This window comes from Rhincodon typus, chromosome 29, assembly GCF_021869965.1.
Source record: "Rhincodon typus isolate 14 chromosome 29, sRhiTyp1.1, whole genome shotgun sequence".
NCBI lineage: Eukaryota > Metazoa > Chordata > Chondrichthyes > Orectolobiformes > Rhincodontidae > Rhincodon > Rhincodon typus.
Window position 1 is genome coordinate 9,036,068 of NC_063360.1, and position 58,823 is coordinate 9,094,890.

The 58,823-nt window shown below is 40.8% G+C and overlaps 2 protein-coding genes across 2 annotated transcripts; one reads left to right on the plus strand and one right to left on the minus strand.

Moving 5' to 3' along the window:
* Positions 1-8,494: 8,494 nt before the first annotated feature.
* Positions 8,495-18,397, plus strand: LOC109919201 (procathepsin L-like). Its single transcript, XM_020519185.1, has 7 exons — positions 8,495-8,536; positions 12,432-12,527; positions 13,726-13,872; positions 15,279-15,500; positions 16,443-16,608; positions 17,311-17,416; positions 18,301-18,397. Exons 1-7 carry the CDS (start codon positions 8,495-8,497, stop codon positions 18,395-18,397), a joined length of 876 nt encoding a protein of 291 aa, XP_020374774.1.
* Positions 18,398-22,672: 4,275 nt separating this feature from the next.
* Positions 22,673-35,929, minus strand: LOC109919200 (procathepsin L-like). Its single transcript, XM_048613896.1, has 8 exons — positions 35,807-35,929; positions 33,512-33,634; positions 30,271-30,450; positions 26,930-27,151; positions 25,695-25,863; positions 24,912-24,983; positions 24,734-24,839; positions 22,673-23,049 (listed from the first exon to the last, which is right to left on the minus strand). Exons 1-8 carry the CDS (start codon positions 35,927-35,929, stop codon positions 22,953-22,955), a joined length of 1,092 nt encoding a protein of 363 aa, XP_048469853.1. The 3' UTR covers positions 22,673-22,952.
* Positions 35,930-58,823: the final 22,894 nt, after the last annotated feature.

Sequence of the window (58,823 nt, forward strand, 5' to 3'; positions counted from 1 at the left end):
CAGACTTTCCACATTGCCAATTGGCCTGGTAGGAAAGTGTAGTCCTGTGCTTGCAGGTGCCTGTTTCTGAATTTTGGAGAGTCTTGGAGTTGGGTTAGGGAAAGTCAACAGTTTTCGTTGGAGCTTTTGCAGCTTGAACTGAGGGATAACTATTTCATTTGATGCCAGCTTTATGGTTACATTTGTCAGGTCATCATGGTTGGTGTTTGAGGACTGTCATAGAGTCATACAGTCATACAGCATGGAAATAGAGCCTTCACTCCAACTCATCCATGAATCTGCAACTATGTAAATGAAAATTAACAAGCTTTGTTAACTTTTTACACTATGTACAGGAGGGCCTCAATGTTTCATCTACATATCTGAACACATTGAACACAATTGGTTCCAATTGACCAGACATCATTTGATCTCACTCATAATGTAGTCCAGCCAGGAATATAGACTGTACTTGCTAACACCATAGAGCCATGTGTTTTCACAGAGATATCTCTTATAAATGTTGTTACAAATATGTACCAATTAATGACACTATTTTAATGAAACAGGTTATCGAGTCACAAAAATCAACTGTGAAACAAAGTACAACCTTTATTTTAAATTCCAAAGTTGACTTAATATCATGCATATGCTCAGTTGGTGTTTGTGTTGTAGAAACCAATTAAAGAGAGTATTTTAATAAACTTGTACATTGTGATTATATTCTTTTACAGTGGTCACATAAATAAAGTGTCAAGCAAAATACAACTTTTCTCTTAATGTTTAATAATTTTGTGCGTATGATGGTGTCTGCAAACATATCCATTAACATATAGCTGTTAATCTCAAATACTTCAGCTTTGAGAAAAGGTGGGATTTATAAGGCAGCGAGTGGAAAGAGTTAATTACATCAATCTTCAAGGCCTGGAATCAAGCCTGACTATTTGCAGTTGGGTGTTTTTCAATGCCCTAGATTGGGGACAGGGGCAGTAGATCCATCAAGATTTTCAGAATGATACAGGTTTATTTCTGAGGCATCTCTGACTATCTCCTTCTTTTCCGGGCCTTTATGAAGGGTTTTAGAAGTTGTAATTTAGAGGTTGTGAACTCCATGATCAGTGAGGTAGTTAAACTCTGTACCCTAATTCCCCAGGGATAGCTGTTGGAACATTCTCTCCCTTTAGCCCATAACTCTAGGGAAAGGCAAGAACTTGGAGTCCCAGCCCAGTTTCCAGTACCTTCAGAGACTCCTGACACAGCTATGGTAAAAGTAGATGCAATAATAATGTGTTTTCAGGAACTTAGCCAAACAGCTTTTTGGTTATGACTTCAGACTGTATTCAGCAAAGGAGATCAGTCAAATGTTCAATGCTCTTGGTGGTAAGTCCTAGTCCATGTGAGGGTCAATTGCATGTACTATAACAATACTATTTTGTATTTTCTTGCACTTGTTTATCCAGCTCTCTTGTCAGTCCCAAAAAGATTTAAAATTGAAGTTTGAGAATATTGATTGCATGCTCGGGGAGCCTGCTTCTCTTGTTGATTTAGATTAATTTTCCTGGGGTCCTGCTGGTTGAACCGCAAAGAATGCTGACTAAAATTCCAGACAGAAAACTAATGACGCTCAGGTTTGGGCTACTGAGTGAAGATGGAATAACCTGCTAATGAGTCCAGCAACTTCAACTGTGTGACTTCTGTGGAACAATTCTGGGTGAACAATCTATTAATAGCACCCTCTGAAAATATTCACCCTGAATAATAAAAGCACTGACAATGAAGTTGAAGATTTAATAAATGTGCCAAGTTAACACACTGCATCAATAAATTTCCAAACGCTCTTCTAACCCTCCTTGGCTTCAACTTGAGCTCTTCCTCAATTCTCATAGAGTCATACAGCATGGAAATAGACCTTTTGGTCCAACTTGTCCATACTGACCAGAATCCCAAACTGAATTAGTCCCACCTGCCTGTGTTTGGCCCAAATCCCTCCAAACATTTTTTATTCATATACTTATCAAAATGTCTTTTAAACACTGCAGCTGTACCTGCATTTACCTCTTCCTTTGGATGTTCATTCCATACATGAGCCACTCTCTGTATAAAACAAATTCACCCTCATGTCTTTTTTATACCTTTCTCCTCTCAGCTTTAAAATATGCCCCGTAATCTTGAAATCCCCCACCCTAGGGAAAAGATACCTATCATTCACCTCATCTATACCCCTCATGATTTTATAAATCCCTATAAGATCACCCCTCAAACTCCTACACTCCAGTGAAAAAATCCCAGCCTATTCAGCCTCTCCTTATAACTCAAACCCTCGTTTACCGGTAACATCCTGGTAAATCTCTTCTGAAACTTCTCCAGCTTAATAATATCTTTCCCATAACATGGTGACCAGAACTGGACACAGTATTCCAGAAGAGCCTTCACCAATGTCCTGTAAAACCTCAACATAGCGTCCCAAGTTCTATACTCAAAGGTCTGAGTAATGAAGGCAAGTGTGTTAAATGCCTTCTTAACTAGCCTATGTATATGTGATGCAAACTTCAAAGAATGATGAACTTGAACCCCTAGGTCTTCATTATACAACACTACATAAGGCCCTATATCAGTATTGTCTTAATCCTGCCAGTTTAAACGTTGAACAACCACTTGGCCTGCTAACAGTGGGAAAACACCCCTATTCAAATGGTGATTAAAAAAAAATACCAAAAGTTGCCAACGACGTCTTTACATCAAAGATTTTAAGTCAGGTTAAGGTACAATCTGATACTAGGCTGGATGAGTTGGACTGAAGTGCTAAGGTTTTTTTGGATTTAGACTTTTCTTATATGCCCAAAATGGAAAAGAAAGCAACAAAGGAAAATTGTACAAGAAAATTAGGTCATTTATTATGAAAACAGCTTCTATAAGGAAGTGAATATGAAAATTGCAAAGATTATCCCAATGATTTGCTAACTAATTAAAGGATTAACTCAGAGGCCAGCAACAGTCAACTGCTAACATCTTCCCAGGGATCAGAACTGGATAATCCAAGCCCCAGTTTGGCTTGAAATGTTTCAGATAACGTCAATGTCCAGGGTCGGAAGAACTTGCAATAACTTATTGCTCCATGTTCATTATAGAAATTATTAGGTGTTATTGTCAGCTTGATGAGACAGCTACTTTTTTTATTACACTCCTGTTAAAAACCCATGGATCCCTATTAATGGATTAACAATGTAATTAGAAGTTTACTTTGGTTAAGTTATGGATGCCTGAGGTATTTGAACCCATGCATCAATCCTACCCCAATGTCAAGGGTACAAGCACATTGTACAGCTTATGTGTAATTTAGGAAGATTAGAGTTAACATGGCTCAAACAAGAATGCACAAATAAAGCATTTGTAGTATGGAGTTAACTTTAGTTAATATCGGAAATGACGGTGGGATTTTGCAGAGATGGAAGGGCCCTTATAATTCTGGGGATGCAGAGTGGTTAGGAAGATCCTGCCACTGAAGAGTGATTTCAAAGATGCAGGAATCATGCAAATGTTCAAAGTAATGATGCCAAACAGATCCTAAGACAGGTCCTGAGACAGTTATCATTTGTTGACAATAACTGGCCAATCTTACTCCTATCTTTGAGAGGGATACAATTTCCTGCTGCAAGTAAGACAGAGGGGTCTTATGTTCCAGCTCAATTTGTATAGAGCTTTAAATGATGGAACACATCTTAAAGCACTTCAGATAAACTTTTACACAACATTATAGAGGGATCTATTAGATGGGTAATGAGAAGCTTGATCAAATAGGTAGGTTGCAAAGATGATCTTAAAAGGAAACAGCGTCTTAAATGCCAGAATTAAAAAAGAAAAGAGGGCTATACAAGTGGGAGAGGTTTCGAAAGGAAGGTTCTAACGCTGAAAACAAGGCAAAGTGACTTGGACATGCAAAAATAGATTAGAAGGGGAAAACATGTGCAGTAATTTCACATAGTGCCAGGGCTGGGGCAGATTACTGAAAGTGGAAGAAACTGCCATGAAGGTCCATTAATACTCTGGAGATAAGTGAACACAGGTACCTCATGCAACTTAGAATATGGGGCAGAAGAATTTTGGTTGAGTTGAAATTTATGGAAAGTGCAAAATAGAAAGCCTGTCAAGAGGCCATTGGAATAGTCAAATGCATGGATCAAGAGAAAGGCACAGATGAATGCTTCAGCAGCTGAAGTTTGGAAACAGATGATGTTATAGAGACGTAAGTCATCAGACTTAATGATGTTGCAGATGTGAAATAGTGAATTAAGTACAGTGTCAATTAGGAGTTCAAAGCTGAGAAAATAGAGAGGGTAGAGTTTATGGTGAGGACTGAAGTTAATGATTTACCATCAAACAGTTTACTTAGAGGCAAGTGGAATTTATCCAGCAGTAGATCTTGGCGAAATAAACTGACAACATCAAAGTTGTAGAAGATTTGGAAAATATAATGGTGATGTGTAGCTTGGTACCATGGATGCATATATGGAACTGTACATCATTGAATTGGGTCACCAAGAGACAGCATGTAGGTGAGAAATAGAAAGGGAATAAGAAGGTAACAAAAACAGGAAGTGCTGAAATATCTCAGCAGTGATTAGATCTCCTTCCTACACACTTTCAGCACAGTGCATTACAGATTACAATAATATCTTACCAAAAAAACTGCTCCCCAACTACTTGTTGTCATTCACCCATTATTTTCCTTAACCTTTCATAGGACGCAGGCATCATTGACAAGGCCAATATGTGTTGCTGTTGGACTGAGCAACTTGCTAAGCCTTTCAGAGAGCAGTTGAAAGTCCACCAACTGGCTGTTGATCTGGAGGCAGATGTAGGCCAAAGAAAAAATCACATATTGGGTAAGGGTGGTAAACCTCCTTCCATGAAGTTCATGAACAAATTGATGGGTTTTTGTGACAATGAATTATTGTTTCACAGTCATCATTACCAAAACTACATTTCAATTCCTGATTTATCATTTGACTTTAAACTCCATCGCACTATGGTGGGCATTTGAATCCACATCCCAGCATGTTAACCAGGACCTACTAAATTGCTAGGCCAGAGAGATTATGAGTACAGCATCATCCCCCAGTCTTTAAAAGCTTGAAATGTTTGGAGATATCAACTAAATAAAAACAACAAAATAAACAAAGAAGTACAGAGAAACTGTCTATTCTATGCAACAGCAGATGATATTCAGTTCAATTTAAATGCCACATCAAGATTTAAATTTCATTTGGCTGAATATTAATTAATCACAACAAATCATGTGACTCCAGGGAGTTTGTTATTTGCTTTGGTAGAAAGAGCTGAATCTAATGAAGAGAATGATGAGGTATATCACACTGTCAACAAAACTGCAGCTTTAATGCAACTGAGGCTGGAAATGATCATTGACAATAGCAATGAGCAAAAGCTTCATATGTTTTCTTGCCTCTATCAACAATTTGAACCCATTATTTTAAATGATTTAGCAACTTCTTCAGAGTAACCACAAAATATTGAAAGCAAACATTTGATATTGCTGCCTGCAGTCACTTCTGGTTTATTTGTTTATGACAGTTACTTGGCTTGATTTAACATCACTTTAGAGTCATGGACGGAGCATTTTGAGAAATGACAAGTAAGTTGCATCTATCCTCATCCATCCTCCAATTCCCAGATCCACACACCTCACCTGTCTGCTCATTAACATTACAGATTGGTTGTGGCTGTTGGAGATCAGTTAACTCACTCCAGGACATCTCTGCAGAATACTTCAGGGTAGTGTCCTAGGCCCAACCATCTTCAGCTACTTTATCACTGACCCTTCCTCCATCGTAAGGTCAGAAATGGGATGTTTGCAGATGATTGTGCAATGTTTAGCACCATTTGCAACTCCTCAGATACTGAAGCAGTCTCTGTCCAAATGAAGCAGCACCCAGAAATATCCAGGCTTGGGCTGAAAAGTGGTAAGTAACATTTGTGCCATACGAATGCCAGGCAATGACCATCTCCAATATGAAAGAATCTAAAAACTGTCCATTGACATTCAATGGTGTTACCATCACTGAATCCCCACCCCCACCCCCGATCAACTTCCTGGAGGTTACCATTGACCAGAAACTGAACTGGACGATCCATATCATATTGAATGGTAGTGCAGGCTCAAAGGGCCGAATGGCCTATTCTTGCACCTATTTTGTATGCTATGTTTCTATATAACACAGTGGCGACAAGAGCAGCTCAGAGGCTAGGATTCCCACAGTGAGTAACTCACCTCCTGACTCCCCTGAGCCTGTCCTCTATGTACAAGACAGAAGTTAGAAATTTGGTTGGATACTCGCCTGGATGGGTGCGACTCCAACAAAGCTCACGAAGTTTGACGCCATCCAGACCAAAGCAGCCCGCTTGATTGGCACTTCATCCATAAACGTCCACTCCCTCCACCACCGATGTTCAGTAGCGGCAGTGTGTACTACCTACAGGGTGTGCTGCAGAAATTCACCAACATTCCTTAAACAGCACCTTCCAAACTCAGGACCATTACCAAGTAGAAGGACAGGGGCAGCAGATGCATGGAGACACAACCATCTGCAAGTTTCCCTCCAAGCCACTCAGCATCCTGACCCAGGAATATATAAACATTCCTTCAGTATCACTGAGTCAAAGTCTTGGAGTTCACTCCCTAACAGTATTGTTGGTCTATCTGTATGAACTGCAGCTGTTCAAGAGGCAGCTCACCACTACCTCTCAAGTTTAACTCAGAACAGGCAATAAATACTGAGCCAGCCAACAATGCCCATGTCCTACAAGTGAATAAAAAAGGATCTAAAAATCATACGATCTTTGCAGATGTGACCTTCTGCTGGCAGCATCGCTCCAGTAAATCTTACACTTTGAACTGGACAATATCAACATCATGGGGGTTACCATTGGCGAGAAACCAAACTGGAATAGCCATTTAAATGCTGTAGCTACAAGAGCAGTTCAGAGACTCCTTAGACAACAACCTTCCAAATGCACAGCAACTACCATTCAAAATAACAATAGGGCAGTAGATAGATGGGAACATTGAAACATACAAAATTCTGAGGGGTCTTGGCAGGATAGCTGCTAAGAAATTTTTTTCTATTTGTGGGTGAATCTCAAACTAGGGTTCGTAGTTACGGAATAAAGAGATTCTCATTTAAAAGTGAAATGCAAAGGAATTTCTTCCCTCAGATGATAGTGAATGTCTAGAATTTTCTACCCCACAGAATTATGAAGGTTGGATTGCTAAAATGATTTAAAGAGGAGGTAGATAGATTTTTGAAATATCTATGAGTTGAGGGCTATGAGGATCTGGCATGACATGGACCGGGATAAATCAATTACGATCTTTATAGAATGGCAGGGCAGATTCGAGAGACTGAATGCCCTACTCCTGCTTCTATTTCTTATGTTTTTGTTCCATTATCAACTTTCAATATATTATAAACATATACTCACACATCCTACTGTAGCCCCTTTGGATTTTGTTCCTTTATTTCATATTGGCTCAGATCTTCTGGTCTCCAGATCATTGAAGTCCAGTTGAAAGTTGCACATTAGAACCACACAGAAAATATGACCCACTGTCTCCACGGAGATAGCCTGGGTAATTTGAACTTCTAATGGGTAAACCCCCTACCCACTGGGTCCTTATGAAGAAGTCTCCAACTCTGAGTGAGAGTTTGAGAATTTGGATAATTCTGACGTGCTTAATTATATCAGTATCCTGGAAATGATCAACTGAAAAATCCTAGTCTACCTCCTTGGTAACTATACAACTAGCCCCTTATCATCCACATTTACTCATTCTTTTGTGATTCTACCATTTCCTCTTCACAGCTCACGATGCATCCAACTTCATTTTGTCTACACATTTTGAAGTCGTAGACCAAAGACTAGGTCACTAAAAACAAGGGTGTGAAAACCAATCTGTAGAAACTCTACTACAAATCATCCTCCTGTGAAGAACACACCCCATACCACTACAGTCTGCTTCCTGACACATAGTTAATTCCACATTCATGTTTCTACTGTCCTTTTTATTTTGTAATCCTTAATTTCACCCATTGTGTGGCATTCTATCAAATGCCTTCTCAATGTCTATGTACTGTACATCAGCAGCATTACCGTCATTAAATCATCTGCTACCTGAAGATACTTAAACATTTACTAAATCTAGGAGTTTCTCCACCATCAAGGTTAAGCTATAGTTTAACAACCAATAGTTGAAGGCCTAATCTTTTACACCCACTTTAGAATCATAGAATCATAAAATCCCTACAGTGTGGAAGCAAGGCATTTGGCCCATCGAGTTCACACCACCCCTCTGAAGACCATCCCACCCAAGCCCATCCTCCTACCCTATCCGTGTAACCCTGCATTCTCCATGGTCAATTCAACTAGTTTGCATATCCCTGAACACTACGGGCAATTTAGCATGGCCAATCCACCTAACCGCACATCTTTGGACAAGGGAATGGCATTTGCAATTCTCCTGTCCTCTGGCACCACAATGAAGGTAAGAAAGATGGGAAAATTATGGTCAAAATAATTTCTGCTCTCATTTACCTCAGTTTTGGATACATTCCAACCAATTCTGGAGACAGATCCACTTTGTGTACAAACAACCAATCCTGCACCTCCTCCTTATCAATGTGAAACCTTACAGGTGTCTGAATTTCTTCATCTGTCACCATGACCTGGGTAGCATGCTTCCTTGGTAAGGATGGATTCAAAGTATTCAATGAATACCTTAGTTGTGCCATTTGTCTCCACGTGCAAATCCTTCCTTCAGTCTCTAAACAGCCCATAACTCTGTTCATCATCTTTGTACTACTTATTATTATGCAATGACTGAAAACTTTAGAATTCCCCTTTATATTCACTGCTGGTCTCTTCTCATATTGTCTCTTTGTTTCTCTTATACGCTTCTTCACTTCCTCTCTGAACCTTCAGTAGTCAGCCTAATTCTCTACTGCGTTATCCATCGGATATCTTTCTGAAGCACAATGTTTCATCTTCATCATAATTTCTATCTCTTTTGTCATCGACAGGTTCTGGACTTATCCTTCCCATTTCATGGAAATAGACTTTGTCTGGCCAAACTTTCTATTCTCTAAGACAGCTGACTGTGCAGATCTCACTTAGCCTACCATCCTCATATTCCAATTGATTTAGCCAAGACTCATTCTCACCCCAATCAAGTTGGATTTCTCCTCATTAAATATTCTTACTCCAGGTCATTCCTAGTCATTTTCATAACTACCATAATACAATGGTCGTTGTCCCCTAAATGTTTCCTTCCTAACAACTGATCTACTGCCCTCCCCCAACATTCCCAATGCAGTACCTCTATTTTCATTAGATTGGAAAGAAAGGGCACAATCTTCCAACATTTTGTAAAGTATGAGGGCAAACATGCTAGGTAGTGCACTATAATACTAGCCATGCACTAAGAAAAATGACCTACTAGCACCAATCCCTAACAGCTAACCAACAGAGCATAAACACATTTGTTGGCCTGTAACAAGTGTCTCAGATTACCAGAAGCTATTACCCAATGATGCCAGTCAAGGTCTACTCTTCAATGGATCTAGCAGCGAGAAGGTAGGTAATTTTTATACCATTCTTATGGAGTGGGGCTCTTAGGAATAGATTGGGGTCATTAATGACAGAGCAAATCCAGTCACCCTCTTTATGCCAATCTGTGCTGCTGATTGCCTCCAGAGTGGCCCATTTGGAGTGTCCCTGCCCAACCCAAGCATGTTACTCTGGTTTTCCAGTTGGAAAATCAGACACCTTTCTCTTCCACCAAGAAGGCTGGTAACTGGGAAGGTGGCAAATTGAGACCTTTAAATGGTCATTAATTGACACTTAATGACTTTAGTTGCCAATGTGTCAAGAAGGTTACCTGTCAACATTCTCCCAAGAAGTTAATTAGTGAAGTTGTAAGAAGGGGTATCTCTCCAGAACCAACTTATCCAATTATTTCCCCTTCTTGCCATCTCTCTTGCCATCTTCAGTGAAATAACTCTACAGAGTTTGGTATCCCATCACCAACTCACTCTTTATTTACACACTGAGAGCCCTTGACACTGATCCAGCTCCTTCAGAGACAGCTGTCAGAATGAACAGAACCTCTGACATTCCTCTTTAAATCTGTCCAATAGGGCTCTCTGATTGGGCCACATTAACAGCCCCAATCAGGGAACTCATATTCTATGAAGTCCACCTGGCTGACCGTGTTACAATTTGCAGAGGGTAAAATTGGACCCATACTACAATAGAAAATTCTCCTGAAAACATTGTAGAAACCCCTGTCTTGCATACCCTTGCTCGCATTCCAGTCTATATTCCAATAATTACAATGGTTCTCTAATTCTTTCAACTCCTTGAAATTTCTTTGCAAATATGCATATTTCACCACTTTTTGTTCCTTATCTCTAGCCGACTGGATTCTATCCTTGACTCCTCTGAGACATCCACTCTCGCCAACACTGCTATGATATTCTTAATCAATACTGCCACCCCTCCCTCTTTCCTTCCTTTCCACCATATACCTAGGAATATTTAATACCTAGGCTAGAATATATTGAATTAGATTGTCTTTTTCTGATGCCTGTTTTTATATTTTTTGATTTGTATGCTAAGATTCATTCTTTTCCAATTCTGCTTTGATGTTCCATCAGGTGACTGAAAACTTGATACAAGTTGAAATAACTGACAAAGGCAGACTATTAATACTGGAGTGATTGCTAGCACAAACATATCCAAACCCTGTGAGAGGAAGATCTTGAATAGGCAAAGTTCCAGTAACACAGGTAGCAAATATCGTTAATGTTAAGCGACTGGCAGAAAAGATGGTACTAGGAAAACCCAGAGATAGTAGGAACTGCAGATGCTGGAGAATCTGAGATAACAAGATGTAGAGCTGAATGAACACAGCAGGCCAAGCAGCATCAGAGGAGCAGGAAGGCTGACGTTTCAGGCCTAGATCCTTCTTCAGAAAACCCAAATCACTTTCACAATTATCAATTGAGAGGTTTCAAGAAATGTTAACTTTCAATTTAATATAAATGATGCAATCTGCATCCTATTGGAGTTCCAGAATGTTACCCTTCATGATATTGAGACTCATTCCAGAGTTTGCATATAACTTATCCTCTCTGAGTGGTACAACATATCAAACAAAGTCCAAATAAACAGGATGTCAGAAAATTGAAAATTGTGGAGTTTTCTAACCGTGTTTGCTGGGATATTTCCATTGCTGAAAGCAGCAAAAGATGGACCTTTTGTATCATGTTAAGTACAAATGAGCATCTCAAAAACATAACCAGCTCTGCAGAGCAGAGTTCTGCACAGAAAAACAAGCAAATAACTGTTGTACAATTAAAGTGACATTGCACAATATCTAATTAGTTTTAAAGAACAGGTTAAGTTCAGAAGTTGAGGCACTTTTGTGTGATTTTGGGTCACACAAATCTTGTTGATGTCAAACCCCATAAGATGTACCCATTAAACCAATTAGTTCAATGGGTGGATGTAGTACAAGATAATGGTGGGGCTTAAAACTCTGCCTACAATTGACGAAACTTAATGTATAATTAGGAATTATTTTTCAGATTTTCTAAGGGTATATAATGCATCGCCAAACTGTAGCTCCAATACAGAACAACTTAGTCTCCAGTGACTTTGTTGGTCCTACAAGCAATATCTTCACAAGGTGAGTTCAAGTTAGCTTTCATCATTAGAACGTAGCAAAATCCTATTGTGTGGACTGAGGTTTCAGACTAAAGTTATAGTTAATCATTTATATGTGATATTTCTGTGTGAATGCCGAAAAATCCATAACAAATTTTAGTCCATATGTGGGAATTTTTTCATTAAAATGTTGGCAAAGTGACTTGAAATTAAGCCCGTGGTATTTTACCAGATGACCACTCCTGGTACTTTGTGGTATTTTCCACCTCTACCAGTCTGTTTTGAGGCAGTTCACTGCTACCAATTCTCCTTTGTCTTTGCTTTTGTCTTGGGCCTATCTAGTGATTAGTGGTTGAGTTCAGTATCTATAGAAAAGGATCTTCTGAGGTGACAAGTACATTCATGAAATGATATTCAAATGTATGACTACTTTTAATCAGGAAACTTTATAAGGACTTCAGGGAGCTGATACAGATACAACTGGCCCTCCAAAGGCTTTGCTTTCTCATAGTGAGAATCCTCGCAGAGTTAATTCTGCTTTTACATATTCAGGAAAAGACACCACCAGATGATCAACATTTCAGTTCAATAGGGTGAAGCTCACATAGAATAGATAAGATAAGGAATATTGGCTTGGTAAGAGGGAATCTTATGAGCATGATATTGTGAACTTGCATTGTTTCTCCACATTCTTCTCATTTTACTTCCCACAGCTTTTGCGAGCTCGATCTGTTAGATACATCACCATGGAGCATTCCATCTTTTTGATGTTCATTTTGGCTGCTGCCTGCAGAACTTCAGCTAATCTGGTAAGATGTGAGGTTGCAAAAAGTTGATTGGAGCTTGTAGATATCCAGGTTCTTGGTTCATCTTCAAATTTAAGATGTGCACTGACAAATTGCAGAAAAATCAGCAATGGGAAGATGAGGAGATTTTTGTTTTTCTAATGTAGCAATTGTTTAATCAGGAATGCGTTTCCTGAAGCAGAGTCATTAATACTTTTCAAATTGGAATTGGAATATACTTGAAATAGGAACAATTGGAGAATGATGGGGATTAATTGTATGGCCCTTTCAGAGGGCTGATGCAGGAGTAAGGGGTCCTGGCTCAACACTGTAAAGTTTTACTGTTCAATAATTAGCATGGAGATTTCAGTACTATTTCAAACCATCTTTCCAATTTTAAGGGGAAAAGTGGCAATGTGGATTGAAGCCAGGCAACTTTCATCAGTCCTGATGAAGGGTGTAAACCCAAAATGTCAACTTTCCTCTTCCTCTGATGCTGCCTGTTTTGCTATGTTCCTCCAGCTCAACACTGTATTGACTCTGACTCCAGTCTCCCTTTTATTTCTGCTCAATCGATTATGTAATCATTTTACCCTAATTACCTGCTGAACTACTTGCTTTATTAACAAAAAGATTTTCTTCCTGTCGCTCAAAATGTGCAACTTTAGTGCAAACCTACACTTTAAAAACTATCTCTTTTAATAAATGAATAAATAGATGGCAAACAAATTACCAACTGCTATCCAACATAAAGCAGGAAAGTATCTATTTAAATTGGTCTTTGATCTACGCAAATGGTGAGTGAGACAATTGTAACTGGATGGTTCTCTGTTTTAAGCCTGACACAATGGAAAGCAATTCTAGATTAGTTAGCCAACCACTCTGTGCCAATTGCAGCATTCAGAGTCTTTAATTTATCAAGGGACCTCAATTGTCCACTCAACTGGTTTTATGTGAGAAAAGAACTTTTGTGAGACCAAATTAGTAGAATTGATTTTTGTTCTTTGGATAGAATTGTTTCCCTGTTTTTTATTGTATTTTCCATCTCTACCAGTATGTAGTAAGGGGTATGTTTTGAGATAGTTCACTGCCACCAATTCTCCTTTGTCTTTGCTTTATCTTGGGCCTATCTAGTGAATAGTGGTTGAGTTAAGTATCTACAGAAAAGGAACTGTTCTGAGATAACAGGAATTACGTTGATTGTGAATCACTTTTCCATCAGGTATTCCAGGAAACCAATCAATTAATGGGAGAGAAAGTTGAAAAAAAAGTGCCAAAACCAGCAGATCTCGGACTAGAGGAACTTAGTTCTCTTCCAGAGCAGAAGGATTGGCGCGACGATAACTATGTTACACCCGTGAAAAATCAGGTGCTTACTAATTTTCATCATGTCATTTGTAACTTCACTGTGCAAACAGTCGATTCAATGAATTTAAATCCTACTAACTGATATTAAAATAAAACAGAATCAACCTGCTTACCCAGTGGTGCCATCCTTTTGGATATGATTTTTGTTGCTAGGAATAAATGCAACTACTAACATTGTCTTCCTCTCTCCAGGAAATGCTGCCAATCTCAGAGTAGCCTCCAATAAGTGGAAGTAGTCAATCATTTCGTATGAAATCTAATTTCTGCTCTTTCAAATTTATTTCTTTGGTGGGTGTTAGGGCCAGATTGGGAGGTCTGTTTAGCTCAGTTGGCTAGACAGTTGGTTTGCAAAGCAATATGATACCAAAAGTGTGGATTCAATTCCCATCGCCAGCTGAGGTTACCATAAAGGACTCTCCTTCTCAACCTCTCCCATCTCTCCTTAGCTGAGGTATGGTAGTCCTCAGGTTAAATCACCACCATTTGTCTCTTAACGAGAGTGCAGCCCTAGAGTCCGCTAAGACAATGGTGACTTGACACCCAGAGGGCCAAATATGATCCTATCATTTTCTAAAGTGTGTGCTAACACTGGCCGAGAATCTGACTGATTTTTCTCCCTTCCATTATGTCCTATTTCCGTGCTGGTTAGCTCTGTACAGCCGAAGCATATTAGAAGATTTTAATCTGTGTGGTCAAATGTTTTAAGTCAGCAGTGTATTTGCTACTCAGCCATTGAAAGCGGAATATTGAATAAACATCATGGGCATGTCCTTTGGTTTCCCGTAATGATTCAATTGCAGAATGAATTGTCCATGCTTTGACAGCTTCTCTTTGTTCCATGATTTCTTTTGCCAACAAGGAAGGAAATTCCGAATAGTATGGGAAATCAACCACATCCCAATAGTACACCATCCTGACTTAAACTGCCATTTCTTCCTCACCACTGGTTAAAACTTGAAGAATATCCTACTTAACATCGCCAGCAGCTATACCATAACCAATAGGACACCAACAGGTCAAGTAAATCCACAGAAACCTCCCAAGGGCATGTAGGAATGAGCAATCAATAAATTCATCTTTGGTAACATCATTGTGTCATGATTATATTAATATTCATAAAATTATGTGATGGGAGAATTGTTGTAGGAAATAAGTATAACAATGATAAAATATTCATACTACATTCAAGACTTCTAATTGAGAAATGCAGGCAAGGAGAATAGCCCAGAATTAAGCAATTTGAGAAACAGACTGTACAGAATTGCTTCCTAACAGTCAGTTACCTAAATAATGACATCCGCATATAGGAAATCTGTATTTCATATGCTCATACTATTAGATTTCTCTGGAAGTGATGAATGATCAAGAGGAAGAGTTTTGTCATAATGGTGTCTGTGTTATGCTCAGGGCCAGTGCGCAGCATGCTGGGCCTTTACTGCAGTGGCAGCGATGGAAGCACAACTGAGAAATAAGACCAACACTCTCTACACACTCAGTGAGCAAAACATTGTGGACTGTGCCAGAAGCTACAACAATGAAGGCTGCAGTGCAGGATGGGTGAATCGTGCATTTGAATACATGCGTGACCATGGAATTGAAACTAACGCAACATACCTCTACAAAGAACGGGTACATTTATTGCTTTAATATTCTCATTTTCACACAATGATTTTTCATGTTCGGGTCAGAAACAGTTTAAAGTTCAACCTTCATTTTACACTTACAGGAAGTGACCACATCTTTATGCAAAGTGCATGTTTTACATTCTAAAATAAATAGTTGGAATGCTCTTGGTGATAACTTGCATCAGTGCAGTGAATTTCTCATTATTCTTCCTCAAAGCGTCCCTTCTTGACTCTGAACTATAATGTATTTCATTAATACTTATTTATTGTTTACAGCTCTTTATATTTTTCTCTTGGAAAGTAGTGGAAGTAAGTGTGGGAGTGGGGTTGAGGATAGAATTGAGGGTAACAGTGGACTAAAGCCCATCAGTTGCAAGAATCCTAATGAATGTCAACCCAGAAACAGATCACCACACTTTGGAGTTGACTTACGTGAGGTCTCTTTCAAACATAGGAAGTTGCTTCTACTAATACAATGGGCCAATAGGACAATTCTCACTGCTCAGCTGGCCTTTCTTCACTGCAGAAACCCTGACGCCTGATATTGGAGAACATTAGCATCCAAACTTAACACTGCTAATGTTGGAATGTAGAATGGCCTGCTTCCACATTGTAGGGATTCTATGATTCTACGAGGACTGTTCTCCCTGCTTACAGGGTGTAGAGAGGGTTAAGGTGGGGGACGATTGTTGAGACCAATTGCAGTGTTTCCTCAACTACTCCTTTTGAGACCAGCTAATTTGAGAAACAGTCAGGAATACTTGGTCCTTCCTGGGCCACATGCCTGAGCCACTGACTGAGAATTAGATTGAATTGAATCCTGAATTGGCTGATGCAATCAATTCTAGATTTTTAGAAACTAGTAAAGAATTCAGTAACAAAATTCTGGGAATAATGACCTTACTGCTTTGATTTTAAAAAATGCTATTTTTTCTTCCAATTTCAGAAACAAGATTGCTTATTTGATGAAAACAATTCTGTTGGAAAACTCATCAATTACGTCAAGATTAAGAACACAAACGAAACAGAAATCATGAAGATAGTAGCAAAACATGGACCAGTATCTGTACATGTTTACATGAGTGATGCATTCTTGAGTTATAATGATGACAGTAAGCTAATTACCACTCACCTCTTCAATCTCTCTCTATTTCAGATTCTATCATGCAATTTCCTATACTGTGCATACATTTAACAGACTCCACTCAAACTATACAAATAATTTCATATAAATTGAGGCAATACTGTGACCACACCTTTTGTATATTGCACTAAAACATATGAAGACGTTGATTGAAACTCCCTCTTCGCTGTCCCTTCAGAAACATGCATGTATCGTGTTTAACACTAAAGGTTAAAAGTTGGTTGGACTGAGTCCAGGCCTACACTCTTCTGCTTGGAGTTCATTACAACTTACAGATCACAACACTTCAACAACACTGATTACTCATTTCCCATAGTTATATACAGATAAATATTTAACCATCCAGTCAAGTGGTGGCCCAATTATCCCTTAATTAACTTATAACTATCACATATTACCTAATTCCATTTGGTCTCAGGCAAAATTGCTAGACCTCATCAAACAATAATAAAATGGAAAAAGTTTAAAGCTTGCTGGTACACAAATGTGGTTTTTAATGTAAAGGTAAATTTTAAAAACTCAAGTAAATTACAACACGACAAATTTTAAACTAAATGAATGTACCATTTGAAAGCACTTCAATGAAAATGTACTTTGGTCAACGCAATCACCCTTTTATAGCTGAAATTTGTCCTTGAAATAACGTGCTCACATTGGTGCTGTTTTGCAGGTATTTTTGATGATCCTAATTACAATAATGAGATTCCTGACCATGCTGTGACTATAGTGGGTTATGTGAATAATGATAAAGAAAGATATTGGATTATTAAAAACAGGTAAGTGCTACGGATTGTGGAATAGGAGTCAAATAAGTGGAGAATCCTCGAGATTTTAAGTGTTGAAGGACACACAATCTTACTAGCTTGGTCATAACACAAACCTAAACAATTTGGGCTTCTATCTTTTTGAAAAAAACTAACTTGGAACAGTGCCTTTACTATAGGAAACATTCCACGTGTTTCAAAGAATGGATAACAAACTGTTAAAATGTTAGACAGGCACAGGAAACAGTTGACCGAAAGTATGGTTGCAGACTTGAAGAATCATACAATCATAGAATCCCTACAGTGCAGATAAAGGCCATTCAGCCCATCAAGTCTGCATACACCCTCCAAAGAATACCCCATCCAGACCCACACCTCATCCCCATAATTGCACATTTCCCGTAGCTAATCCACCAAGCTTGCACATCCTCGGTCACTGTCAGTAATTTCCCATGGCCAATCCACCTCACCTGCATATCTTTGGACTGTGGGAGGAGCACCCAGCAGAAACCCACACAAACACAGGGAGAATGTGCAAACTCCACACAGACAGTGGCCAAAGATTGGAATTGAACCTGGCTTCCTGGTGCTTGAGGAAAATCAAGTCATAAAGGTTAAAGGGGAGACATTGAAAACATGGGATAAGAAATTATAGCTGTCATAAACAGAAGCAAGGGTGTGATGCATAGGAGACATGAACCAGATGGACAGAGAGTATGATGTGGGATCTGAAATGGAGAGAAGTGTCCAGGTATATCTGGATTTAAATTCGACCAACTTTAGAAAGTATAGGTATTAGTGTTCCTAAAACAAAACTGTACAGGGATTTTTACCTTCTTTGCTTTGGGTATGACAAAACCTTTATTGTGTTTTAACAAATATTCTTTCATTTTTAGTTTTGGAACCAGCTGGGGTCACGGTGGCTACATGAAGATGATTATGTTCAAGAATTTGTTGAGAGTAACCGAACGAGTCTTCTATCCTATCGTCTAAAAATGTGTGCCTCAAAAGGATAAAGTCAACTTGTTGGAGAAGCAGTTTCTGGAAAACTCTTAGATTTAACTGTTTTGAGCATATTGCTTCTAGGGGTTGCGGGATAAATCTTTTCTGTAGCTAAGTATAATCTCCTGGTGACTGTGTACATTAAATTTGAAAAGCAGTAAAATTAATGAGTTAACCTTTACAACTTGGTTCATTTCTGTAATTGGCAGGATTTCATCAGGCCCTCAGGAGCAGTGTGGGAGAGAGGAGAGACTGTGGAATCAGGAAGGGGGTGTTTTGGACTGTAATATTTATGTTGAGAGGTTGGCTCTGTATTCTACCAGTGGTAGTAAACCTCCAACACAGTATTAACTCCACAACACGATGGAAAATTAATTGTGCTTGTTCACTGAATGCTTTAGATTAATTTTCTGAATTTGTGTGCTCAGTTTGGGATATAACACATAATGCTTGGGGATCATAGATCCTAGATCCCTGGCTGCTTAAATTTTGCAACAGCAATACCAGGCTTTGGTTCTGCCCTATAGAAATCAGACATACCAGGATAAAGGATTGCTTCCACAATATAAAAGACTGGAGTTACATGGAAAGATTGAGGAAGCTGGGAATGTTCCCCTTGAAGAATAAAAGGTTAGGAAGTTGAAAGGTATTCATAATAGTGAGGAGTCTAAGCAGAGTAGACAGTGAGAAACTGTTCCTGTCGGCAGATAGATTGAGAACAAGAGAGCACAAATTTAAAGTGATTTACAAAGGAGACAACAGAAACATAAGGGAAATGAATCATCAGACGCCATTTCCACCATCTCCAGCAAGATGCCACCACCAGACACATATTCCTCTCCCCTCCCTTGTCCGCCTTCCACAGGGACTGTTCCCTCCAGGACACCCTGGTCCACACTTCCTTCACCCCCAACACCTCCCCACAGCCCTACAGCACCTTTCCCTGTAACCGGTGAAGATGCAACATCTGCCCATTTACCTCCTCCCTCCCCAGTATCCAAGGGCCCAAACATACTTTCCAGGTGAAGCAACACTTCACCTGCACTTCCCAGAATCTAGTCTACTGCATTCGCTGCTCACAATGTGGTCTCCTCTACATTGGGGAAAGGAAGGGTAGACTTGGCGATCGCTTCGCAGAACATCTACATTCTGCTCGCAAAAAATACCCTGAACTACCTGTTGCCTGCCACTTTAAAGCACCACCTTGATCCCTGGCCAACATCTCTGTCTCTGGCTTGCTGCAGTGTTCCAGTGAAGCCCAACGCAAGCTGGAGGAACAACACCTCATTTTCCGCTTGGGGTCGCTACAGCCCTCTGGATTCAATATTAAGTTCAATAATTTTAGGGCCTAAACTCTCCCATGTCCCAGACTCCACCCAACTCACCAGGCCTTGTTACCACATAGCCTGCCAGTACACACCCCCTGCTGTTAGTCACTAACAGTCCCCATTAACAACTATTCACCCTCCCAGCCTGATCATTAGCAACTCCTTTGTCTGTCCAACTGTATTTCTCTCTCTTTGGGCTCTATCCTATCATTTACTCCCTACCCCATCCACTTCCCTATTTTCGGGATACAAACTGACGTTTTCCCAGCCACCACCAGTTCTGAGAAAGGGTCGCCGGACCCGAAATGTTAACTCTGTTTTCTCCTTCACAGATGTTGCCAGACTTGCTGAGCTTTTCCAGCAACTTTGTTTTTGTTCCCTTGCAGTGTAGTGGTTGTAACAGGGCCATGGTTGGGCCATGAGTGGCTGATCTTGAAAGAACCCAATGTCACCTCCTTCAGCACCCTGAGATGCAGACCACCAGGTCCTGGGGATTAATTCACTACAGCCCCATTAATTTCTCCTGTACAATTTTCATACTAATGTTAATTTCCTTCAAATCCTCATTCTTCCTAGCCTCTTAGATCTCTAGATTTAGCAGATTTCTTACACTTCCTGAGGGAGCATTGGAAGCAGACTTAATTGTGGCTTTCAAAAGGGAATTGGACAGATCAATTGAAATGACCCCTTCCCATGCTGTAGTCAGTTTATGATTGATTCTAGGTCAAAGAGAGGGACAAGCAGGCCATTAGCAGACGACAGCGGTAGAGCTCGAACAGGGGCTCTTTCAGATGCTTGTTGAGCTTACGGGCGCGATGGAAGCAGATTATGATGGTGGACTGAGCAAGTGACGCAAAGGGGAGCTACAAAAACAGGGTCACAAGTTTAATCCAAAGGCAATGCTTGAAAGGGGGAGAGACCAATGGTCATGGGATTTATTCACCCAGTCTTAATGAACCCCAAGGCAGAGAAGGAGCATTGCAAAGAGATGGTGCATTAGGCACCAGACGAATCACTGCAGCATCAGTAGTCGTCCCAATTGCAAGGCAACGTTGAATGCTGCTTTGGTACATCTTTAAGAGTAGTACCATCATCTGTCTTTGCATTGGGTTCCTTCAAGATCAGCGACTCATGGCCCAGTTACAACCAGTCCCTCAGAAAGATTCCCCCAATTTATTTCAGTTCCACATGGGATTGCCCCTAAATTGTCAAGCCCAATGTGAAGACGGATGGACTTGCTCACTTTTAACTATTTATCCGTTCCCTTGATTGGTCATATCAAGATTAATTAAAGAAAGATACCATCCCTTCTGGACGTCTTTCTCCCACACTAATTGAGCGAGTTTAGTAATTACGAAACACAAGAAGCAATAATAATGCAAAGCATATACATACATATCAGAGATAAGAAATGAGGTCAAAAAGGATAAAACGCTTAAAAAGATATATGGATCAGTCTCTGAGTTCTGTAGTGAATAGGCAATGCGACATTACAGCCATTACAATGGGTGATACTAGTTGCACTGATGTTGATAGGCAAGAGTTTGATTTTGAGATGCTTAACTTTGCAAGTCAGCTGAAAGGCATTTGTCTTGTTTCCTTTGGATTGTGATTTCACTTATTTTCTGCCTTCAGAAAGAGGGATTAACTTACCTCCTTATCACATATCACATATAATATTTCAGCGTTTTCTCAGCTGTATCCATGGGCTAAATCTCCCTTTGTTCTTCCTCCAAGAACTGGTCTATTCAAAGTGATCATTTCTGAATTATAACACCTTTTGATCATGTTTGCTCTTTGATGTATCAAACAGCTATAAACCATTAACTAGGAAAGGTTAAGCTGTTGAAGACATTCATCAATCATGATTAACCTTGGTTATGTGGGACCTCCAAGTCACAGCAAGCAACACTTTTGAGTTTGATACTTGGAATCTAGGAATCACACAAGAAAAATACACAACGTACTGATTTCAGATCAACCTCAGATTTGTTACGATATTGAAATTGCAAAATTCACTGCTATGTACAAATCCTCCTGTGACATGTCCAGAATTTTACACAAAACTCCCATACAGGTTTGTTTGAAACTTACACCAATTTCCACAATGCAAACCCATGCAGCTTAAAAACTAACCCCCCAACCCCCGTATAAACCACTCTAGAATTTGACTGAAACCCAATTAGGGCAGCACAGTGGCACAATGGCTAGCACTGCTGCCTCAAGCACCAAGGACCTGGATTTGTTTCCAGCCTTGGGTGACTGCCTGTGTGGAGTTTGCATATTCTTCCTGTGTCTGCATGGGTTTCCACCGGGTGCTCCGGTTTCCTCCCACAGTCCAAAGATGTGCAGGTTGGGTAGATTGGCTATGCTAAGTCACCCTGCACTGTACAGGTCAGGTAGATTAGCCATGGTAAATGCATGCTTAGGGGGAATGGGGTTGGGGTAGATCTGGATGGGATGCTTTATGGAGGTTTGGGCCAAATGGCCTCTTTCTGCACTGTAGGGATTCTATGATGATCAATCACATGACTGGTTAGTACCAGTATTGATTACAGACCTGGCTCTAGAGAAGTCAAGCCTGGATGTCTTTAATAATGTTCCCATAGCAGAAAACAACACAATTCTTTACAAACGTGACAGTTCTGAGAGCCCCAGGTCAATGGATGTATGAATGTTTCTTCTATACCATTGTTTGCAATAATGCCTTTAGTGTTTAATGAGCTAGAGTTTGGCTGTCTCAGTCTTCTGCAAGGTTACAATGAACCTTGTATCATTCCTATGCAGCTCATTTGTGTTGTGTTGAGGATTTTATATTCACATTTTGCAGTTGAATGTCATGCCGAGGGTTCATTTTCTTTACATCCTATAATTTTACAGTCCTGGGGACAGCAAGTCCTTCATATGCCATTCTCTCAAACAAAGTAGACAATAACAGTCAGATTATTTCTATTTTTATTTTGCTGATTATGAGAAGCACCACTGAAACAAAACAGCACCACAACAAAATAAACACTAATCATTGCAAATAAAGTTTTCAAAATGCATTTAGAGACAAGTCTGGCTCCCTCTAGAGTAAATAGTCTTAATTACATGTTTGCTCAAGAAATGCTGTAGGCAGCTCCGTTACAATGATTCATATAAAATAGTTGCTAAATACAGGACATTATCTAAAATAATTTGAGTGATTTTGTTTTTGTTGCAGAAGTCAAAAGTCTTCAGATTGTGGGATAGGAAGCACAATATTTAATTCCACACATGTTTTTGTCTTTAATCATGCGCATGTATCCTTCCTCACCCCAGGATTTTCCCCAGCTAGAAAAGCAAAAATATTTGTTAATATCCACAACCCAATCTAATCATATCCAAAATTAATACAGTGAGGATTTTTGTATGTTTGGTTCTGTAATATTTTAAATTTCTTAGTTTTAATTCAGGTAGTGTTATCAGCAGGACATCAGGTTCATTCTATAAAGAATTTACTTCTGGAGATTTACAATTTCATCTAGAAAAATTATTAGGATAATTAGAAGAGCCAATACATAGAATCAGTGTGTGGAAGCAAGCAAGCAATTTGGCCCGTTGAGTTCACACTGACCCCCAAAGAGCATCTCACCCAGACCCAACCCTTGGCCCTCTCCCTTGAACTAGGCATTTCCCAAAGCTAACTCACCTAACCTGCACATCTTTGGACAGTGGGAGGAAACTGGAGCACCTGAAGTGAACCCATACACATGCGGGGAGAACATGCAAACTTCACACAGACAGTCACCCGAGGGTGGAATCAAACCTGGGTCCCTGGCGCTATGAGGCAGCAGCGTTAACCACAGCCATAGCGCTGCCCCTAAAAACTCATCACATGGTCCACCAGCTCTTAGTGGGATTTGAGTGTATGCCCAAAGATCATTAGCCTGGAGGCCTGGTTTACTAGAGCAGAAACATTCCCACTGTGCCGCAGTGTCCCTTGTATGTTGTTACACAAAAGGTCAGTTTTGACTGAATGAGGATTTAAGTGTAACCCATAGCAGTTTGTAATTATCATGCAAGGATGGATGTCAAAGTGTACAGTAGAAGATCTGAAATGCAGATTGTTTTATTAATGCATTCACAGGATGCAGATGTCACTGACTAGGCCAGCATTTATTACTAATTCCCAGTTGCCCAGAAGGCAGTTGAGTCAACCACACTGCTGGGCATCTGGATTCATAATGTAGGCCAGACCAGGTAAGGACAGCAGTTTCCTTCTTTAGGGGACATTAGTGAACCAGATGGTATTTTCACCCAATCAGTTTCATGATCATTAGACTTTTATTTCCAGATTTTATTGAATTCAAATCCCAACATCTGCCAATGAGATTTAAACCTGGGTTCCTAGAATGCTGTCTGGGTCTCTGGATTAATAGTCTAGCAAAAATACCACAAGGCCATCATCTGCCTTTCAGGATCTGTGAAGAGAGATAATACGTTCAGAAAAGGTGGAAACAATTGACAGCTGGGCAGAGCAAATCTCAGGACACAAAGGAAAGGATCAAAAATCAGCTTTGGTCTCATCTTTTCTGGGAGAAATTGATTTGAGGCAGGGAAACAAGAGTTTCACTTACTACTCTGAAAATGAGGCCAAGTGACTCCAGATAAAGGAATAAACTTTTACAATTACTCTCACAAGTTATAAGTGCCAGGCAGTTGAGAGACTGCTATATAATGACAATTCACACCCAGTGGGGCAGGTTTAGCTATCCCACATTTATCCACAAGGTGGCAATTGGAAATAAATGAATGACTTTGGAAAAATTGCATTGTGTTCAATTATTTCTTTGATATAATTAGCTTTACTTAAATGCTCATAAGTGCTTTAGGAGGTCCCATTTAAGTGTCTGCTCCTTAGTGCTTTACTTTTTCATTTGTTAAGTTATTTCCATGCCAGCATCACTTTGTATAATTCATAGAGTAACAAAGGTTTCCATTCTGCCTGATATTCTTAATTTGTAGATGTTATTACCTGTTTTTAATGATCCAGTAGCCTCTTGAAGATACATCCACATATCCTATCAAGAGCACTGCATGATCAACTCTCTTACTATTGCAGTCAACATCATCAAAGATACCTGTAAAATGGAGGGAAGCTGAAATAACTACACAGAGGCCTGTATCCTGTCACCAAGTCACTCTTTACTTACTTGTGCAAAGTATACTGGCTGCGGCCAGCCAGCTTGGAGTCAGTCCTCTGAACTGAGAAGCTTGTAAATCTCCTGGTTATATTGGTCAGCCAGGGTCTCCTGATTGGCCCAGGTTAACAACCCCCATCAAGGACCTCATAGTCAATAAGGTCCCACCTGGTTTCAATTACTACAGAAGTAGTATAGATGAAAACAATTCTGAACTGTAGTTCTGCCTTCCCAATCTTGAACAAGATTGGAAAGGCAGACCTACAAGATTTTGCATTCTTATAGCATCTTTCGCCAAGCAACTTGTCTCAGGACCAATAAACTGAAAGCAGTTAGGGAAGGTAACTAGCCTAGTCAAAAGAGAAAATTCAATTGAAAACAAAACTTCAAAAGACAGAAGTAGCAAAGTGAAAGTATTCAGGAATTCAATTACAAAGCCGTTTTGTCTACAAATTGTCCCTGAAGGTGAAGCAATATCCCTTTGTTCCCAGTCTGTTGATATCATGCACAGTGAGATTGAGAGGTAGATTCTGAACCATGGTGAATTTTGTTTAACAAAATAAGCAGAAATTGCTGGAGAAACTCAGCAGGTTTAGCAACATCTATGGACAGAGAAACAGAGTTAATGTTTCAGCTCTTCTTCAGTTCTGAAGAAGAGTCACTGAACTCGAAACTTTAACTCTGCGTTCTCTCCACAGATGCTGTCAGACCTGCTGAGGTTCTCCAGCAAGTTTTGTTTTTGTTTCAGATTTTCAGCATCCACAGTTCTTTGTTCTACTTTAGAATTTTCTTTACCTGACTTGTAAAATCTCCAGGAACTAAGTGATGAATAAACAAGTACAGAAACTGGTCCAACACGTGCCACTAATGCAGCTAATTTTTTCTCATCAATGTTCATTATCCTTTTGAATCCTTTAATTGTGGTGACACTCTTAAAGTTACTAAAAAAGCACCGATCATTTTGCTGTAATTAGAAAGAGAGTCTGTTTAGCAAATTGGCGGACAATAATTTTCATAAATGTCAACGTCCTATCACACACAAAATCCCATGCATCTATCAGCCCCCTGCCTTACTGCTCTCCATTACCTCTGAGCATGTCCTACATCACTTGGTGCTGGTGTATCCCTGTCCCCTTTCCATCCAGTTTTCAATGACATACTCATTTGGACCCAACCCCTCTGCTTTCACTTTCTAAACCTCTTTACTTTGCTTCATTCCTCCAACTTCAAAAGCTACATTAAGACCCACCTTTTCAACAGTTTATCTCATCCAAATCTCGAATCACACTCTGGTTAAGATGTGACTCTGACCTGCTGAACGGTTCAAAATGCTTATTCATTGAGCATCTTTGTGGTACAAGACAGAAAGCCACAGGATAACTTTTATTTCTTTATTTCTCTTTACTTCTATCCAGAAGTGTTATCACACATAACTGAGCGACCTTCCCACCACCAAAATTGCCGTGACTTTTTTTTTCACTAACAGGCTAATTTCTACTCTTCATTGAGTTAATTAATCTCAGCTAGGGTGGTACCTGAAGGTGCTGAAGATGCCCAGTCTGCAGAAAGTAGAAATTTAGTCAAGTGCTTCCACCCCTAGTCATTATTGACAATCTGTACTGGATTGAGTAAGAGAAGCATCAAACTCAAATATGCTCGCATGGAAGCCCCAATTCATTAAGGTTCATCACAATTGATTAATGTCTTCAAGGGGTTAACTTTTCCTAATTGATCGTTTCAAGCTACATGATGCAAGCATTGTTCAAATGTGCTATAATTCAAAAATGGGGATAGACTAGTAGGAAGGACAGGGTAAGATTTAATCCAACGACACACTTTCAGAATGAAGGACATCCTTTCTGCTGATAAAATGACGTTTACTTGGCACATTGCATGAAGATACTTAGATCCAGGTGATTTCTGTATTTGTAAAATTTAAATGAAGCTGTTCTTTAAATCAGAATATCTTTCAGACCTCATAATGGACAGTCAAGTTTTACTGTATGAAACAAACAAGCAGAAGACCATACCTTCGCTTGGTAGGGGTATGACTGATCAGCTTCAATGCCGTATTTCTTAATGTATTTAAAGGCACGATACGGTAAACCTCCATTGCACCCATAATTCTTAAATTCATCGGAACAGTCAATGATATTTTGCACACTCAGATCCACATATTGGTTCCTTTCCTTGGCCAGCTGACCTTCCAGAGCTCCGACGGCAGCAAACGCATAGCACGATAAACATGAACCCTGCAGGGAAAGAAGATAAATTGCCAAATTTGAAAAGATTTAAGAGCTTTTCTTCATGAGCCTCAGCACTTTGATTGAAAGCTAATAGAGAGTCCAAATAGTTAGCTACACCTTTGCCTTGACTATGATCACCAATGGACGCGACTGGGCCTAAAATGGATTTACACAAAATATTCAGTTCCAGATTAACTACTGCCCTTACCACTTCCACTTTTGGATGCCTAAATGGTACAACATAATAAAAACCAAAAGAACTGCGGATGCTGCAAATCAACAACTTTTGTTTTTGGTACAACATAATACTTCAGTCCCTTGCAACCTTATTTCAGGATGGCAGTATAACTTAAGAATCAAAAACCTGGTGAATTAGAGTTTGTAGTGAGAATCAGAAAGCAAGATAACCAAGGGCATCTGGTGAGAGTCGTCGATAAAACATACACAAGCTTAGGAATTATTTATAGTGGCATAAAGTACGCGAGCAGACACGTTTTGCTGAACTTATATAAGGCACCAGTTTGATTTCAACTGGAGTACAGTTTTTGGGCATCACACTTTAGGAAGGGCAGCACAGTGGCACAATGGTTATCACTGCTGCCTCACACCAACAAGGACCAGGGTTTGATTCCAGCCCTGGGTGACTGCCTGTGTGGAGTGTGTGCGCTCTTGCTGTGTCTGCATGTGTTTCGGTTTCCTTCCACAGTCCAAAGATGTGCAGGTTTAGGAAGATTGGCCATGGGAAATTACTATAATTGTGCAGGCTGGGTGGGTTAGCCATGGTAAATGTGGGCATAGTGTAGGGGGGAATGTTCTTCGACAGGTCAGCACAGATTCAATAGACTGAATGGCCTGCAGGGATTCTATGATTGTAAATGCATTGGAGGAAGTGCAGAAGAAGTTTACATGAAGTATGCCTACTGCCTTCTCTGCCCACCACTGACCCTTTCCCCACAGCCCAATCTCCTGGCCCTTCTCCCTTGGTGCCCAGTCCTTCCCCACCCAAGAACCCAGACTCAGCCTGTCCAGCAAGAATGACACTACTTTGTGGGCCTCCTTTCAGTTCCAGCACTATCCAATCTGATTGGCTGGCAGTTCTCAAGGTCAGGATTCCCTCCAAGTGAGGGCTGCCTTAACTAGCACATTGATGATGCAGGCTAGCATCCACCTCATGGCATTGTCCCTATCCCTGGACCTGTACGCCCAGGTTCAAGTCCCACCTCTTCCACAAGTGTGTAATAGCATCTCTGAACAGGTTGATTAGAAAAATAGGTTAAATTATTTAAAATCAAATGGATTCTAACCGATCTTTTTTTCTAATAATATCCTTTCATCCATCTGTAAAAAAATGAGATTACATCTTCGTAAAAGAACATGGTAGCTCTCTATCATTTGTTTTGGAGCAAGTGATTTCATGATTTTTAAGCATTAGAAGTTTACTCATAAAATGGTTTGGTGCATTTTAATTTCCCTTCCAGACCATGGGGCATATTTTTAAGGTGAGAGGAGAAAGATTTGAAAAAGACATGAGGGGCAACTTTATTACACAGAATCATTCATGTGTGGAATGAAATTCCTGAGGAAGTGATGGATGCGTGTGCAGTTACAAAGTTTAAAAGACATTTAGCTAAGTACATGAATAAGAAATGTTTAGAGGGATATGGGCCAAGCACAGGCAGGTGGGACTAGTTTAGTTTAGGATTATGGTCATTATGGACTGGTTGGAACGATACAGTTTCTGTGCTGTATGACTCTATGACTCTATAACTGTATGATTCTAATCTGCCAAGCACTCAAAGCGTTAAATCAGGACCCTGAGTATATATGTGGTTTTGTTAAAGAAGAAAAATCGAACATGAAGATGCATTTCTTCAGAATGGAAATCTTTTTAAACAACTGGTCTGAAGTGATGAGACACACCTCCAAGACCATCCTGACTTGAATCTAAACCTTTTCGCCCAGAGGTAAGGACACTGTCACTGCACTAACAGGTCTCATTAGCACTGTTTTGTGTATCTAATTATTTTTAATCAACCTGTCCACATATGTCATGCCAATGCTGAAGTAGATGGGACTTGAATGTGCACTTACTGGCCCACAGTTGGGGGCACTACCATTCCTCCACAGGACCCTCAAATTATTTGTAAACTACCTGTTCAGACATGTTACAGCAAACTTCCATGGCAGGTGAGGCTTTATCCTGGACTTTTTAGGCTAGCATTTTGGACACTACCACTCTATCGCAAGTCTCCTTTAGCACTTGTCTGTACACCCATGTTGTCTGTCTGAATTGGACACATTAACCCTCCTCTACATCAGGGAGACCAAGCAGACGCTCAGAGACCGCTTTGTGGAGCACCTACGCACGGATCGTGACAAACGACAACACCTCCCAGTTGCAAACCACTTCAACTCCCCCTCCCACTCCCTGGACGACATGTCCATCCTAGGCCTCCTTCAGTTTCACAACGATGCCACCTGGAAACTGGAGGAACAGCACCTCATATTCCGCCTTGAAAGCCTACAACCCAATGTTCTAAATATGGACTTTACTAGCTTCAAAATCTTCCCACCCCCGACCTCATCCCAAGACCAGCCCCCCATCTCATCCCCGCCTCCTTGACCTGTCTGTCTTCTCTCCCACCTATCTGCTCCACTATCCACCTTCTATAACCACCCCTCCCCCTCTATTTATTTCAGAGTCCTCTTCCCCTCCCCCATTTCTGAAGAAGGATCCAGACCCGAAACGTCAGCTTTCCTGCTCCTCTGATGCTGCTTGGCCTGCTGTGTTCATCCAGCTCTACACCTTGTTAGCTCAGACTCCAGCATCGGTAGTTCCTACTAACCCTGTTTACTTCTGTTCTCAGTACCTCCTCCTATTGGCAGTTAGAAAAACAGCAACCATGAATTGTTCCTCCTGATGCCCATTTGCTATAGCTTTAACTTTTCTCAAACATGAGGTGGTTGAAAATGTTAAAAATATTCAAGTGTCCAAAAGTCATTTATGAGCATTCCTTAGAGTTAAAATAATAAAGAAGCATCATTTTGTAATCCCAACAAAATCAAAATCAAGAAACATCCTTCCGGCACAGAGTGAACAGACAGTATGAAAAGGTAGTATGTACCTGGTTCTTTACGTCCCTAACATAGCCCATTTGACGCCAGTCCACTTCTTTGGGAATACGACTGACTTCCTCTACTTCTTCCAGTTCTTCCAGCTCAATATCTGATAGTGCATCATCTGTGTAATTTGCCATTTCATACATTGTTGAATCAGTATACAATTCTACAAACTCCATTGATGTCTGTAAGAGAGAGTTGCATGTTACCTCCAAAGACACTATATCAGCAAAATATGCAAAGTGAAAATCGATTTGTTGTATCGATTTGTTTACAATAAGTTTCAGTTTCATGTGTTTCGATTATGCTTGCAATTTGCATCCATGTTTTCTGATTGGTGATAACAGTGATGGAGACCCTGAGTTCATCTAGATACTAAAAACACAGAAGCCTTGTAAATGGAGACAAGAGACATGAGCAGAAAGAAACAAACTCCTATTGTATGTTGTAGATCAACAGGTCAGAGGAGGAGATCAGATCAAGAAATTTGAAGCATATACAGGAATTTGTACAATTATCATGGATAATTTATTTCAATTTATTATGAATCTTTACAAGTACTTTTGGAATAAAACCATGATTCTGAGCAAACTGGAGAGGATTCAGAAGACATTTACCAGGATGTTGCCAGGCATGGAAGATTTGAGTAATAAAGAAAGGCTGGGGCTTTTTTCACTGGAGTGTAGGAGGTTAAGAGGTGACCTTATAGAATTTTATTAGATAATGAGGGATATAGATAGAGTTAATGGTGGTTGCCTTTTCCCTAGGATGGGGCATTTCAAGACCAGGAGGCACATTTTTAAGGTGAGAGGAGAGAGATTTAAAAAAAGACATGAGGGGCAAATTTTATTACACAGATGGTGGTTCGTGTGAGGAGTGAACAACTGAGGAAGTGGTGGATGCGGATACAATTACTATGTTTAAAAGTACATGAATAGGAAAGGTTTGGAGGGATATGGGCCAGGAGCAGGCAGGTGGGACTAGTTTAGTTTGGGATTATATTTGGCATGGACTGGTTAGTCCAAAAGGTCTGTTTCTGTGCTATATTACTTGATGACTCTATGACAGTTAACTAATAAATCTCTATAATCAGAGGCACTGTTGGATTGGATTTTCAAACATAACCAAGATGAAGGTCATAGTATCACCAATTCTTCATTACGAATGCATTTAACTGAAAGTGAAACAATATTAAAGAGCCAAGTAACTGTGCTGTGAACAAAGTTTGTAAATTGGCAGTTATTAAATTTGGCCAAATGTCATATTTCGGGAATCATTAACCGGAACCTAAAATCAGTTGATAGCTGAAACAAACTTAATCAAACACAGACTGATGTCACAAATATGTTAACCAAGAAATAGTTGGTGCAATTAATCCACACAATGATATTTGTTCATCCAGTTTTAAGTGGCAGTCTTTGCGATTGAGCTGAGTTAACAGTCCTTAAAAATAACAATTGCGCTTCCATCACTTCTGGATCAACCCACACACCCATTGAAAATGATAATACCAAAATAGTTATAGGAAGCAAAACTCATTCACTGACCTGGTGGTGAAGATAATTCCAGAATTCTACTCATCAAATTGCCTTTGTAAGTCAGGAATGCAGGATATGGATTTGACACAATATTTAAGATGTTGCAGTCAAAAGTGTCATTGTCCCGAGAGTGCACCTTGCACTGTATGAAGCTTGCAATGGGGGACAGAAGGAGCAACTTACAAGAATAGTTGCAAGAGGAAGTGACCACCCAAACAAATGGGACAGACTTCCTTGAGCGATTGTCGAGGAACTATCCCTTGAAATTAAACAAATTAATAGGAATACCAACTGGAATTAATGGGACCAGCATGCAGATGCTCGAATGTATGCAGTAGTTGCCATAGTTGCAGAGTACCATGAAGATGGTCTCTCATTAGAGAGCGATTACTGATAGTGATTTTAACCTGAGGGTCACACTATCTCAAGTAAGGGGGGCGAGGTGAGGGAGGCAGGACTTCAGTAGTGACTTCAGACAGTATGGGAATTGAATCTGTGTGATTGGCATCACTCTTCATTGCAAACCAGCCATCCAAGCTAACAGAATTCCATGTAGTAGCAAATTACTGCAGATACTGGAATCTGTACTGAAAATAACAAATGCTGGAGATCACAGTGGGTCAAGCAGCGTCCATGGAAAGAGAGCAAGCTAACATCTCAAGTCTAAATGATTCTTCATCAGAGCTTCACACAGACTTCCATGTATATGTGTGTGTGTGTGTGTGTGTGTGTGTATGTGTGTGTGTGTCAGAGTGTGTGTGTGTGTGTTTGTGGTGTGTGTGGGTGTGTGTGTGTGCGCGCGCATGTTTGTGTATGTGTGCGCATGTGTGTGTGCTTGTGTGTGTGCGTGCTTGTGTATGTGTGTGCGCGTGTGTGGGTGTGTGTGTGCGAGCGTGTTTGTGTATGTGTGTGCACGCATGTGTGTGTGCGCGCGTTTGTGTGTGTGTGTGCACGTGTGTGTTTGTGTGTGCGTGTGTGTATGTGTGTGTGCGTGTGTTTGTGTATGAGTGTGTGTGTGTTGTGTGCAAGTGTTTGCGTGTGTGTGCATTTGTGGGTGTTTGTGTGGGTTTTTTGTGGTGTGTGTGTGTGTGTGTGTGTGTGTGTGGGGTGGGGGTGTCCAAAAAAACTATGAAAAGAATACTGAGTTGTACTGAATCGTGAGGCTCGACCTGTAACAGCTGAAGAATGCTGTGGCAAAAGTGACTGCATTCTGGTATAGTTTAAGGTTATGCTTAGGACTGAATGTCATCTGAATGCAATTGAAACACTTATTCTAAGAAGGACATATTTTGAAGAAATGAGAAGTGGTCTCAGGAAGCCGAACTGGACTGTAATATTCAATGGAAGCAAAACATGGTTCAAATAGCATGCACGGGGAAGATACCTTTCAAAAACAAAACAGGATGAAAGAGAAAATCTAGAAAATGTGGAGATTATGGTATAATGGGAATTGATATAAGATAATGATGTATATCAAGATCTAACAGTGATATGAGTAGTCAAATGTAACAGACTGAAGAGGGAATGGAATAATCTGTGTTAATGAGAGGTGTTGAAGATAACAACTGGTCCAGTGGAGATAACAATAATTCTAGCTGATGTATTCTTGTCCCAGGAAATCAGGCTTGCTTAATTGGGCTCAACTGATTCTTCATCACACACAGTACCAAACCAGCAAGTGTGGCACGGTATCATTTTTATCACTCACCAAGTCTCCAAATTCATTCATGGCCATTTCATACATGGAATTTCCTTGATGATATTGAGCATTGTGAGCTGCAATCTTCTCCAAGTTTTCCAGCCAAATTTCTCTCCTGGCTCGATCTTCCTCCTACAAAAATAATGAGCTACTGCAATATAATGGACATATCAGCAATTGCACAACATGAAATGAAGTTAGTGAAGCTATAAATGGCATGTTTCTTCGAGCTCAGAATTCACAATAAACCAGGTTATAGTGCAACAGATTTATTTGAAATCATAAGCTTTTGGAGCACTGCTCCTTTGTTAGGTGAAGTGCTTCACCTGATGAAGGAGCTGCACACTGAAAGCTTGCGATTTCAAATAAACTTGTTGGACTATAACCTGGTGTCATGTGATTTCTGACTTTGCCCGTCCCAGTCCAACACCAGCATCTCCACATCATGTTTCTTCAAATGAGTAAAGGCAGCTAAATGTTCAAATAGGACGTGACAATATTTGATGTCAGCCACAGTAGGAAAAACTGGCATCAAACTATCAGGATCAAAGAAGAGGAAACCAAATAAGTTTTAAGCCATGATTTTGGAAAAAAGGATTACGACACACAGGGCAGTAAGACAACAGCCCTGGCTCATTTTAATATGGGATTCAAACTATGAGCAAAGAAGTTACAGGAGTTAGTGGGAGCATGGTGGGTCAGTGGTTAGCACTGCTGCCTCGTAGTTCCAGGAACCTGGGTTTAATCCCAACCTCAGGCAACTGTCTACGTCAAGTTTACATGTTCTCCCTGTGTCTGCATGGGGTTCCTCCGACAGCCCAAAGATGTGTAGCTTAGGTGGATTGGCCATGCTAAATTGCCATAGTGTCCAGGGGTATACAGGCTAGGTGGGTTAGCCATGAGGAAATGCAGGGTTATAGGGTGGGATGCTCTTCAGAGGGTGTTGGACTCAAATGGCCTGTTTCGACACTGTAGGGATTCTTTGAGTTAGATAAACAGGCAACATAAACGCACTGTAGTGGTGTGAGAGCTTACCACACACACAATAGCCAATAGAGCTCCCTTGAACTTTAAGCTACAGAAATAAAAGCAAGGATGTTCCCAGGATCCCCATTCCTGCCCTCCTCTGCTGCATTGTTGCAGATTACAGTCCCATTTTCCTTACACTGCCTGGTAAAGTCTAAATGTAGATTTTTGAGAAGTGCAAAGGCAGCCGAATTTGTTATACCATAATTATTGCTTCTCCACCAATACAACAACCAATGACTTGTATTCATGTAATTGCTTTAACATTATATATTATTCCAAGGTGCAACACAGGAGTGTTGTAAAGCAATCTTTGAAAGTAAGAAACATTTAGTGATATTGGGGCACAAGCCAGGTCAAAGGGACAAGTTATAAGGGGCATCTTTAAAGGAGAAAAGAGAGGTAGAATGACGAAAGTTTAGGGGGGGAGTTCTAAAGCTCAGAAATGGCCATTAACAGTGGTTCAATTGAAACTGGGAATGTGCAACAGTCCAGAACTGGATAAGTGCAGATTTCTCAGGGCAATGTGGAGTTGATGGGGACTACAGAGACAGGGAAAGACCATGCATGAATTGATTTGAAAATAAGGGTGAAAATTTTAAAATCGAAGCATTGCCAAAATAGTTCAGTGAGCGTAGAGGCAGAGGGTGACCGGAACCTAGTACAAGTTAGGACACAAGCAGCAGTATTTTTGATAACCTGCAGTTTATAGACAATACAATGCAATAGGCTGGCAAGAAAGCATACAGTGAAGCCCTGAGGTAACACAGTTATGACGGAGGATTTCAGCAGCAGATGCAGTGAGGGCAAGGAAGAGTCAAGTGATTTAAAGGAGGTGGAAATAGGCAGTTTTAGGACTGAAATCATGGGAAGATACATGGTCAGAAGTGGATCTAGAGATTAAATATTTCTCCAGAGATATAAGCTGTCCACTTGCCTCACACAACTAGAATGCAGTTGGTAACTAGAGAACAGGCCTTTCAATATGGAACTAATGATAATGGTTTTGCTCTTTCCAATATTATCTTGGAGGAAACGAGAGAAACACATCATTATTTGTGTTTAATAAATTTGGAAGAAGTGTCCAATAGTTGCCAAGTTATTGGCTGGTATTAAATATCTGAGTCACCACAGAAGGACACTTTGTGGAAACTCTGTTCTTTGGTTCTGACTGAGCAACATTAACAAACAGGTGGGGATTACAGTTCAATCTGCCCTCTTCAAAACAATGTCATGGCCCCTCAATCCTCTCCTAGGGTGTCAGCCCAGATTTCTTACCACATTAAGGTAGCTTTTTCCATATGCCTGCTTCCAAATTTTCCATTGCTCATCTACGATCGAGTTCGGCAAGGCCATGGACATAACAGTCAGGATCCACGTCACAAAGAGGGAAAGTATCATGGTGAACTGCTGAATACGTCAAGCCTGTCACTGGACCAATGTCTTCAGTGAGAAGCTGTGGGCAATACAATAGGAAAGACATGGAGAGGTAATGCAAGTCCATAATCCTACAGTACCACCCTCATTATTAAGATGACCGGCACAAGCACAGGGTGAATGGACACCTCACCTTCTACATTTTCTAAAAGGAGTCACAGAAGTGAAAAGTAGAAGAGCTGAGAGCAGACCAACTACCTTGTGCCTGCAAAGGGATAATAACACAGCGGGAGAAAGGTGTTTGATTTAGTCTTAAATTGTTTCAATCACAAATGTAAAAAGAAAATTTGCCAAATATTCTTCATTGAGATGAGGAGGGCTATTATACACCTGATAGTGTTCAATTCCTACATTCCGAACCACTTTAATTACCCTGGAAACACAGTTGGCAGACGTTGTAAACTTCCCTGGCTAGTGTGGGGTGTGAAGATAGACATGAGGTGAAAGAGAGCCGTCTTTAGCTTCAGATTTGACTAATTAAAATCTGTAATATATTGATCCCAGAAATCTCTGATTCTCGCTGAATGGGTTCTGGTAAGATGCTCATTTTAGAAAATACTGTGACTTTCCTCTGTCTGCTCTGTCTCTGGAAGTGTTAACCCATTTGCAATACATTAGGTGCCAATATTTAAAAGTTTTCAATCTAATTTCCTTTCCTACATAGAACGTAATTACAATAAAGTTATTCTGCCAAGACATTCTGCCAATGCTACACTATTAAATCACACAATGTTGATTCAATATATTAATTACACATTAACATCAGGCCATTTATCATACTAGAAGAAATATATTTCACTCACCTTACAAGGTCACCTCTGTTTCTTGAACGATACAAACTACTTGGGACCAAGTTATGCTGTACCGGAGTTTGAATTGGGGTTTATATATCCTTAGAAGATGCAAAGTGAACTAATTGCCTCATAAATTCCACCAGTTAGTTCACAGGCCCTGAAGACCCAGTATTATCTTTGTTCCTTTTGATCTAAAATATTTGTCCATCTGTTAGTTCCAACCATCAGTTACACAAACCCCAGGCAAATACTCCACATGATCTTAATAATATAGTCTGAAAGGTAATGAGATGTTGTGAATCTTATTTGTATGAGGCAGATTGTTGATTTCTTTGCAGTAAATAAGATTTTCTTTTGGGGTTCCTTGGCAATGCATTTTTGTCATGGTGTCTTCTTACCCCAGGAGTGCAACTGTGGCAATTATCCAATTTCCATTGCCTTCAGCAGGTTAGATTTTTCAGCTAATAATTGTGTACGCATGATGTGATCACTGGCAGCCCATAATGAAATAGGCACCAGAAGCATCTTTACACCAGGACTGCATCATCAGCTCATTGTTTGTGGACCAGCACCAGGGCTGCCAAGATCACTGTTTTTCTAGTGCTAAGCATCTTCTTTCACAACATTGTTCTTGTTTTGCTGGATAAAATCTTCGCCAACCCTATGCCTGACGAAGCGTCACCAGACTCGAAACATTAACTTTGCTTTCTTCCCACAGGTGCTGCCAGACCTGTTGAGTTTCTCCAGCAGTTTCTGTTTTTGCTTCTATTCTCCAGTGTTCATGGTTCTTTGTTTGATTCCTATGTCGCAAGAACTGAGGAAATTCTCAGCTCAGAGGTCTGTAAATTTCAGAGACTCTCTAACCCTGGAAGTTTCTGTGTTTTTGCATCTGTAGACACAAGCAACCAGGAAATAATAAAATCCTGCAATGTTGGTTTGTCTATCTGATTAAAAGTCAAACCGAGACCCCATTTGTCTTTACAAAGTGAATAGAAAAGATTCCATGGCTCAATTTTGAACAACACCTGACCACAAATTGGAATAAGTCCAGGGAACTCATGTAAAATGCACTAAACTGACTGCATTGAATTCACAATTTCATTCAAAGACTTTAAAACCAGATATACAGTCATAAACTCATAGAGTCACACAGCATGGAAACAGACCCTTCGTCCCAACTAGTCCATGTCGACCATGTTCCCAAACTAAACTAGTCCCACCTGCCTGTGGTTGGTCCATATCCCTCCAAATCTTTCCTATTCATGAATTTATCCAAATATATTTTAAACATTGTAACTGTACCTGCTGTCAGCATCATGAAATTTGCATTTGTTTACTTCACACCTGTATGATGCATTCACATAATGAGAGATAAAAGTTGCCAATGGCGTATTCAGCTTGGAAAGAGTGTGGAATTAGGTTTGGGAATATATGAAAGGATCATATTTCAACAGTTTGCTCAGCAGACCATGGAAAGGTTTATGGATTCATAGGAAGAAAACCTTGAAGGCTTGCTCTCTGTCTCTATTTCTCTCAACCCTGGTAGTCAGTACCAACTGTAAAAGCAACTTGGAAAAACAATTATTGATAAAGAATTCCAAAATTCCACTTTAGCTGAAGAAACAGATCACAGCTAAATAGATTCTTAGAGTCAAGCAGAATGGAAACAGTCCCTTCGGTCCAACTCATCCATGCTGACCAAGTTTCCTAAACTAAACTAAACTAGTCCCATTTGCCTGCACCTGGATCATATCCCTCTAAACTTTACTATCCACGTACCTGTCCAAATGTCTTTTAAATGTTGTAACCATACCTGCCTCTACCAGTTCCTCTGGCAGTTCCTTCCATATACCAATCACCCTCTGTGTGAAAAAGTTACCCCTCAGATCCCTTTTAAGTCTTTCCCTCTCACCTTAAAATTATGCCCTCTAGTTTTGAACTCCCCTACTCTAGGGAAAAGGCCTTTTCTATTCACCTTATCTATGCCCTCAGGATTTTATAAGCCTCTATAAGGTCACCCCTTAACCTCCTACATTTCAGGAAAGAAATTTCCAGTATACCCAGCTAAGTTTTGGTAGAAATGTAATAGCTGCATGTTAAAACAAAATCATTGAAACTGACAGAGGGAAGTTGAAAAGAGCAGAACTGATTGCTCCTCCTCACCTGTTCGTAATACCAATTATTGCAAATACCCACTTTCTGGTGCCTATTGAAGACAATGTTTGTCTGGAATCTCCTGGATTCTGCTGATAACTACAGCATGAGGGCAAAATCACACTATTTGTTAAGGAATTTTATACTTAACTGTAAAAACTCCATTTCTTGTGTGTTTGGGGACTGAAATGAGCATGAGTTTTATTTTAAACAAATGTTTGAAAAGGTACTTTTCTGGTTTGAAAGCAAGTAACAAATACTCATCATGCCAAGCATCATGCAAACAACCACTTGAACAAGCAATAATTGAAGTTTGAGTTGCAAATGATTTAAAGCCAAGTGGGTACACAGATGTAGCCTCTGCTGGCAACAAGAAGTTCATTGGTCTATGGACCAGTGACCAGTTATCAATGACAGTGACATTTTTTGCCTGCCAACAATTATATGATTGATTCTTAGATTACTGACAGTTTGGAGCTGATAAGTTACGGAGAGAGGGAAAAGTTTTCGGTCCTTGACCAGGTCAGGAGTAGTGTCTCTGTTCTCTGCAGTCAAAACTCACTGTGAACATGAAGAAAATCAATTTCCTTCATTGGATGTGGCCATTGCTGGCTGGGCCAGCATTTATTGCCCAGAGGATCTGGAGACACATGTCAGCCTGACCAGGTATGGATGGCAGATTTCCTTCCCTAAAGGACATGAGTGAACCTGATGGGTTTTTCCAACAATCGACAATGAGTTCATGGCCATCATTTGTACTTTAATTTGTATTTAATAGGCCAACAGCTTTTAATTGTTTGTCTGTAGTGACAGTCTAATTACTTGTAATAAATAATAATTATTCTCAGTATAGAAACCTGGTCCATCTGAAAGTCAGGTAAATTGAGGGATTTTGCATACATTTTAAAATCTTTAACTTCCGTGACAATTCCTGGAATAGCATCACTTAATTTCTAGTGCATTACTCCCATGAGTCATGACATAACTGATTTAAAAAATATGGTGCTCAAAGTTGGACTCAGTCGCGATAACCATGGCACTATCATTGATTGCTGCAAAAACTTAACTGGCTCATTAATGCCTAGTAAGGAAGGAAATTGTCCATCATTTTCTGGTCTGGCCTTTACGTGACTCCAGACACACAGCAATGTGGTTAATTCTTGGAATGGTCTCTGGAATGGTCTAGCAAGCCATTCAGGGCAATCAGGATGGGTGACAAATACCTGTGGTAACCATATCCCATGAAAAAGGCTTTTAAAAATGAGAAGTAATCACCCCCAGGTTAACCTTCATTGAATGAGTTTGAGTTCTTGGATCCAGTTGCAATTTGTTTTGACGTTTCATTTTATATTTTGTAAAGTCAAAATCCATCACCTTATCATACTAAAAGAGAAACTGTAAGATATGTAAACCTGTAGAAAACAAAAACAATGATTAGTACCTTGTATATCATTTGGTGCATTTAGCAACATTCAATAATTACAGTGAAATCAGAGTTTTCTAATAAATACATACAGAATATTGGTGTGAGAGCTACGTCAGTGCATCCAATGATGGAATGTCAAACATAGCACAGGACTACAAAATTTATATAATGCAGATGGAGGCCATTCAGCACACCATTTCTGTTCCAACTCTCCAAATGACCAGTTTGCATTCATTTTACAAAAACAGAAGTTGCTGGAAAAGCTTGGCAGGTCTGGCAGCATCAAAATCAGAGTTAACGTTTTGGTTCTGAGGAATGGACACTTGACCTGAAACGTTAACTCTGATTTTTTCTTCACAGATGCTGCCAGACCTCCTGAGCTTTTCCAGCAACTTCTGTTTTAGTTCTTGATTTACAGCATCCGCAGTTCTTTTGGTTTTTATTTTGCATTCATTTTGCAACCTCCTTCCTGTAACCCTACACGGTCTTCCTTTTTTAAGTAATGGCCCAATTTCATTTTGAACGGTTCACTTGAATCTGTTTCTATTATTCTCTCCAGCAGTGCATTCCAAACCTTCATCACTCACTGACTGAAAAAGCTTTCCTTCATATAGCTTCTATGAATTATTTCTCCAAGGATAACAGTCCTAACTCCTCCAACATATCTAATATAGAGAAAATGTCCCGCTTTGGTGCTATATCAATGGAGCACCCAAATCCGACTGTGTTCCTTATGTTTACTAGGTGACCAAAGTGGAAAATTTCCTTTTGTAACTTCTTACTATAGCAAATCAATTTGTTGGTGGGGATTTTGTTCTTGCAGTTCATACTTTTTCTCATAGAATGGTGTAAAGTACAGATCCAATCAAAGAACAAGTTAGATTTTGCATGCAGAATTTCCATTTTCCAGTTGCTGCCCACTCCAACATTTCTCCCATTCATTCAATGGTTCCAACACTCATTTTCTATTCAATTAATCTCTTTAAAATTCCTTTCACTTGGTATCTTGCAATCCACTCTCATTGAAAATGCGCCCATAGTACTCCTGGGTGTGCTCAGTGTCTCCAATTATCTCTACAAATCTTCAACATGGAAGACTACTAACTATTAAGGAATGTCCCCCATCTTGTACAAAAACATAAGTGTTGGAGAAACCCAACAGGTCTGGCATCAGCTGTAAGAGAAAATAGTGTTTAATGTTTTGAGTCCAGTGTCCCTTTGTCAGAACACTACAATCTTGCCTTTATTTTCCACATCTGAGAGTTCAATCACTATTTTAGGCATCAACCCCACTTCAGCCTAAAAGGCCATGACACAGTTTACTGCATCTTTTTTATATGCTTGAGTCCAACAGTGTTCGAATCTCTGAAGCAGAAATGGTTGGAAATGGACAGTAGGTTGACTGGGGAAGAAGAAATAGGTTAACTCTTCATGTTGAGACACTTGGTGCTAATCTATTTAACCTATGTGCTTATGAAAGCATGCAACAATTGACATAGGATGACCTTGATGCCTTAGGTTAAAATATCCATAACTAACCCAATTTGCACACCTAATTTCTCTGTTTATCCATCAATAGGGATCACAGCCAGGTCTGGCAATAAGAGCGATGTGTGTTTCATAAATTAAGCTTGGCATTTACATTGCTCTTTGGGAAATTACAACAATAGTTTAATGCATGCCTCTTCGATCCTGAGCATGGGAATTATATAAATTGTTATATACTAAGCCTATGGTTGTATTACCCTGTCCTTATCCTCAGGAAGACATCTACAATTAAATATCTCTGCCCTGTGTGTTAATCCTTTAATCATTCACAGCTGCGATGCATCATTTCTACAATTCATATTTTTGTTTCTGTATCCTGTTTCCAGAACAGGTGAATTAGTTCATGTTTACAATTTTGTTTCATCGTACTTCATTAGATTGATTCACCTATCTATCGGTCTTGTATGAAGATATTCAAGTGTAGCTTTGACCTTAATGTTAATAGAATATTTGTTTCTCAGCAGAACTGATGGAGCTTCAGTTAGTTTCTGATTGAAGTAGAAAGGTGGAACAAAAAATTCAATCCATTGGTGACCGATTAATCATTGCAAGGAATGATATAATATAACATAGGACTCAATATTAATGAAACTGTGAATATAAATTTTCATTGAGAATAGAGCTCTGAGTTGTAAAAATAACTCTAATGCTAAACCATTCATCATAGTGAAGTTAACGCATCAAAAGGGAACACAGAAAACAGAAACAGAAGTTGACAGAAAAACATGGTAGATTTGGCAGCATCTGTGGAGAGAAAGCAGAGTTAACATTTTGAGTCCAGTGATCCTTCCTCAGAACAGATTTTAGCTAAGAAAAGGTTGTTTTTTGCAGAAGAAGGGGTAGCGGGAGGGAGAAGGAGTAAATAATGGGGCGGGGAAATAGAACCCAGAGAGAGAGAAAATAGTTGGGCAGCCAAAGGAATGGGTAAAGGGGCAGCTTGGGAGAATGAGTAGCTGCTATTGGGGACTGTTTGTAGTTAACAATGGATTGTTTGTGATAGCAGCTCATGTGATGACAAGGCCTGGTGTGTGGGGTTTGGGGTAAGGAGATGTGAGAAAATGTTCAGGCCCTAAAATTATTGAACTCAAAATTGAGATCAGAAGGTTCCCAAGTGGAAAACAAAATATTGTCCATCCATTGTCAGCTGTCCCCATTAACAGATATCCATTCTCCTAGGCTGACCTTTTTACCCATTCATTTGGCTGCCCAACCGTATTTCTCTCTCTCTGGGCTCTATTTCTTCCCATTGTTTCCTCCTTCCCCCTCCCCAACCTTCTTCGGCCCATATATCAATCTTTGCCGAGCTACAATCAGTTCTGAAGAAGGGTCAAAACATTAACTCTACTTTCTCTCCACAGATGCTGCCAGACCTGCTGTGTTTTCCAGTAATTTTGTTTCTAATTTCAAAGCACCCGTAGTTGTTTGGTTTGTTTGGGAACACTGAAGACCTGGATACACAACCATCCAGATTTGAAGAAGGGTACAAATGAACGTTGATGCACCAGTGTAATACTAATACTGTGCTCTTCTGTCAGAGGTGGGCTCACTTGGCTGTGAGGTTAAACCGACACCCTGTCCTCCCTCTCAGATGGATACTATTTCGAAGCAGACCAGTGGGAGAGTGATTGGGTTAATATTTATCCTTAATCAGCATCAGAAACACAGATTGTCTGGTCTCTATCATATAGCTGTTTATGGGAGCTGGCTACGCACAGAGTGGTTATCATGTCTTACGTAGACAGATCAGAACACTGAAATGCTATGGGAATTTTTACCCCTTAGTAACCATGGGCTGCTTTCTTATGAAAGGAGGGAACTCCATTGGTGAGACTCTGACTGGGTCTTGCTTGGAAAGGCAGATGGGTGCTCCCATTCTGACAGTTCTTTAAGTGGTGCACAACTGTAAGGGGAAGGAAAACCATGGCCCTTTTTCCACAGCAGTCATTTGCCATATTCTGAAATTTAAAGATCCTGACAGTAGGTATGTCGCCTACACGGTCGTAAGGTTTACAGGAGAGCTGGAGAAAACAGCAGTGGGAATGAAGTAGCATTACTGGTTAGAAACAGAATCACTTCTATGCTGAGGGAGAACGTATTGAGGGAAAAGCACCCAGTGGCCACATTATAAATTCTCCATAGGTACATGGGAAATTGCGTCTCACTAAATTGATTCAGTTTTTTGAAGAAGTGACAAAGAAGATTGATGAAGGTAGAGCAGTAGACATTGTCTATATGGACTTCAACAAGGCATTCAACAAGGTTCCACACGGTTGACTAGTCAGCAAGTTTAGATCAAATGGAATCTAGGAAGAGCTTGCCATTTGGATACAAAATTGGCTTGAAGGTAAGAGACAGAGGGCGGTGGTGGAGGGTTGTTTTTCGGACTGGAGGCCTGTGATCAGCGGTGTGCCAAAAGGATAGGTGATGGGCCCACTGCTTTTTGTCATTTTGATTTGGATGTGAATCTAGGAGTAATGGTTAGTAAGTTTGCAGATGACATCAAAATTAGAGATGTACTCATCAATGAAGAAGGTTACCTCAGAGTATAACTGGATCTTGATTAGATGGGCCAATGGGCCGAGGCGTTTAATTTAGATAAATGTGAAGAGTTGCAATTTGATAAGGCAAACCAAGGCAGGACTTATACAGTTAATATAGGGCACTGGGGAGCATAGCTATACAAAGAGGCCTTGGGGTGCAGGATTAGAGTTCCTTGAAGGTGGAGTCAAAGATAGACAGGATAATGAAGAAGATGTTTGGTACACTTGCTTTTATTGGTCAGTGCATTGAGTATAGGAGTTGGGATGTCATATTATGGCTGTACAGGACATTGGTTAGGCCACTTTTGGAGTATTGCATTCAATTCTGGTCTCCCTGCTGTAGGAAAGATGTGTTAAACTTGAAAGGGTTTAGGAAAGTTTTACAAGGATGTTGCCAGGTTTAGAGGGTTTGAGCTTTAGGGAGATGCTGAATAGGCTGAGGCTATTTTCCCTGGATGCTGAGAGGCAACCTTTTAGAAGTTTACAAACCTATAAGGGAGGCGATGGCCTAGTGGTATTAATGCTGGTCTGTTAATCTGGAGACCCAAGTAATGTTCCAGGGACTGGGGTTTGAATCCTGCCATGGCAGATGGTGGAATTTGAATTCAATAAAGTAATCTGGAATTTACAGTCTAATGATAACCATTGTTGGTTATCAGAAAAACCTATCTGTTTCACTAATGCCCTTTAGGGACAGAAACTGCCATCCTTACCTGACCTACATGTGAGTCCAGAACCACAGAAATGTGGTTGACTCTTAACTGCCCTCTGGGCAATTAGGAATGGCCAACTAGCTAACAATGCCCTCATCCTGTTACTAAATAGAAAAAAAACATGAGGGTCATGGATAGGGTGAATAGCTAAAGTCTTTTTCCCAGGGTATGGGAGTCCAGAACTAGAGGGCATAGGTTTAAGGTGAGAGGGAAAAGATATAAAAGGGGCCTAAGGGGCAACTTTTTCACACAGAGGGTGAGCTGCCAGAGCAAGTGGTGGAGGCTGGTACAATTACATTTAAAAGGCATCTGGATGGGTACATGAATAGGAAGGGATATGGGCTAAATGCTGGCAAATCAGACTGGATTTATTTAGGATATCTGGTCGGCATGAACCAGTTGGACTGAAGGTTTCCTTGCTGTACGTCTCTATGACTCTACATAGACCACCTGGTTGCAGCTCAGGAGTGCTAGATTGTATAAATGCTGAAATTAGGCAACAAAATAGCAAAGGCAGAGTAGTATTAATGGGAGATTTTAATCTTAACATAAACTGGGGGAGACAGAAAAACAACCATCAGAAACATTGTAAATTTCTAGAGCCTGTCCAGTATAGTTTCCTACTGCAATATGTCTTGAATGCGACAAGGGGACAAAACAATATTGGATCTAATCATGAATCTTAAGAATTCAACACTTAGAATCCTCACATTGTGGAAACAGGCCATTTGGCCCAATATGTTCACACCAACCCTCTGAGCAGCATCTCCCCCAGACACATTCCCCCCCTACCCTATCCCTGTAACTCCACATTTCCCATGCTAACACACCTACACATCCCTGAATACTATGGGTAATTTAGCATGGCCAATCCACCTAACTTGCACATCTTTGGACTAATGAGCAATGACTCCGACTTAATTAGTGGCTCAGTTGTACATGAGAATTTTTTAAATAGTGATCATAACACGATTAATTTCCATGTTGTGTTTGTAAAAGATAAGCAATGATTGGATGCTAGAATTTGGGATCTAAGTAAGGCAAACTTTAATGGGATGAGGCAGAGAATGTCCACAGCAAAACTGGGGAAGCTCTACTAATAGACAAAACAAGTGAGGAACAATGGAGGGAATTCAAAGAAACATTTAATGAACATAAAGCTCCACGTCAGAAAAAAGACAGCCATGGACATCTAAGGAGGTAAAGGATCAGCATAAAATTTAAAGAAAGAGCTTATAAAAATGCAAAGAACCATACAGATTCCACGGAATTGGACAAATATAAAGTCCAACAAAGGGCCACCAAGCAGCTTATAGGAGCAGCTGAAAAGGAGGAAACTTGGAAAGGACAATAAGAGACTTTGTGGTCATATCAAGGGAGAGCAGCTGCTTAAGAGTACAATTGAAGGCTGAGAGTGGAGAGATTGTCAATGACCACGGGGAAAATGGCAGACATGATGAACCATTATTTTCTTTCAGTAGCCTCAGCAGAAAAAGAGGATAGCTTGCCAGAAATCTCAATGAAATTAACAGAGAATCATGGACAAGGTCTAAATAAAGTTAGACAAAGTAGATCATCAATAATGGGGAACTTAGTGGAACTAAGGAGTGATAAATCCCTGGGACTTGATGGCTTCTGTTCACGGAATTTAAAGGAGATAGGAGAGCATATTGCTGATGCCCTAACCATAATCTTTCAGAGTTCCCTGGATTTGGGAGTTGTGCCTCTGGATTGGAAATTTGCTCATGTCACTCCACTCCTTAAGAAAGGTGACAGAGGGATACAAGGGAGTTACCTACCAGTTAGCCTAACATCTGTGGTGGGGAAATTGTTGGAGCCTATAATCAGGGATAGAGTAACTGAGCATCTCAAAAAAATTTCAATTACTCAGGGAGAGTCAGCATGGATTCATGAAGGGTAGGTCATGCCTGACAAACCTCATAGATTTTTTTGAAGAGGTGATGAAAGTGGTGCACATAGGTTTATATGGACTTCCAGAAGGCTTTTGATAAAAGTGCCACATGAGGGACTGTTAGCTAAGGTGGAAGCCCATGAAATTGAGGGTCAATTACTGATTTGGATAGGAAATTGGCTGAGTGGCAAGAAACAGAATTGGAATAATGCACAACTACTCAAATTGGCAGGATATGAATAGTGGTGTCCCATCTGTGTTGGGACCTCATGTATTCACAATACTCATAAACAACCTGGATAAGAACTCAAATATCCAAATTTGCTGATAACACAAAATTGGGCAGCGCTAGAGAGCATAAAATTACAACAAGATATTAATAGATTAGGTGAATGGGAGAAGCTTTGGCAGATGAATTTTAATATAAGCAAGTGTGAGGTGATCCATTTCAGACTGAAAATGGATAGATCAGGACAATTTTTAAAAGGCACAATGTTAATTACAGTTAATGTCCAATGAGATTTGGCATTCAGATGCAAAGCTCTTTAACATGCCTTGAACAGCTGCAGAAAATAGTCAAGGCAGCTAATGGAATGCTGACTCTCATATCTAAAAGGCTGCAGTATAAGGATGCAAACATTATGCTGCAGTTACACAATTTCCCAGTTAGGCCCCACTTACAGTACTGTGAGCAGACCTGGGCACCGCACCTTCGGAAAGATGCTTGGCCCAGGAGGGAGTTTATCGCAGGTTTACAAGGATGATATCTTGCACTGCAGTGGTTAGGTTATGAGGGGAGATTACACAAATTAGGCCTTTATTCTCTAGAATTTGGAAAGTTACAGGGTGATCTAATCAGAACTTTCAGGATTTTAGCAGGGAAAGACTGGATAGATGAAGATAAACAATATCCACTGGTTAAAGATTCTAGAACCATGGGGCAGAGTCTAAAAATTAAGACCAGGCTATTTACAAGAGACATCAGAAAGCGCTTCTACACCAAAAGAATCTGGAGGTTTGGAACTCTCTTCCTCAAGTGGTGGTCAATGCTAATTCAATTGTTAAATCTGAGACAAACAAATTTTTATTAAACAAGGGAATCAATGGATATGGATCAAAGGCAGATATATGGAGTTAGACGGATCAGTCATGATCATTTCGAATGGCAGTACAGGTTCAAGGGGCTGAATGCCTACTCATGTTCCTATGTTCCTAAGCTGGGTAGGGAGCCAGCAGGAGCTGGGGTTAGGAAGTCAGTAGGATAGTGGGTAGAGTGCCTTTTAAGTAGGGTAACAGCTGGATACGGTGCTGGGTGGTAGAATACCAGATGGGTACTGTTTAGGATGCCAGGTACATAGGGTGCCAGGTGGTTAGTGGGCCAGGGCATCTGGAATGTAGGATGTCAGGTGGGTAAGGAGTGGGTGTCAGTGGTAGGATGCCAGCTGGCTTGATATTAGGGTGTCAGGTCAGTAGGGTGTTTGGTAAGTAGATGTCAATGTGCCATGTAAGTAGGATGTCAGCAGGCTAGGATGCCAGGGGCTAGGATGTGAAATAAATAGGGGTGGGGGAGCAGGTAAGTAAGGTACCATGTGGGATAGGGCAGCAGAGAGTCAGGTAACTTGAGTGCCAACTGGGTAGGGTGCCATGTAGATAAGTTGCCAGGTAAGTAGGGTGCCAGTTGAATAGAGTGTCGTCTGGGTATAGTGCCAAGCAGGAAGGGCATAGGGAGCCAGGGCGCATGGTGGCAAGGGAGCCAAGTAAGTGATGCAGAGTTTATAGGAGGTCAGAGTAGGGCAGATAATTGGGTCCAGTGGGGAGTGAAGCCGGGTGCCAGGTCAAGGGGTAGAGGAGGTGGTCAGGGTGAGTTGGGTTGGGTGGAAAGCAGCAGAAGGGAGGAATGTGTCCAATGGTGGATGAAAGGGAGGGTAGGATATGGAGGAGGGGAAGGTGGGTCACGTGCAGAGAGGTGGAAGGAAGCAGGTGTGCACCAGTTGGGTAGGAAGCTCCAGGTCTCAGGGAGGCAGGGTAGGGTCTGCTGGATGTTAGTAGACTGGCACAGGTATGGGTGTGTGTGTGTGAATAGATAGAGAGAGACAAGCTTGTCCAAAATGTCCAAAAGATGTCCAAAAGCTTTAGAAAAAATGGGAAGAGCATTCATTTCTTGCCATTTTCATGGATTTATCAGCAATGACACCAAAGTGGAGGATAGAATGGTAGCACTTTTCCATTGTTCAATTTTTGGTCCCAAATTTACATCCTAAAGAAAAATACTCAAATGAGAGGAATGAGGATAGAAACTCTTTTGTCAGATATGCGAGGTGGCAGAATTTGAGCAATTATTGAAGAAAGAAAGCAATTATTGAAGAAATAACCAAGTGCCAGTTAATAGATCCTTTAGACATGACTAAAATGTCATAACTTGTTGAATTTCATGGAAAAGGAATGACAGGATCTCTAAAGGAGAGGAAGAATGATACTGACTTACCAGAAAGAGTCATATATGTTACCAGAAGTTGCAGTCCAGTAATAAGCATTATTGTCATGGATGTGCTTATTTGCACTGTCAAAGATAATAAATATATGTCCACAATACATTCAGTAGACAGTTTAAAATATTAAGTGAATTTCTTAGGGAAGGAAGACCAATGAAATGTCAAAGAGTATGCCTGTTCTGCTTACTTCAAGTTTTCTGACGACATGCGTTGAAATCACTGATTTCATGTAAAATGGCTGGGATAAATCACTTAATAAATACTGATGTACAATTCACTGAAGTATTTTCACTGTTAAGTAAGCCTTCTATGATAGCTTTGGAGCATGATAAAGCAATTGTCTTTGTGGGATCTGTAACTTTGCAATTTACACGGTCAGGACATTGTTGTGTTCCCTTAACAAGACCGATCCTCCCAAGGCAGAATGTTCGCGAGGTATTGTTGGCATTTGGGAATTGGAATTTACAGAGAAAGAAACAGATTATTTCAATGCCACATTGATGTTTACATGTTCATCTTGTTATGACTTGTATGTGGAATGAATTGGTACAGAATGTGGTAGATGCAGGTACAGTTACAACATTTATTCTTTATTCATTCGTTCATGGGCTGTGGGCATCACTGGCTAAGCAGCATTTATTGTCCAAAGTCAACCACTTTGGCTGTGGGTCTGGAGTCACATGTAGGCCAGACCAGGTGAGGATGGCACTTTCCTCCTCTAAAGGACATTAGTGAACCAGATGGGTTATTCCAACAATTCACGGTCATCATTAGATTCTTAATTCCAGATATTTTATTGAATTCAAATTCCACCATCTGCCATGGCGGGATTCGAACCCTGGTCCCCAGAACACTATCTAGGTCTCTGGATTAATAGTCCAGCGATAATACCACTAAGCCATTGCCTCCCCCTAAAGATCTTTGGACAGTTACATGAATAGGAAAGGTTGAGAGGGATGTGGGTCAAATGCGGGCAAGTGGGGCTAGTTTAGTTTGTCATGGATGAGTGGAACCGAAGGCTCTGTTTCTGTGCTGTATGATTCTATGACTCAATGAACGTTCTGCTCCAGGATGCATGGATACACCGTGAGGAATACACTAGACTTAGTGATATGTGTAAAAGGTGCAAGAGAATGCCACTGTGATCCATAACAAGTCTGTCATTGGCAAGAGTCTTCAATATAACCATCGTGATGTATCTCAAGATTTAGGAAAATGACAAAAACTGGATTTAGTCTTTTATAATTTATAGCAAAGAAAGTAAAGCCATTATTAAAATCATGGAAAGATGGCTAGGAAATGGGGTTAGGAGCATCAGCTAAATTCCTAAAAGACAATGGAGGAAAATATGCCAATAAGGATTTCAGGTGTTTGCATGAGAATCTGCAGGTTGTAGCAATGTTCTCACCAGCAGAAAATCCTTTTAGTAAAGGGATTTGTGAGAGAAAGCACGCCATGACTGATTAAATGCCTCTGAAAGTTTTTAGCTAACCAACCAAATTGTAAATTGACAACTGCTTTCACATGAGCAGTGAATACTAAAATCACGCTTCAAATGGCTGGAGGCTACAGACCATATCAATTAGTTTACAGCAGGAATCCAAAATCCCTTCAATAATGTCAGATCATCCCCTCACCCCAACCAGTTCTGGAAGGGCCTACAATTAGTTCAATTTTCACAGCCATTTGAATACCATATGTACAGGTAGAAAAGCAATAATTAAGATGTAAGTTTCAGAAACGATCAGAAGAGCTTTCAGGGATCATATCAGGTTGTCAGAAAAGAATTTCAATCCTGGTGGCATGGTGTATTGTAAAGGCGAAGACCAAAAGGAATTGGAGAGGCTGAGGAAATATTATAGGCACTGGTGCAAAATGATAATCTGTCAGGCAAGAAATTAGACTAGATGCTATACGTTTTCCTGGCACCGATCACACAATGATTGAACCTGAACAGATGATAGAAATGGAAGATACACCATAACTGGATAACTACATTATCATAAAGACCAACTTTCCAACATTGGTATTTATACCAGAAAGAGGCAACTGAGTGGAGGGAGGCCACCACTGTAGAAAAGACCACACAGTAATACAAAACTGGCTGAATGTGGGATTTTTTTTCTTTATTCATTCACGGGATGATGGTGTCACTGGCTAGGCAGCATTTATTGCCCATCCCTAATTGCCCAGAGGGCAGTTAAGAGTCAACCACATTGCTGTGAGTCTGGAGTCACATGTAGGCCAGACCAGTTAAGGATGGCAGATTCCTTCCCTAAAGGACATTAGTGAAACAGATGGGTTTTTCCTGACAATCGACAATAGATTCATGGTCATCATTAGACTGTCAATTCCAGATATTTATTGAATTCAAATTCCACCATCTGCTGTGGCAGGATTCGGACCTGGGTCCCCAGAACATTATCTGGGTCTCTGGATTAACAGTCCAGAGATAATACCACTAGGCCATTGCCTCCCCATTAGATAGATGACTAAGGGCAGAATATCAGGTTAAATGGATTGGAAGAAGGAAGCAAAAATGTGGAAAGCCGGAAAGTACAGTGTAAGCTGAGGCTGTGCTGAAGCAGTGGGCCTAATGTTGATCTTGGTGCAGGAACAGATTGAAAACTTGTGAAACAAAATGGAGTCACAGAAGGGGCAGATTGATTAGTAGTTATCCAAATAGGGACAGGAAACCCAGACATAGTTTCAGGGCCAAAGAACAGACAAGGATGATCACATGAAGCTTCTTATTGATCGAGAAGCTGCAGTGGTACAAATTAGTTAGATGGTAAATTGGTAAAGGAAACATTTTATTAAAAAAAAGACAAAGCCAGTATTAGACGAATGAGGTGCTTTTCAAAAGTATGTACAAAGCTAAGGCCAGACCTATAGCTCAGGGACGTATGGAAAAACTGGATGACCAGGGAAAGATAGGCAAAGATAGATAGACTTTTGAAAAGTAAAGGAATTAAGGGTTCTGATGAACGGATGGGTAATTGGAGCTGAGTCCACGAAAAGATCAGCCGCGATCTTATTGAATGGCGGAGCAAGTTCGAGGGGCGAGATTGCCCACTTCTGCTCCTGTTTCTTATGTTCTTATGAGAGTCGACTCCCCCCTATAGTGGAAGTTGTAAGCTTGAGAATTTTCCCAACGCTTTCAGTGACACTCATGGGAATATGACCTCATTGATGTCAGGCAGCAGAGAACAATTTCGAAAAGAAGTATTTGTGAAGCCTCCTAAAGAAGGTAAAGATATAAATGAGAAATTATGAGGTTAAATAAGAGTGTATCCAAGCTAAACAATGCAGCCAGAATGTGGTATTTTTCAGCTACGTCTATCCTGCAAAAAACTATTTGGCATTTAGCAAAAAGCAGATCCAGTAATGTGTAATTGAAACCATAGAATTCCTGAAGTGTGGAAAGAAGACATTTGGCCCGTTGTGTCTGCACAAACCTTTGATGTGCATCCCATCCAGACCCACACCATCCCTGTAACCTTGCATTTCCCATGAGTAATCACCTAACCTGCACATCCCTAGACACTATGGGAAATTTAGCATGGCCAACCCGCCTAACCTGCACATTTTGGACTGTGGGAGGAAACCGGAGCACCCAGAGGAAACCCATGCAAACACGGGGAAAATGTGCAAACGCCACACAGTCGCCCGATCAAACCCGGGTCCCTGCTGCTGTGCAGAATTCTAATAGAATCCCAACAAACCAAGCAAGATCCTCTCAAAAGGAAGACTCTATAATCAAGGATTATGCAGATCAGTTGAGAAAATTATTCGGGGAATTAAACTGGTTATACAGATAACTGATATAACAAGATGTAGAGCTGGATGAACACAGCAGGCCAAGCAGCTTCAGAGGAGCAGGAAAGCTGACGTTTCAGGTCTAGACCCTTCTTCAGAAATGGGGGAGGGGAAGGGCATTCTGAAATAAATAGGGAGAGAGGGGGAGGCAGATAGAAGATGGATAAAGGAGAAGATAGGTGGAGAGAAGACAGACAGGTCAAAGAGGCGGGGATGGAACCAGTAAAGGTGAGTTAAGGTGGGGAGTTAGGGAGGGGATAGGTCAGTCCAGGGAGGACGGACAGGTCAAGGGGGCGGGATGAGGTTAGTAGGTAGGAGATGGGGGTGGGGAGTGAGGTGGGAGGAGGGGATAGGTGGGAGGAAGGACAGGTTAGGGAGGCGGGGATGAGCTGGGCTGGTTTTGGGATGCGGTCGGGGCTGGGGAGATTTTGAAGCTTGTGAAGTCCACATTGATACGATTGGGCTGCAGGATTCCCAAGCGAAATATGAGATGCTGTTCCTTGTAACCTTCGGGTGGCATCGTTGTGGCACTGCAGGAGGCCGAAGACGGACATGTCGTCCAAGGAGTGGGAGGGGGAGTTGAAATGGTTCACGACTGGGAGGTACAGATGTTTGTTGAGAACTGAGCGTAGGTGTTCCACAAAGCAGTCCCCAAGACTCCGCTTGGTTTCCCTGATGTCGAGGAAGCCATATCGGGAACAGCGGATACAGTATACCACATTAGCAGATGTGCAGGTGAACATCTGCTTGATGTGGAAGGTCTTTTTGGGGCCTGGGATGGGGGTGAGGGGGGAGGTGTAGGGGCAGGTGTAGCACTTCCTGCGGTTGCAGGGAAAAGTGCTGGGTGTGGTGGGGCTGGAGGGGAGTGTGGAGCGGACAAGGGAGTCATGGAGAGAGTTGTCCCTCCGGAAAGCAGATAAGGGTGGGGAGGGAAAAATGTCTTTGGTAGTGGGGTCGGATTGCAGATGGCAGAAGTGTCAGAGGATGATGCGTTGGATCCGGAGGTTGGTGGGGTGGTACGTGAGGACAAGGGAGATTCTGTTTTGGTTGTTATTGTGGGGAGGGGGTGTGAGGGATGAGTTGCAGGAAATGCGAGAGACACGGCCGAGGGCTTTCTCGACCACTGTGGAGGGGAAATTGCTGTCCTTGAAAAACGAGGACATCTGGGATGTCCGGGAGTGGAATGCCTCATCTCGGGAGCAGATGCAACGGAGGCAGAGGAATTGGGAATAGGGGATGGCAGTTTTGCAGGAAGGTGGGTGAGAGGAGGTGTATTCTAGGTAGCTGTGGTAGTCGGTAGGCTTGAAATGGATATCGGTTTCCAGGTGGTTGCCAGAGATGCCAGCATACAGATAACTGAGACTGCTTCAGCCCAGGTGCCAACTTCTGGCAAGGCCTGGCATTGTTACCTCCACTGCTGGACCTGGGGGGGGTTGTGGGGGGGAATGAGGAATTCTAACTTGTGCTCCACCCAGTCCATGAGGGCCTCCAGGACACTGCCCACAAAGCAAGACACCGATATCCCTGACAACAAGGTGCAGAGCTGGATGAACACAGCAGGCCAAGCAGCATCACAGGAGCAGAAAGGCTGATGTTTCGGGCCTAGACCCTTTATCACCGATATCCCTGCCTGCCTTATCCAAAACAAAGGGCAGCCAACCTTGCAGCAGGCATGAGAGATGCCACACAGGATAGGTAAATCATCAGGCAAAGTTTGATAAGATACAAGCATGAAAATTTGCTAGGTAACGGACGCCATCCAAAAAAAAACCAACACAACTCATACTTCGCTAAAAAAGGTAAGATCCAGCCTTAGGACTCTATTTAATATTTAAATCAAGCCTGGCAGCAGAAGAATTGGGAAGTTAATTAGTGCAGAAGAATTGGGATTTGTAAAGGTAGAGACTGAGACTAGGGTAGAGAAAGGACCCATGGTGGAAGGCGGTTAAGAGAAATGGAGAAAAAAGGCAAGAAAAAAGGAGAAATAGATGTAATGGGCTTGGGTTCAGAGCAACAACTAAAATACGCCTGACATGATTGGCACGGCAGACTAAGTAACATAGACAGCAATGTTGTGTGCCAGAATAAGATAGCTATGCTACATTGTTGAGTAGAGATAACACATGAGATGAAACAAGAGTTTGAGATAGAAAAGCCTATTTTTGTGTGGGATGTGTGTCACTGACAAGTGTGACATGTGTTGCCCACCCTGCTTGGCTGTGTAGGCCACTTCAGGGGGAGTTAAGAAATGTCCATTGTGAACATCAAGAATATTGAAGCTGTATTGGTCGTGTTTTTTTTTGATATGAACACCAACTAGCAACAAAAAGACACAACCAATACTCACTCATCTCCATTTACACAGATAAGGAGAACCACCAGTTCGATTGAGACAACACCAGGATCCTAGGACAGGCCAAACAGAGACAAGCACAGGAATTTCTAGAGGCTTGGTACTCCACCAAGAAGGCCATCAACAAATACATAGAACTAGACCCTATATATATACATACAGCACTGCGAAGGAAAACCGGAAATGAGGTAATCAAATCCAGAGGAAACCAGAGTTTAAATACCAGGTGGGAAAACACAATGGCGCTTCATCGGAGGCTGCACTGATGATGTTACCCAGCAGGGTGATGAAACGTCTGCAGAATAACGAACCAGCTCAGCGAGCCAACCAACCACAGCATCCACAACCCGAGCAACAAATCTACTCAAGAACCTTAGTGACTTTTCTGCATTTCACCTCTGCAGCGGCTATCTGAAGCTTTAGCATATCCCTCAGCCTGTAATCCTGGACTTTGGAATGTGCAAGTCTGTAACACTCAGTCAAAGACGACTCTGCACTGGAAGACCAGTAAGGTACAGAATGGCGTAATGATCTCCTCCTGCACCATGAGACTTCTCTGATTCTATGGTTTGGACAAATCTGTCAGCCACAGTTCATGAGGGCAAACCAGCATGGAATATAAAATCTGACAGTAAGAGCTTCTTTAAATAAATACAAAAAGAAGAGAGGTCAAAGTGAACATAGGCCCCTTAGAATATAATTTTGGGGAGATAGTTATGGGGATCAAGGAAATGGCAGAAGTTAATCAAATATTTTGCATCAGTCTTTACAGTGGAACAATTCCATGAATACTAAAGGATATAGAGAGAAATTAAATACCAACACTAGAGAAGTAGTGTTAGATAAAATAATGGGCTGAAGGCAGAGAAGTCCCTGACCCTAATGGCTTACATCCTAGGATCCTATAAGAAGTATCCACACTGATAGTGGCTGCATTGGTTATAATTTTCCAAAAGTCCCTGGATTCTAGAGAAATACCTGAGGATTGCAAAACTGCCAATGTGACACCCCTATTCAAAAAAGGAGGGAGGCAAAAAGAGGGTAACAATAAGCCGATTAGCCTAACATCGCTTGTTGGGAAAATACTGGAATCATTTATGAAGGAAGTAAAAGCAGAACATTTGGAAAATTAACTCAAGCAGAATCAGCATGGCTTTATGAAAGGACAATTATTAGGCTTTTTTGACAATGTTTCAACAAGAGTGGATAGAGGGGAACCAGATGTGTTGTATTTGGACTTCTAGAAGGCATTTGACAAGGTATCTCACAAAAGGTTATGTCATAAGAGCCCAAAGTGTTGGAGGTAGTATATTAGCATTGAGGTTGGTTGGCTCGCCGAGCTGGTTTGTTTTTTTGTAGACGTTTCGTTACCATGCTTGATAACATTTTCAGTGCAGCCTCCGATGAAGTGTCGGTGTATTTTCCCGCCTGGTTTTTAAACTCTGGGGTCCGTTGAGATGGATTGTCTCACCTCCGGTTTTCCTTCCTAGTGGAATGTATATGCGGTCGATTTCGATGTGTTTATTAATAGCATGCTTCGTGGAGTGCCATACTTCCAGGCATTCTCGTGCTTGTCTCTGCCTAGCCTGTCGCAAGATCTTGGCGTTGTCCCAGTCGAATTTGTGGTTTTCCTTGTCCATGCAGATTGAGATGAGTGAGTATTGGTACAGTATTATTAGCATGGGTACAGAATTGGCTAATGAGCAGGAAACAGCGAGTGGGGATAAGGGGTTCTTTTTCACATTGGTGACCTGTAAACACTGGGGTTCCACAAGAATCAATGCTGGGAGTGCAACTGCTTGCAATATATATCAATGACCTGGAGGCAAAAAGTAAATGTGCTGGAGCCAAATCTGCAAACGATATAAAAATAGATGGAAAGACAGGTTGACAGGAAAGCTTATGGCAAATCCTGAAGTTGTCAATGTCACTATGTAAATGAAAAATTTTCTTTCCTTTTTTTAAATCAATCTTTAAGGTCACAACTCCGAGCTGGGAAGGAAGAAGGTGATTCCAATTAAGTTTCACATCCCTGATCTCTATCCAGCCTGCACTGGTGAGATAGATGCTCAGGTGGAGATGACTTGACTTAGTTACCTAATGCCCACTGCAGTCAAATAGCCCATTGTAGCTTGATGTTTGGACTGAAGCATGAAGAATAAGGTTTTGACTGTTGGCACTAGGACTGTAGTTGAGGAGGGTCAAATCTTTAGAGGAGGCTGAGGGATAAAGTGAATGTGAAACATGGCAACTTATTTATACCTTTATGATTCTACAAATTAATACATGGTTCAGGACTAGGGGTAGCTAGTCTCTGTGTATTCAAAATATGGAGGGGTTGGTGTTGGAATGGGTTGGACAAGGTTAGAAATCAGATGACACCAGGTTATAGTCCAACAGGTTCATTTGAAATCACAAGCTTTTGGAGGATAGTCCCTTCATCAGGTGAAGTGAGACAGCAGAGCACACAGGCACAGAATTTATAGGCAGAGAGATCAATGGGCAGAGAGATCAAAAGATCATCTAAAAGGTGTGAATGAAGTGTGGACAGGCCAAATAATAAGTCTCTGCAGGTGATCAAGGGAGTCAGATGGTGTGAGTAAAGTGTCAACAGCTGAATAACAAGTGAAGGGATGACCTATAATCTGATTAAATGCGGCAGAGAGATAATTACAAAAAAATTAAAAATAAGGTGGTGCTGGAGACAAACCAAATGATTAGAGTAACATGATAGGTATAATAGTCGCATGCCGAAGCCGAACCAAAGTAATAAGTAATCCAAAAACTGTACAAACTAATAAAGTTGCAAGATCATAACAATTTATCAAGGTGATGGTGACAAAACAAGGCAGTAAGAAAGATTTTACAGATACAGAAGTGTGGTGCGGTTACATGTAGCGCGAAATGAACCCAAGATCACGGTTGAGGCCATCTTCATGGAAATGGAACTTGACTGTCAGGTTCTGGTCAGCGATTCTGCGTTGTTGTGTATCTCAAAGGCTGCCTTGGAGGATGTCTACCCAAGGAATTCTGTGTCTGTGAGCTTCACCTGACAAAGGGACAGCGCTTCAAGAGCCTGTGATTCCAAATAAACCTGTTGGACTATA

Coding starts and splice junctions, on each gene's coding strand:
- LOC109919200 (XM_048613896.1), bottom strand. CDS start 35,929: ATGATACTTTCCCTCTTTGTGACGTGGATCCTGACTGTTATGTCCATG. Junction 33,635..35,806: donor GAAAAAGCTACCTTAATGTG/GTAAGAAATCTG, acceptor TTATTTTTGTAG/GAGGAAGATCGAGCCAGGAG. Junction 30,451..33,511: donor TGAATGAATTTGGAGACTTG/GTGAGTGATAAA, acceptor TCTCTCTTACAG/ACATCAATGGAGTTTGTAGA.
- LOC109919201 (XM_020519185.1), top strand. CDS start 8,495: ATGGCATTTGCAATTCTCCTGTCCTCTGGCACCACAATGAAG. Junction 8,537..12,431: donor CCTCTGGCACCACAATGAAG/GTAAGAAAGATG, acceptor TACTTCCCACAG/CTTTTGCGAGCTCGATCTGT. Junction 16,609..17,310: donor CTTGAGTTATAATGATGACA/GTAAGCTAATTA, acceptor GCTGTTTTGCAG/GTATTTTTGATGATCCTAAT.